Consider the following 72,089-nt stretch of genomic DNA (forward strand, 5'->3'; position numbering starts at 1 on the left):
TACCCCCACCACACTCACCCCTCTCTGTTCACTGTCTGTCCTAGTCTGTCTCAGCCTGTCTTGTACAGGTACCCCCACCACACTCACCCTCTCTGTTCACTGTCTGTCCTGGCCTGTCTCCCCTGTCTGGTACAGGTACCCCCACCACACTCACCCTCTCTGTTCACTGTCTGTCCTAGCCTGTCTCAGCCTGTCTGGTACAGGTACCCCCACCACACTCACCCCTCTCTGTTCACTGTCTGTCCTGGCCTGTCTCCCCTGTCTGGTACAGGTACCCCCACCACACGCACTCCTCTCTGTTCACTGTCTGCCCTGCCCTGTCTGGTACAGGTACACCCACCACACTCACCCCTCTCTGTTCACTGTCTGTCCTGGCCTGTCTCCCCTGTCTGGTACAGGTACCTCCACCACACTCACCCTCTCTGTTCACTGTCTGTCCTGCCCTGTCTGGTACAGGTACCCCACCACACTCACCCCTCTCTGTTCACTGTCTGTCCTGGCCTGTCTGGTACAGGTACCCCCACCACACTCACCCTCTCTGTTCACTGTCTGTCCTGGCCTGTCTCCCCTGTCTGGTACAGGTACCCCCACCACACTCACCCCTCTCTGTTCACTGTCTGTCCTGGCCTGCCCTGTCTGGTACAGGTACCTCCACCACACTCACCCTCTCTGTTCACTGTCTGTCCTGGCCTGTCCCCTGTCTGGTACAGTTACCTCCCCCACACTCACCCCTCTCTGTTCACTGTCTTCCCTGGCCTGTCTCCCCCTGTCTGTAACAGGTACCTCAACCACACGCACCCCTCTCTTTTCACTGTCTGTCCTGCCCTGTCTGGTACAGGTACCTCCACCACACGCACCCCTCTCTGTTCACTGTCTGCAATGCCCTGACTGGTACAGGTACCCCCACCACACTCACCCCTCTCTGTTCACTGTCTGTCCTAGTCTGTCTCAGCCTGTCTGGTACAGGTACCCCCACCACACTCACCCCTCTCTGTTCACTGTCTGTCCTGGCCTGTCTGCTACAGGTACCCCCACCACACTCACCCCTCTCTGTTCACTGTCTGCCCTGGCCTGTCTCCCCCTGTCTGGTACAGGTACCTCCACCACACCTACCCCTCTCTGTTCACTGTCTGCCCTGCCCTGTCTGGTACAGGTACCTCCACCACACTCACCCCTCTCTGTTCACTGTCTGTCCTAGCCTGTCTCAGCCTGTCTGGTACAGGTACCCCCACCACACTCACCCCTCTCTGTTCACTGTCTGTCCTGGCCTGTCTCAGCCTGTCTGGTACAGGTACCTCCACCACACTCACCCCTCTCTGTTCACTGTCTGTCCTAGCCTGTCTCAGCCTGTCTGGTACAGGCACCCCCACCACACACACCCCTCTCTGTTCACTGTCTGCCATGCCCTGTCTGTACAGGTACCTCCACCACACGCACCCCTCTCTGTTCACTGTCTGTCCTGCCCTGTCTGGTACAGGTACCTCCCCCACACGCACCCTCTCTGTTCACTGTCTGTCCTGGCCTGTCTGGTACAGGTACCTCCCCACACGCACCCTCTCTGTTCACTCTCTGTCCTGGCCTGTCTCCCCTGTCTGGTACAGTTACCTCCCCCAAACTCACCCCTCTCTGTTCACTGTCTGCCCTGCCCTGTCTGGTACAGGTACCCCCACCACACTCACCCTCTCTGTTCACTGTCTGTCCTGGCCTGTCTGCTACAGGTACCCCCACCACACTCACCCTCTCTGTTCACTGTCTGTCCTAGCCTGTCTCAGCCTGTCTGGTACAGGTACCCCACCACACTCACCCCTCTCTGTTCACTGTCTGCCCTGGCCTGTCTCCCCCTGTCTGGTACAGGTACCTCCACCACACCTACCCCTCTCTGTTCACTGTCTGCCCTGCCCTGTCTGGTACAGGTACCTCCACCACACTCACCCTCTCTGTTCACTGTCTGTCCTAGCCTGTCTCAGCCTGTCTGGTACAGGTACCCCCACCACACTCACCCCTCTCTGTTCACTGTCTGTCCTGGCCTGTCTCAGCCTGTCTGGTACAGGTACCTCCACCACACTCACCCCTCTCTGTTCACTGTCTGTCCTAGCCTGTCTCAGCCTGTCTGGTACAGGCACCCCCACCACACACCCCTCTCTGTTCACTGTCTGCCATGCCCTGTCTGGTACAGGTACCTCCACCACACGCACCCCCTCTCTGTTCACTGTCTGCCCTGCCCTGTCTGGTACAGGTACCTCCCCCACACGCACCCCTCTCTGTTCACTCTCTGTCCTGGCCTGTCTGGTACAGGTACCTCCCCCACACGCACCCCTCTCTGTTCACTCTCTGTCCTGGCCTGTCTCCCCCTGTCTGGTACAGTTACCTCCCCCAAACTCACCCCTCTCTGTTCACTGTCTGTCCTGCCCTGTCTGGTACAGGTACCCCCACCACACTCACCCCTCTCTGTTCACTGTCTGTCCTGCCCTGTCTGGTACAGGTACCTCCACCACACGCACCCCTCTCTGTTCACTGTCTGTCCTGGCCTGTCTCCCCCTGTCTGGTACAGGTACCTCCACCACACGCACCCCTCTCTGTTCACTGTCTGTCCTGGCCTGTCTCCCCCTGTCTGGTACAGGTACCCCCACCACACTCACCCCTCTCTGTTCACTGTCTGTCCTAGTCTGTCTCAGCCTGTCTGGTACAGGTACCTCCACCACACCTACCCCTCTCTGTTCACTGTCTGCCCTGCCCTGTCTGGTACAGGTACCTCCACCACACTCACCCCTCTCTGTTCACTGTCTGTCCTAGCCTGTCTCAGCCTGTCTGGTACAGGTACCCCCACCACACTCACCCCTCTCTGTTCACTGTCTGTCCTGGCCTGTCTCAGCCTGTCTGGTACAGGTACCTCCACCACACTCACCCCTCTCTGTTCACTGTCTGTCCTAGCCTGTCTCAGCCTGTCTGGTACAGGCACCCCCACCACACACACCCCTCTCTGTTCACTGTCTGCCATGCCCTGTCTGGTACAGGTACCTCCACCACACGCACCCCTCTCTGTTCACTGTCTGCCCTGCCCTGTCTGGTACAGGTACCTCCCCCACACGCACCCCTCTCTGTTCACTCTCTGTCCTGGCCTGTCTGGTACAGGTACCTCCCCCACACGCACCCCTCTCTGTTCACTCTCTGTCCTGGCCTGTCTCCCCCTGTCTGGTACAGTTACCTCCCCCAAACTCACCCCTCTCTGTTCACTGTCTGCCCTGCCCTGTCTGGTACAGGTACCCCCACCACACTCACCCCTCTCTGTTCACTGTCTGTCCTGGCCTGTCTGCTACAGGTACCCCCACCACACTCACCCCTCTCTGTTCACTGTCTGTCCTAGCCTGTCTCAGCCTGTCTGGTACAGGTACCCCCACCACACTCACCCCTCTCTGTTCACTGTCTGCCCTGGCCTGTCTCCCCCTGTCTGGTACAGGTACCTCCACCACACCTACCCCTCTCTGTTCACTGTCTGCCCTGCCCTGTCTGGTACAGGTACCTCCACCACACTCACCCCTCTCTGTTCACTGTCTGTCCTAGCCTGTCTCAGCCTGTCTGGTACAGGTACCCCCACCACACTCACCCCTCTCTGTTCACTGTCTGTCCTGGCCTGTCTCAGCCTGTCTGGTACAGGTACCTCCACCACACTCACCCCTCTCTGTTCACTGTCTGTCCTAGCCTGTCTCAGCCTGTCTGGTACAGGCACCCCCACCACACACCCCTCTCTGTTCACTGTCTGCCATGCCCTGTCTGGTACAGGTACCTCCACCACACGCACCCCTCTCTGTTCACTGTCTGCCCTGCCCTGTCTGGTACAGGTACCTCCCCCACACGCACCCCTCTCTGTTCACTCTCTGTCCTGGCCTGTCTGGTACAGGTACCTCCCCCACACGCACCCCTCTCTGTTCACTCTCTGTCCTGGCCTGTCTCCCCCTGTCTGGTACAGTTACCTCCCCCAAACTCACCCCTCTCTGTTCACTGTCTGTCCTGCCCTGTCTGGTACAGGTACCCCCACCACACTCACCCCTCTCTGTTCACTGTCTGTCCTGCCCTGTCTGGTACAGGTACCTCCCCACCACACGCACCCCTCTCTGTTCACTGTCTGTCCTGGCCTGTCTGGTACAGGTACCTCCACCACACGCACCCCTCTCTGTTCACTGTCTGTCCTGGCCTGTCTCCCCCTGTCTGGTACAGGTACCCCCACCACACTCACCCCTCTCTGTTCACTGTCTGTCCTAGTCTGTCTCAGCCTGTCTGGTACAGGTACCCCCACCACACTCACCCCTCTCTGTTCACTGTCTGTCCTGGCCTGTCTGGTACAGGTACCCCCACCACACTCACCCTCTCTGTTCACTGTCTGCCCTGGCCTGTCTCCCCTGTCTGGTACAGGTACCTCCACCACACCTACCCTCTCTGTTCACTGTCTGTCCTGCCCTGTCTGGTACAGGTACCTCCACCACACTCACCCCTCTCTGTTCACTGTCTGTCCTAGCCTGTCTCAGCCTGTCTGGTACAGGTACCCCCACCACACTCACCCTCTCTGTTCACTGTCTGTCCTGGCCTGTCTCAGCCTGTCTGGTACAGGTACCTCCACCACACTCACCCTCTCTGTTCACTGTCTGTCCTAGCCTGTCTCAGCCTGTCTGGTACAGGCACCCCCACCACACACACCCCTCTCTGTTCACTGTCTGCCATGCCCTGTCTGGTACAGGTACCTCCACCACACGCACCCCTCTCTGTTCACTGTCTGCCCTGCCCTGTCTGGTACAGGTACCTCCCCCACACGTACCCCTCTCTGTTCACTCTCTGTCCTGGCCTGTCTGGTACAGGTACCTCCCCCACACGCACCCCTCTCTGTTCACTCTCTGTCCTGGCCTGTCTCCCCCTGTCTGGTACAGTTACCTCCCCCAAACTCACCCCTCTCTGTTCACTGTCTGTCCTGCCCTGTCTGGTACAGGTACCCCCACCACACGCACCCCTCTCTGTTCACTGTCTGCACTGCCCTGTCTGGTACAGGTACCCCCACCACACTCACCCCTCTCTGTTCACTGTCTGTCCTGCCCTGTCTGGTACAGGTACCTCCACCACACGCACCCCTCTCTGTTCACTGTCTGTCCTGGCCTGTCTCCCCCTGTCTGGTACAGGTACCTCCACCACACGCACCCCTCTCTGTTCACTGTCTGCCCTGGCCTGTCTCCGCCTGTCTGGTACAGGTACCCCCACCACACGCACCCCTCTCTGTTTACTGTCTGCCCTGGCCTGTCTCCCCCTGTCTGGTACAGGTACCCCCACCACACGCACCCCTCTCTCCCGAGCTTTTTCTCACCTCTAGCACTCACGCACCGTTGGGGCGAGTGACTCAGAATGTCCTGCCCCAAATAGCATTTTGCTATTTGCCTCATGACTCCTGCATACTTTGTTGACTCACAAACATTCCTTACCCAACCATGGGACAGACTGTTTGTTCCCACACTCGGAACTCTGACTCTATTGGTTACATAGACTTTTGGCCTCCCATTCTATTCTAACCATCTCTCGTTGGCTTTGTATTCATGTTACCTGATGAAATTGCTGTACAATATGATCTTGATGCCATCTGATGCATATTCAAGCTCTCCTTGTCCTCTGCCGTGCCTTGATTGTATTACTGCTGATGATATCTGGAAATGTGCATGTACACCCTGGCCCATCTACTGTTGCTAGCCCCAATTCTGACTTGTGCTCTGATATCTGCTTCACTGATTTCTGCTCTCATAAACGCCTGGGGTTTCTGCGCGTTAAACTAGAAGCTTATTACCTAAAATGGATCAATTGAAAGTGTGGTTTCACAGCTCCAATCCAGATGTGTTGGTCATTACTGAGACCTGGTTAAATAAAGGACAAACTGTGGCTGACTTCCAAGCAATGGGAACCTCCCCAGAAAGGACAGACAGGTTCAATTGTTTTTTTCCTCATAAATCTACACACAATTTCCCACAATTTATAACAAATAAATAACTGAAATATCACATTTACATAAGTATTCAGACCCTTTCCTTAGTACTTTGTTGAAGCACCTTTGGCAGCGATTACAGCCTTGAGTCTTCTTGGGTGTGATGCTACATGATTGGCACACATGTATTTTGGTGGTTTCTCCTATTCTTCCCTCGACCTTGACTAGTCTCACAGTCCCTGCCGCTGAAAAGCATTCCCACAGCATGATGCTGCCACCACGATGCTTCACCTTAGGGATGGTTCCAGGTTTCCTCCAGATGTGGTGCTTGGAACGCAGGCCAAAGAGTTCAATCTTGGTTTCATCAGACCAGAGAATCTTGTTTCTCATGGTCTGAGTCCTTTAGGTGATTTTTGGTAAACTCCATGCGTGCGTCATGTGCCTTTTACTGAGGAGTGGCTTCAGCCTGGCCACTCTACCACAAAGAACTGATTGATGGAGTTCTGCAGAGATGGTTGTCCTTCTGGAGGTTTCTCCCATCTCCACAGAGGAACTCTAGAGCTCTGTCAGAGTGACCATCAAGTTCTTGGTCACCTCCCTTACCAAGGCCTTTCTCCCCCGATTGCTCAGTTTGGCCGGGTGGCCAGCTCTAGAAAGAGTCTTGGTGGTTCCAAGCTTCTTCCATTTAAGAATGATGGAGGTGACTGTGTTCTTGGGGCCTTTCAATGCTTCAGATATTTTTTGGAACACTTCCCCAGATCTGTGTCGCTACACATCCTGTCTCTGAGCTCTACGGACAATTCCTTCCACCCCATGGCTTCATTTTTGCTCTGGCAACTGTGGGACCTTATAGATACAGGATGCCTTTCCAAATAATGTCTCATAAATGTAATTTACCACAGGTGGACTCCAATCAAGTTGTAGAAACGTCTCAAAGACAGTCAATGGTAACAGGATGCACCTGAGCTGAATTTCCAGTCTCTTATCAAAGGGTCTGAATAATTATGTAAATAATTTATTTCTGTTATATTTTTTATACATTTGCAAACATTTCTAAAAACCTGTTTTTGTTTTGTCAGTATGGTGTATTGTGTGTAGATTGAGGATCATGTTTTATTCAATCCATTTTAGAATAAGGCTGTAACATAACAATATGTGGTGAAAAGTCAAGGGGTCTGAATATTTTCTGAAGCACTGTATATATATATCCTTAAAGAAACAACCGGTAATCTTTCAGCCAATCAGCGGCCCGGGTATTCGGCCAATCAACGGCCCAGGTATTCAGACAATCTGCTGCCGCCACTGATATACATTTCCGTTCACCATTTAGAAGATTGATTATTCTGACCTTCCCAGCAACCCAGGGGCCAACATTTGTACAGTCATAACACCATTATTTAAGATTTATTCTTGACTAACAATCCTCTGAATTTAATTTAGATGCTTTTACTTCAAAACCCATATTCCTCTCACAAGACACATACCATGTTGTGATATATTTTTAAGAAGGCTGGAATTTCAAAGTCTTTGTGTTGAGAGCTGAAATATAAAAATGAAAAGTGACAATTTTAATAAGTACATTTCCTCAGGTCTCCACAGGTAGTCCAATTTGTTTGGAGATTGACATGGATGTCTCTCTATAGGACTGAGAGGGAGGTGAGGGAGACATGCTGGGGAAAGGAGGAGGGGAGAGTGAGTTGAGGGGAGAGTGGTTAGATTCTACAATGGGGTCAATCTTGCAGCTTCAGCACGGGAAACTCATTTTTTCCACAAATAAGTGGGTGTGATTTTTACATTACAGCACTGCTCACACAAGCTGTTACTGCAGTATTACAGCACTACACATGGAGAAAGCGAGAGAGAGAGAGTTACAGCCAATTTATACTGGCAAGCGATGCTTTGCCAAGCCACACTACCTTAGCCCATAGTTGCTTCCCATATGTGTGCTAGCAAGCCAACAGAATGCTATGTAGTGTTAGGTATCAACAGCCAATCCAGTTGGGCTGGAATCTATAGTGAGCTTTGATAGGCCAATCGAGTCATGATATCGCAGAGCATTTGCATAATATTGAGCTTTCCCCAAATAAAGTCCTGCCCTGTTCACTCTGTGTTCGGAGAGCTTCTCTCACCTTGCAAACTGCAGAGCGAACAGCTTCCTTCCGTTGAAAATGAGCGGAGTTATCGCTTGCTGATGGACACACCCGGTTACTCTTAAGATTCACTGCTGAGGTTGAAAAAACAATGTTTGGTTTGATGTGGTATTTAACAGAGAACATTATAAGATACTCCAAGAGACTGTCAAACATATTAATGTGGGATAGGTCAAGTCATTCAACTGTGACCGTTTTGATGATTTCTGTTTCCCCCCAGGGACTGCTTGAGCTGTGGAGAGTCTTATCTCACAAATAACCATATAGCTTAGCATACATATAGCTTAGCATACAGTAGCTTAACATTTGTATACTGGAAGACTGCTGGGATAAAAACAAGTCTAGTCACTTTCTGTTACTGTAATTTAGGAAAATACGCAATAATATTAAAGTATGTTATACTGAGACAAGGTCACTTCCTAGAGTATCAAGAATTAAACATACACTGAGAAAATATCATACATACAGTACCAGTCAAGAGTTTGGACACACCTACTCATTCCAAGGTTTTTCTTTATTTTAACTATTTTCTACATTGTAGAATAATAGAAAAGACATCAAAAATATGAAATGACACATATGGAATCATGTAGTAATCAACAAAGTGCTAAACAAATTAAAATATATTTTATATTTGAAGTTATTCAGCGTAGCAACCCTTTGCCTTGATGACAGCTTTGCACCCTCTTGGCAATCTCTCAACCAGCATCATGAGGTAGTCAACTGGAATGTATTTCAATTAACAGGTGCCGTGTTAAAAATTCATTTGTGGAATGTATTTCCTTCGTAATGCGTTTGAGCCAATCATTTGTGTTATGACAAGGTAGGGGTGGTATACAGAAGATTGCCCTATATTGTAAAAGACCAAGTCCATATTATGGCAAGAACAGCTCAAATAAGCAAAGAGAAATGACAGTCCATCATTACTTTCAGACATAAAGGTAAGTCAATACGGAACATTTCAAGAACTTTGAACGTTTCTTCAAGTGCAGTTGCAAAAACCATCAAGCACTATGGTGAATCTGGCTCTCATTAAGGACCGCCACAGGAAAGGAAGACCCAGAGTTACATCTGCTTCAGAGGATAAATTCATTAGAGTTAACTCTACCTCAGATTGCAGCCCAAATAAATGCTTCACAGAGTTCAAGTAACAGACACATCTCAACATCAACTGTTTAGAGGAGACTGTGGGAATCAGGCCTAATCTGTCTCCAGGCTGTGTAAGGGCTATTTGACCAAGAAGGAGAATGATGGAGTGCTGCATCAGATGACCTGGCATCCACATTCGCCCAACCTCAACATAATTGAGGTGGTTTGGGATGAGTTGGACTTCAGAGTGAAGGAAAAACAGCCCACAAGTGCTCAGCATATGTGGGAACTCCTTCAAGACTGTTGGAAAAACATTCCTCATGAAGCTGGTTGAGAGAAAGCAAAGAGCATGCAAAGCTGTCATCAAGGGTGGCTACTTTGAAGACTGAAATATAAAATATTTTTTTGTTTGTTTAACTTCTTGGTGACAGGGGGCAGTATTTTCACATCAGAATGAAATGCATGCCCAAATTCAACTGCCTGCTACTCATCCCCAGAAGATAGAATATTCATATTATTAGTATATTTGGATAGAAAACACTCTGAAGTTTCTAAAACTGTTTGAATCATGTCTGTGAGTATAACAAAACTTATTTAGCAGGCAAAACCCTGAGGACAAAACATTCAGATTTTTCTTTTTGAGGTCACTTTTCAATGGGGTTTCATTGGGAATCAGTTCCTTCCGCTTCCACTGGATTTAAACAGTCTTTTGAAATTGGTTGAGGTTTTTCCTTTGTGTAATGAAGAAGTAGCCCTGTTCAGAACGAGGGTCACTTGTAGTGTACTGTTATATAGAGGTGCCTGACCAGAAAGCTAGCTACAGTTTGTTTTCCTCCTGTATTGAACACAGATCATCCCGTCTTCAATTTTATCAATTTTTTACGTAAAAAAAATACCTAACGTTCTACTATTACAAAAGTAGTTTGAAATGTTTTGGCAAAGTTTACAGGTAACTTTTGAGATATTTTGTAGTCACGTTGAGCAAGTTGGAACCAGTGTTTTTCTGGAGCAAACGCTCCAAAGAAATTGACATTTTGGATAAATATCGACGGAATTAATCGAACAAAAGGACCATTTGTGATGTTTATGGGACATATTGGAGTATAGTAATTTATTTGAATTTGGCACTCTGCATTTTCCCTGGCTTTTGGCATCCCACATATCCCAGAGAGGTTAACACTTTTTTGGTTCCTTCATGATTCCATATGTGTTATTTCATAGTTTTGATGTCTTCACCATTATTCGACAATGTTAAAAAATAGTAAAAAATAAAGAAAAAACCCTTGAAAAGTAGGTGTGTCCAAACCTTTGACTGGTACAGTACTGTATATAGTCATTGTACTTGGGATAAAGATCACTCACACAAGGCTATTCTGAGATGGCCCTTGCTTGTTTCACACTGTCATCATACCTCCAGTGAAATGACTAGATGTATGTAAAAAGGCCCTGAATACAGAACAGATCAAAGCACAGAGGGAGTCCGTTCAAAAAATGACGCAATCAGTCTTGGAGAGAACATTTCAAAGTGCTGTGCATGTCTATCATTTGTCAAAAGATCTGTCCCCTGAGAGGAATACACACACACACACACACACACACACACACACACACACACACACACACACACACACACACACACACACACACACACACACACACACACACACACACACACAATAAACAATCTTAAAAGAGCCTGTAATCATTAGTTTACCAAGTAGTATCTTTTGTCATGCTTTTGTCATGATATCTATTTCTCCAAGCATGCGATCCAAAGCTTTATTGATAGCCTCTCAAACCATCAGCAGACTAATCCATTGCATCATGAACTACATAATGTTTCAGCACACGTATGATTCCCGGAGTGACTACTCATTTATATAAACTCCCCTACTCATTTATATACACTCCCCTACTCATTTATATACACTCCCCTACTTATTTATATACACTCCCCTACTTATTTATATACACTCCCCTACTTATTTATATACACTCCCCTACTTATTTATATACACTCCCCTACTCATTTATATACACTCCCCTACTTATTTATATACACTCCCCTACTTATTTATATACACTCCCCTACTCATTTATATACACTCCCCTACTTATTTATATACACTCCCCTACTTATTTATATACACTCCCTACTTATTTATATACACTCCCTACTTATTTATATACACTCCCTACTTATTTATATACACTCCCTACTCATTTATATACACTCCCCTACTTATTTATATACACTCCCCTACTTATTTATATACACTCCCTACTCATTTATATACACTCCCCTACTTATTTATATACACTCCCCTACTCATTTATATACACTCCCCCTACTCTATTTATATACACTCCCCTACTCATTTATATACACTCCCCTACTCATTTATATACACTCCCCTACTCATTTATATACACTCCCTACTCATTTATATACACTCCCTACTCATTTATATACACTCCCTACTCATTTATATACACTCCCCTACTCATTTATATACACTCCCTACTTATTTATATACACTCCCTACTCATTTATATACACTCCCCTACTCATTTATATACACTCCCCTACTCATTTATATACACTCCCCTACTCATTTATATACACTCCCCTACTTATTTATATACACTCCCCTACTTATTTATATACACTCCCCTACTCATTTATATACACTCCCCTACTCATTTATATACACTCCCCTACTCATTTATATACACTCCCCTACTTATTTATATACACTCCCCTACTCATTTATATACACTCCCTACTCATTTATATACACTCCCCTACTTATTTATATACACTCCCCTACTCATTTATATACACTCCCTACTCATGTATATACACTCCCCTACTTATTTATATACACTCCCCTACTCATTTATATACACTCCCTACTCATTTATATACACTCCCCTACTCATTTATATACACTCCCCTACTTATTTATATACACTCCCCTACTCATTTATATACACTCCCCTACTCATTTATATACACTCCCCTACTCATTTATATACACTCCCCTACTCATTTATATACACTCCCCTACTCATTTATATACACTCCCCTACTTATTTATATACACTCCCCTACTCATTTATATACACTCCCTACTCATTTATATACACTCCCCTACTCATTTATATACACTCCCCTACTCATTTATATACACTCCCCTACTCATTTATATACACTCCCCTACTCATTTATATACACTCCCCTACTCATTTATATACACTCCCCTACTCATTTATATACACTCCCCTACTCATTTATATACACTCCCCTACTCATTTATATACACTCCCCTACTCATTTATATACACTCCCCTACTCATTTATATACACTCCCCTACTCATTTATATACACTCCCCTACTCATTTATATACACTCCCTACTCATTTATATACACTCCCTACTCATTTATATACACTCCCTACTCATTTATATACACTCCCCTACTCATTTATATACACTCCCCTACTCATTTATATACACTCCCTACTCATTTATATACACTCCCTACTCATTTATATACACTCCCCTATTTATATACACTCCCTACTCATTTATATACACTCCCCTACTCATTTATATACACTCCCCTACTCATTTATATACACTCCCCTACTCATTTATATACACTCCCTACTCATTTATATACACTCCCCTACTCATTTATATACACTCCCCTACTTATTTATATACACTCCCCTACTCATTTATATACACTCCCCTACTCATTTATATACACTCCCCTACTCATTTATATACACTCCCCTACTTATTTATATACACTCCCCTACTCATTTATATACACTCCCCTACTTATTTATATACACTCCCCTACTTATTTATATACACTCCCCTACTCATTTATATACACTCCCCTACTCATTTATATACACTCCCCTACTCATTTATATACACTCCCCTACTTATTTATATACACTCCCCTACTTATTTATATACACTCCCTACTCATGTATATACACTCCCCTACTTATTTATATACACTCCCCTACTCATTTATATACACTCCCTACTTTATATACACTCCCTACTTATTTATATACACTCCCTACTCATTTATATACACTCCCCTACTCATTTATATACACTCCCCTACTCATTTATATACACTCCCTACTATTTATATACACTCCCCTACTCATTTATATACACTCCCCTACTCATTTATATACACTCCCTACTCATTTATATACACTCCCCTACTTATTTATATACACTCATTTATATACCCTACTCATTTATATACACTCCCTACTCATTTATATACACTCCCCTACTTATTTATATACTCCCCTACTCATTTATATACACTCCCTACTCATTTATATACACTCCCCTACTCATTTATATACACTCCCCTACTCATTTATATACACTCCCCTACTCATTTATATACACTCCCTACTCATTTATATACACTCCCTACTCATTTATATACCTCCCCTACTCATTTATATACACTCCCCTACTCATTTATATACACTCCCTACTCATTTATATACACTCCCTACTCATTTATATACACTCCCCTACTCATTTATATACACTCCCCTACTCATTTATATACACTCCCTACTCATTTATATACACTCCCCTACTCATTTATATACACTCCCCTACTCATTTATATACACTCCCCTACTCATTTATATACACTCCCCTACTCATTTATATACACTCCCCTACTCATTTATATACACTCCCCTACTCATTTATATACACTCCCCTACTCATTTATATACACTCCCCTACTCATTTATATACACTCCCCTACTCATTTATATACACTCCCCTACTCATTTATATACACTCCCCTACTTATTTATATACACTCATTTATATACCCTACTCATTTATATACACTCCCCTACTCATTTATATACACTCCCTACTCATTTATATACACTCCCCTACTCATTTATATACACTCCCCTACTCATTTATATACACTCCCCTACTCATTTATATACACTCCCCTACTCATTTATATACACTCCCCTACTCATTTATATACACTCCCTACTCATTTATATACACTCCCTACTCATTTATATATACTCATTTATATACACCCCTACTCATTTATATACACTCCCCTACTCATTTATATACACTCCCCTACTCATTTATATACACTACTCCCCTACTCATTTATATACACTCCCCCCTACTCATTTATATACACTCCCCTACTCATTTATATACACTCCCCTACTCATTTATATACACTCCCCTACTCATTTATATACACTCCCCTACTCATTTATATACACTCCCCTACTCATTTATATACACTCCCCTACTTATTTATATACACTCCCCTACTTATTTATTTGAAAGGTGAAGGTAAAAACTTTTATTTGGTTCTAGACTCCAGAGTTTTGGATTTGAGATCAAACATTTTATATGAGGCGACAGTAAAAACTGTCACCCTCTATTTGATGGGATTTTCACAGGAGGTTGGCGACACCTTAATTGGGGAGGACATGCTCGTGATAATGGCTGGAGTGGAGTAAGAGGAATGGTATCAAATACATCAAACAAATGGTTTCTATGTATTTCATGCTATTCCATCCGTTCTCCTCTCAGCAGACTCCTGTGATGTTCATACATACAGTGTATCTGTTTTCTCTTTCTCTAGTCCCCTCATTTAGAAGGTGTCAAGTATTTTGACAAATTAGCATATAGCGCTTTACATTTAGTCAATATTTTAGTAACGAAACAGACGGCAAATCCCTCCAACAAGTTTGTAGAGTCACAAGCTTGATGTAGTCATTGTGTGCTAGGAATATGGGACCAAGTACGACATTGTTAACCAAATGTAATACACTGTAAGTGAATTTGTTCAAATACTTATGATACCTTCAAATGGGGGGACTAGATACAATACATGAAGTGCTTTCATTTTTAAATAGTTAAATAGCTATGTATGAAAATACCCTCAATAAAAGGTGATGTTCTGTACTGTCGCCTCATATTAAACATTTGATCTCAAGTCCAAAATGCTAATTTTTCATAATTGCATAATTTACAATCTGTTGAAACAATGAGAATAGAAAGGTTCAGAACGTTTGTGGCAAATATATATATATATAAAAAAATGGGTGGTGTTAAGAGAGAGATGGGAGGGGTTGAGTGGACCTGAAGGGTGGTATTAAAAACAACAAGATAATTCATGTCAAATATACTGTGTCCTTAAAATGTATGTAGGTTCAGAACTTTTGTGAAACAGCACAGTTAAAAATATATGGCAAAATAGAAATCAAACTGGATGGTCTTCAGAGATAGATGGGAGGGGTTGATGGTACATGAAAGAGAAAACAGGTTTTTATACATTTGTAAAAATGTATAATAAAACAAAAGAGAAATCGGCATATTTACAAAAGTATTCAGACCCTGTGCTATGAGACTCGATATGGAGCTCAGATGCATCCTGTTTTCATTGATCATCCTTGAGTTGTTTCTACAACTTGGTTGGAGTTCCCCTGTTGCAAATTCAATCGATTAGACATGATTTTGAAAACATACACCTGTCTATTTAAGGTCCCACAGTTGACAGTGCATTTCAGAGCAAAAACCAAGCCATGAGGTTGAAGGAATTCAAATCAAATCAATCAAATTTTATTGGTCACATACACATGTTTAGCAAATGTTATTGTGGGTGTTGCGTAATGCTTGTGTTTCTAGCTACAACAGTAATCTAACAATTTCACAACAATACACACAAATCCAAAGTAAAGGAATGGAATTAAGAATATATAACTATTTGGACGAGCAATGTCAGATCGACATGGACTAAGATACAGTACAATAGAATAGAATACAGCATATATATATGAGATCAGTAATATGTAAACATTATTAAAGTGACCACTGTTCCAATATTAAAGTAGCCAGTGTTTTCAAGTCTATGTATATAGGGCAGCAGCCTTTAAGGTGCTACTGATGGCTATTTAACAGTCTGATGGCCTTGAGATAGAAGCTGTTTTTCAGTCTCTCGATCCCAGGTTTGATGCACCTGCAGTAACTTCGACTCCTGGATGATAGCGGGGTGATGCGTCCTGGAGGGCAGGTAGTTTGCCCCCGATGATGAGTTGGGCAGACAGCACCACCCTCTGGAGACCCCTGCGGTTGCGGGCCGTGCAGTTTCCGTACCAGGCGGTGATACAGACAGGATGCTCTCAATTCTGAATCTGTAAAAGTTTGTGAGGTGCCAAGCCAAATTTCTTCAGCCTTCTGAGGTTGAAGAGGCGCTGTTGTGCCTTATTCACCACACTGTCTGTGTGGTTGGACCATTTCAGTTTGTCAATGATGTGTAAGCCAAGGAACTTGAAGCTTTCCACCTTCTCCACTGCGGTCCCATCAATGTGGGTGGGGGGTGCTCCATCTGTTTTCTTGAAGTCCACGATTAGCTCCTTTGTTTTGTTGACGTTGAGTGAAAGGTTATCTTCCCGGCACCACACTCCCAGGGCCCTCACCTCATCCCTGTATGCTGTCTCGTCATTTTTGGTAATCAGGCCAATCAGGTCATGTTGTGTCATCTGCAAACTTGATGACTGAGTTGGAGGTGTGCGTGGCCACGCAGTCATGGATGAACAGGGAGTACAGGAGGGGCCTGAGCATGTGCCCTTGTGGGGACCCTGTGTTGGGGATCAGCGAAGTGGAGATGTTATTTCCTACCTTCACCATCTGGGGCAGCCTGTCAGGAAGTCCAGGACCCAATTGCACCTGGCATGGTTCAGACCCAGGGCCCCAATGATGAGCTTGTAGGGTACTATGGTGTTGAAGGCTGAGCTATAGTCAATGAACAGCATTCTTGAATAGGTATTCCTCTTGTCCAGATGGGATAGAGCAGTGTGCAGTGTGATGGAAATTGTATCATCTGTGGATGTATTGGGGCGGTAAGCAAATTGAAGTGGGTCTAGGGTGTCAGGTAAGGTAGAATTGTCTGTAGAGCTCAGACAGGATTGTGTTGAGGCTCTGGGGGAAGGGTACCAACAAATATCTGCAGGTCCCCAAGAAAACAGTGGTCTCCATCATTCCTAAATGGATGAAGTTTGGAACAACCGAGACTCTTCCTAGAGCTGTCCACCTGGCAAAACAGAGCAATCGGGGGAGAAGGGCCTTGGTCAAGGAGGTGACCAAGAACCCAATGGTCAATATGACAGAGCTCCAGAGTTGCTCTGTGGAAAAGGAAGAACCTTCCGGAAGGACAACCATCTCTGCAGAACTCCACCAATCAGGGCTTTATGGTAGAGTGGCCAGGCTGAAGCCACTCCTCAGTAAAAGGCACATGACAGCTTGCTTGTAGTTTGCCAAAAGGCACCTAAAGGACTCTCAGACCATGAGAAACAAGATTCTCTGGTCTGATGAAACTAAGATTGAACACTTTGGCCTGATTGCCAACCATCACATCTGGAGGAAACCTGGCACTATCCCTATGGTGAAGTATGGTGATGGCAGCATCATGCTGTGGGGATGTTTTTCAGTGGCAGGGAATGGGAGACTAGTTAGGATCGAGGGAAAAATGAATGGAGTAAAGTACAGAGAGATCCTTGATTAAAAACCTGCTCCAGAGCGCTCAGGACCTCAGATTGGGGTGAAGGTTTACCTTCCAACAGGACGACAACCCTAAGCACACAGCCAAGACAATGCAGGAGTGGCTTCCGGACAAGTCTCTGAATATGCTTGAGTAGCCCAACCAAAGCCGGGAGTAGAATCCGATCGAACATCACTGGAGAGACCTGAAAATAGCTGTGCAGTGATGCTCCCCATCCAACATGACAGAGCTTGAGGTAATCTGCATGAAGAATGGGAGAAACTCCCCAAATACAGGTGTGCCAAGCTTGTAGTTTCATACCCAAGAAGACTCAAGGCTGTAATCGCTGCCAAAGGTGCTTCAACAAAGTACTGAGTAAAGTGTCTGAATACTTATGTTAATATGATAATCATTTTTTTTTGCTTTGTCATTATGGGAAATTGTGTGTAGATTGATGAGGGGGAAAAAACAAAGAAAATGTTGAAAAGGTCAAGGAGTGTGAATACTTTTAGAATGCGCTGTATCCCGCAGCAGTCAAACGTTTTAACTTATTCAAGTTTTTTTCTTGGTACTATAAATATGTTAGATTTTAGATTCTTCAGAGAAGTCACCTTTTGCCTTATTTTACTTGACAAGTCAGTTAAGAAAAAAATCTTATTTACAATGATGGCCTACCAACAGGCAAAAAGTCTCCTGTGGGGATGGGGGCTAGGATTTCTTTTTAAAATAAACACTACATAAAGAGAGACCTAAGACAACAACACAGCAAGACAGCAACACATGACAACACAGCATAGTTGCAACACAACATGACAACAACATGCTAGCAATACAACATGGCAACAGCACACAATGGTAGCAGCACAAAATTGGTGCAAACATTATTTGGCACAGACAACAGCACAAAGGGCAAGAAGGTAGAGATGACAATACATCACACAAAGCAGCCACAACTGTCAGTAAGAGTGTCCATGATTGAGTCTTTGAATGAAGAGATTGAGATAAAACTGTCCAGTTTGAGCATTTGTTGCGGCTCGTTCCAGTCGTTAGCTGCAGCGAACTGGAAAGACGAGTGGCCCAGGGATGTGTGTGCTTTGGAGACCTTTAACAGAATGTGACTGGCAGAATGGCTGTTGCATGTGGAGGACGAGGGCTGCAGTAGATAATGCATCTCAGTTAGGGGGGAGTGAGGCCTAAGAGGGTTTTATAAATCAGCATCAACCAGTTGGTCTTGCGACGGGTATACAGAGATGACCAGTTTACAGAAGAGTATAGAGTGCAGTGATGTGTCCTATAAGGAGCATTGGTGTCAAATCTGAAAGATCATCTAGCAGCTAAAGAGTACCCCTTCCTGCCGATCTATAAATGAAGTCTCTGTAATCTAGCATGGGTAGGATGATCATCTGTATCAGGGGTAGTTTGGCAGTTGGGGAGAAAGAAGAGCGATTACGATAGAGGAAACCAAGTTTAGATTTAACTTTAGCCTGCAGCTTTGATATGTGCTAAGAGAAGGACAGTGTAGCATCTATCCATACTCCCAAGTACTTGTATGAGGTTGGCTGATTGTGGAGGCCAGGTCATCTGATGCAGCACCATCACTCTCCTTCTTGTTCAAAAAGCCCTTACACATCCTGGAGGTCTGTTATGGGTCATTGTCCTGTTGAAAAACAAATGATAGTCCCACTAATCACAAACCAGATGAGTTGGTGTATTGCTGCAGAATGCTGTGGTAACCATCCTGGTTAAGTGTGCCTTGAATTCTAAATAAATCACTGACTGTGTCACCAGTAAAGCACCCACACACCATCATACCTCATCCTCCATGCTTTAAGGTGGGAGCCACACATGCGGGGTCATCCGTTTGCCAACTCCACGTTTCACAAATACACAGCGGTTGGAACCAAAAATCAAAGGACAGATTTCCACCGGTCTAATGTCCATTCCTCGAGTTTCTTGGCCCAAGCAAGTCTCTTCTTCTTCTTGGTTTCCTTTAATAGATTGGTTTCTTTTCATCAATTCGACCACGAAGACCTGATTCACGCAGTCTCCTCTGAACAGTTGATGTTGAGACGTTTCTGTTACTAGAACTCTGTGAAGGATTTACTTGAGCTGCAATCTGAGGTGCAGTTAACTTTATTAAACGTATCCTCTGCAGCAGATGTAACTCTGGGTCTTCCTTTCCTGTCCTCATGAGAGCCAGTTTCATCATAGCTTTTGATGGTTTTTGTGACTTAATTTGAACACATTTTCAAAGTTCTAGAAATGTTCCATATTAACTGACCTTCATGTCTTAAAGTAATGATGGATTGTAATTTCTCTTTGCTTATTTGAGCTTTTCTTGCCATAATATGGACTTGGTCTCATACCAAATAGGGCTATCTTTTGTATACCACCCCTCCCTTGTCATAACACAACTGATTGGCTCAAACGCATTAAGAACGAAAGATATTGCAAAAATGTACATTTAAAAAGGCACACCTGTTAATTGAAATGCATTCCAGGTGACTACCTCAGGAAGCTACCGTCCCACGTACCCATACGTTAACACTTTTTTGGTGACTACATGATTCCATATGTGTTGTTTATATACAGAAATACAGAAAAGCCCTTGAATGAGTAGATGTGTCCAATCTTTTGTCTGGCACTATTATATTTACAAAAAATATATGGGTGATTAGAAATGACTCGGACAATTACAATGAATGAAGCCACAATCTATCTGCACTATTCTAGCTGTTCAACCCCCTTCAAAATAAATGTTTAGCTTCGCTGTCCAAATACATTGGACAGCGAATGACAAACTTATACAAGTGTAAATGATATCCTTCTAAAGAATAGATCATCATTCACATGTACATCCACAGCCCTACCAGCACACAATGTTGCCAGGAGTGACAGAGCAGCACCAGATCAGAGGTTGAAACAGGATGGAACACTGTCCTGATGGACGAACGGACAGAGAGACACTTCAACACTGTCTTACACTGTCTGTCTGATGGAAGCACAGATGGATGGACATCACAACATTGGTGAGTACATTGCAGGACATTAGTCTAAGTATCATATTCACAAACACAGTTTAAATTCATGTACTATGGATTGTATGGTACACGATCATATGGGCTGTGTGTGTGTGTGTGTGTGTGTGTGTGTGTGTGTGTGTGCGTGCGTGCGTGCGTGCGTGCGTGCGCGTGTGTGTTTCCATGCATGTGTGATTCCATGCTTGTGGCCGCATGCTCACGTGCCACTACACAAGTGCGTGTATCTAACTCCAGGTACAGCAGATTTTTCAATGTACCAACATCATCCCATTTTAACTCACATCATCTACTCACTAGAAGCTGAGGGGACAGAGAGAAACAAAGGGATGAGTTTTCTTTTCGCTATCCCAACAAGAAGCCTGTAATCAGAGGACAGAGAGAAACAAAAGGATGAGTTTTCCATTAGCTATCCTAACAGGAAGCCTGTCGTCAGAGGCCAGCAGACTCTGTAGGGGCTTGTCAAATAAATGGGCTATTGTATCTTTGTTGCATTGGTAAAAATCCTTTAAGTGGTTTAAGTTTTCACGCTTCATGAGTCAATACAGCTTCTCAAGCGGGCGCACAAGCAGAATATTTTTGTTACACTCCCTCTATATTGCTCTTGCTCCATCTTTCTCTCACTCACTCTCTCTCTCGTGCTCTCTCTCTCTCTCTCTCTCTCTCTCTTTCTTTAACTCACTCACTCACTCTCACACTCTTTATCTCTGTTTCTCTCTCTGTCTCTCTGTTTCTCTCATTCTCACACTCTTTATCTCTGTCTCTCTCTCTTTCTCTCTCCATCTCTTGTTTTCTCCCTCTTTCTCCTGCTTTTTGTGAAGGGTATCAAACCCAGTCCACACCAGACAATTTGTTACGACAGGTGGGAAAATGAATGCAGAGCTGACAATCAATTTGTTGTGAGATTGTCTCACCAAAGCAATGTATCTACATTCTTGATTTCAGCTTCTATTTGTGGGCGCGTCCTTTAAGCTGAACCCAGCATCTGTCTCAATCAATGAAGGGGAGTGCCAGGGGGCTACGGTGAGCTGTCAACACCCCCTCCACACCTAGACCACCCTACGCCACCACCATACACCCTACTGCTTCTCAAGGCTGAGTGGGGTTACTGAGGACGAGAGGAGAGTGGAAAACCTCTGTTGTAGGCTCTGCATGTGAAGCAGAACTGAGATGTAAACTCACTGTTATTTTCTCAAAATACATGAGGATGATGACTTTTTTTATTTACATTTCAAAAACAAGAAAGGGAACTGTATGATTATATACTAAGAAGAAGAATAGATGTTGCAGTACAGTATATTTACATTTACATTTAAGTCATTTAGCAGACGCTCTTATCCAGAGCGACTTACAAATTGGTGCATTCACCTTATGACATCCAGTAGAACAGTCACTATCTCAGTATAGCGTGATGTAAAGAGAAGGAATAGGGGTTTAATTCAGATCAGATAAAATGAAGTAAAGCATATAACATTTATTTATTTTACAAACAGAGAATGTAGTATACATCCCTTTCTTTTAATAACCATTTACAGCAGTTGGCTAAATCAGGGTCACACAGAGTGTTTCTTGATAGTCTTTAACAAATCTACTTTGAAACAAATGTATACACCTCACACAGGTGGTTACCATGTCAGATTTAGAGTTGAAACATTTTGAGTTTGCATACCAATATTACACTTCATATACAGTGCCTTGCGAAAGTATTCGGCCCCCTTGAACTTTGAGACCTTTTGCCACATTTCAGGCTTCAAACATAAAGATATAAAACTGTATTTTTTTCTGAAGAATCAACAACAAGTGGGACACAATCATGAAGTGGAACGACATTTATTGGATATTTCAAACTTTTTTAACAAATCAAAAACTGAAAAATTGGGCGTGCAAAATTATTCAGCCCCTTTACTTTCAGTGTAGCAAACTCTCTCCAGAAGTTCAGTGAGGATCTCTGAATGATCCAATGTTGACCTAAATGACTAATGATGATAAATACAATCCACCTGTGTGTAATCAAGTCTCCGTATAAATGCACCTGCACTGTGATAGTCTCAGAGGTCCGTTAAAAGCGCAGAGAGCATCATGAAGAACAAGGAACACACCAGGCAGGTCCGAGATACTGTTGTGAAGAAGTTTAAAGCCGGATTTGGATACAAAAAGATTTCCCAAGCTTTAAACATCCCAAGGAGCACTGTGCAAGCGATAATATTGAAATGGAAGGAGTATCAGACCACTGCAAATCTACCAAGACCTGGCCATCCCGCTAAACTTTCAGCTCATACAAGGAGAAGACTGATCAGAGATGCAGCCAAGAGGCCCATGATCACTCTGGATGAACTGCAGAGATCTACAGCTGAGGTGGGAGACTGTCCATAGGACAACAATCAGTCGTATATTGCACAAATCTGGCATTTATGGAAGAGTGGAAAGAAGAAAGCCATTTCTTAAAGATATCCATAAAAAGTGTTGTCTAAAGTTTGCCACAAGCCACCTGGGAGACACACCAAACATGTGGAAGAAGGTGCTCTGGTCAGATGAAACCAGAAGTGAACTTTTTGGCAACAATGCAAAACGTTATGTTTGGCGTAAAAGCAACACAGCTCATCACCCAGAACACACCATCCCCACTGTCAAACATGGTGGTGGCAGCATCGTGGTTTGGGCCTGCTTTTCTTCAGCAGGGACAGGGAAGATGGTTAAAATTGATGGGAAGATGGATGGAGCCAAATACAGGACCATTCTGGAAGAAAACCTGATGGAGTCTGCAAAAGACCTGAGACTGGGACGGAGATTTGTCTTCCAACAAGACAATGATCCAAAACATAAAGCAAAATCTACAATGGAATGGTTCAAAAATAAACATATCCAGGTGTTAGAATGGCCAAGTCAAAGTCCAGACCTGAATCCAATCGAGAATCTGTGGAAAGAACTGAAAACTGCTGTTCACAAATGCAACAATGTTATAATTTGATTTGCATTTTAATGAGGGAAATACGTTTTTGACCCCTCTGCAAAACATGACTTAGTACTTGGTGGCAATCACAGAGGTCAGAGGTTTCTTGTAGTTGGCCACCAGGTTTGCACACATTTCAGGAGGGATTTTGTCCCACTCCTCTTTGCAGATCTTCTCCAAGTCATTAAGGTTTCAAGGCTGATGTTTGGCAACTCGAACCTTCAGCTCCCTCCACAGATTTTCTATGGGATTAAGGTCTGGAGACTGGCTTGGCCACTCCAGGACCTTAATGTCCTTCTTCTTGAGCCGCTCCTTTGTTGCCTTGGCCGTGTGTTTTGGGTCATTGCCATGCTGGAATACCCATCCACGACCCATTTTCAATGCCCTGGCTGAGGGAAGGAGGTTCTCACCAAAGATTTGACGGTACATGGCCCCGTCCATCGTGAAGTTGTCCTTTCCCCTTAGCAGAAAAAAAACCCAAAGCATAATGTTTCCACCTCCATGTTTGATGGTGGGGGTGGTGTTCTTGGGGTCATAGGCAGCACTTCTGTTCCTCCAAACACGGCGAGTTGAGTTGATGCCAAAGAGCTCCATTTTGGTCTCATCTGACCACAACACTTTCACCCAGTTGTCCTCTGAATCAGTCAGATGTTCATTTGCAAACTTCAGATGGGCATGTATATGTGCTTTCTTGAGCAGGGGGACCTTGCGGGCGCTGCAGGATTTCAGTCCTTCACCGCGTAGTGTGTTACCAATTGTTTTCTTTAGTGACTATGATCCCAGCTGCCTTGAGATCAATGACAAGATCCTCCCGTGTAGTTCTGGGCTGATTCCTCACCGTTCTCATGATCATTGCAACTCCACGAGGTGAAATCTTGCATGGAGCCCCAGGCCAAATGAGATTGACAGTTCTTTTGCGTTTCTTCCATTTGCGAATAATCGCACCAACTGTTGTAACCTTCTCACCAAGTTGCTGGGCGATGGTCTTGTAGCCCATTCCAGCCTTGTGTAGGTCTACAATCTTGTCCCTGACATCCTTGGAGAGCTCTTTGGACTTGGCCATGGGGGGGAGTTTGGAATCGGATTGATTGACTGCTTCTGTGGACAGGTGTCTTTTATACAGGTAACAAACTGAGATTAGGAGCACTCCCTTTAAGAGTGTGCTCCTAATCTCAGCTTGTTACCTGTATAAAAGACACCTGGGAGCCAGAAATCTTTCTGATTGAGAGGTGGTCAAATACTTATTTCCCTCATTAAAATGCAAATCAATTTATAACTTGTTTGACATGCATTTTTCTGGATTTTTTTGTTGTTATTCTGTCTCTCTCTGTTCAAATAAACCTACCATTAAAATTATAGACTGATCATTTCTTTGTCAGTGGGCAAACGTACAAAATCAGCAGGGGAACAAATATTTTTTTCCCTCACTGTAGAAACTAGAAAACGGGAAAAAAAAGTTGGTAGGACTTGACGGGACAAGACGAACTGGCAACAGACAAACAGAAAACACAGACAAACAGGAAACATGGGTATAAATACACATGAGATAATGGGGACAAATGGGAGACACATGGTGGGTGGTGGAGACAAGCACAAGACAGGTCAAAGAGATCAGGGTGTGACAGATAAGATCCTTATTGAGCTTCTCAAAGCACTTCATGATGTCAGACGTTAGTGCTATGTGGCAATAGTCATTTCAGTTACCTTTGCTTTTTTGGGTACAGGTACAATGGTGGACATCTTGAAGCAAGAGCTCACAGTCCTTGGGAGCAGGCCGTGTTGATGGCACTGTGTTATACTCAAAGGGGGCGATGGAGCAAGATGTCATTATCCGCGACATGGCTGGTTTTCTCTTTGAAATCTGTGATTGTCTGTAGACCCTGCCACATACGTAATATAATATAATATATGCCATTTAGCAGACGCTTTTATCCAAAGCGACTTACAGTCATGTGTGCATACATTCTACGTATGGGTGGTCCCAGGAATCGAACCCACTACCCTGGCGTTACAAGCGCCATGCTCTACCAACTGTGCCACAGAAGGTCTTTTGTTTGAGTCGTTGAATTGCGACTCCACTTCGTCTCTGTACTAACGTTTTTCCTCTTTGATTGCCTTATGGAGGGAATAACTACATCGTTTGTATTCAACAATATTCTCAGTCACCAAGCCATGGTTATATGCGGTGGTTCGCGCTTTCAGTTTAGCACGTATTCTGCCATCTATCCACGGTTTCTGGTTTGGGTAGGTTAATTGTCACAGTAGGAACAACATCCCCTTTACACTTCCTGATGAACTCAGTCACCGTGTCCGTGTATACATCAATGTTATTATCCAAGGCTACCCGGAACATATCCCAGTCAGCATGATCAAAAGAATCTTGAAATGTGGATTCCGATTGGTCAGACCAGCATTGAATAGACCTTAGCACATGTACTTCCTGTTTGAGTTTCTGCCTATAGGAAGGGAGGAGCAAAATAGAGTTCTGATCTGATTTGCAGAAGGGAGAGCGTGGGAGGGCCTTGTAGGCATCCCAGAAGAGAGAATAGCAGTTTCCCAGTGCAAGTACTACAGTCAATGTGGTGATAGAACTTCGGTAGCGTTTTCCTCAAATTTGCTTTGTTAAAATTACCATCTACAAAAAATGTGGCCTCAGGATATGTGGTTCCAGTTTGCATAAAATCCAGTGTAGTTCCTTGAGGGCCGTCATGGTATCGGCTTGAGGGGGAATGTACACAGCAGTGACTATAACTGAAGAGAATTCTCTTGAGAGGTAATACAGTTGGAATTTGATTGTGAGGTATTCTAGGTCGAGTGAACAATAGGACCTGAGTTTCTGTACGTTATCACAATCACACCATGAGTGGTTAATCATAAAACATACACCCCAGCCCTTCTTCCTGGAGAGTTCTTTATTCTTGTCTGTGCGGTGTCCTCATTATTTACACATTCTAGTCAGTCAAAACAATTGTTCACACTGTCTTCTCCAATCCCCTCACATGACACCCAATTCAATCAATTCCTGATAAAAGAGTATTGGTTCAAATGCCGTTAACATCTCTAGCACACAAACATTCTGAATGAACCCACAATGTGGTTAGCTTTTAACTGCAGTTGATTGAACAGCTGTATTTCTGAAGCAGGGTTAAAACTTTGATAACTTTCCAAAAATTCAGAGGTTTTCCAGAAATCCCAGATGGAAGATTCACGGAATAAGGAGTGAATAAGCAGGAAATCCAGTCTTCCAGCCAGGATTTCTAGAAAACCTGGTAATTGTGCGAACTCAGATAGGGGCACAGAGGCGTATGTATGAAGTCCCACCAAGAACTACAGAAAATACATGGTTAACATCCAAACATCACCAGAACCAGAGGCTGGATTGAAATCTTTTCACCCTAGCAACATTTTCACTTGCCCTTGGACGTTCTCTAGCTCACTGGTGTCATTCACTTGGCTAATGGCTCCCATTCTGCTACAGAGAGACTATTAGAGACCTGACACTACAAGGAGCCCTGACTCTCAGCTTTGGGGCCTAAAAGATTGTTTCCAAAGTGGCGGTATGGAAGAAAGAGGGCTTTTCTCATCAATCATTTCTGTTGTTATAAGTGGTAGGGTGCTTCCCTAAGGGGTTTGGGGGGATTGAACTGCCTAGTCCTAGGAGATGCCGCATGTTTCCCCTATCTAAGCCATTACACAGGTAGTAGACTCATCAGAAAGAATGGTGAGACATGTTCAGCTGCTATGTAGCCAGTGTCTACATCAGAGCCCATCTCATCCATTTCTAATTAACCTTGCCTATGTACGCCTGTACATCCTGTTGAAGCAGTGGTTAGCAGGTCTGACAATGGGCAGGGAGACCTGAGTTTGAGACCCACAAGAAGAAGTACACCGTCACCATTCTCTAAAATTGTTACACATTGTCCAGTAATTGTCACACCCTGATCTGTTTCACCTGTCTTTGTGCTTGTCTCCACCCCCCTCCAGGTGTCGCCCATCTTCACATCACCCCTGTGTATTTATACCTGTGTTCTCTGTTTGTTTGTTGCCTGTTCGTCTTGTCAGGTCTTACCAGCGTGCTTTTCCGTCTTTCTTTTTTTCAAGTTTTCCCAGTTCTGACTATTTCTGCCTGCTCTGACCCCGAGCCTGCATGCCATCCTGTACCTGCCTGACTCAGACCTGATCATGAATCCCTGCCTGTCCTTGACCTGCGCTTTGCCTGCCCTGTGTTTACAATAAATCATCTGAGATCTGCCTCCTGTGTCTGCATCTGGGTCCTATCCTGAGTCATAATAGTTACTGGCCCGCTGCCCAGTAGGGAATTGCTCCAGCAACGTATCAAAGCCTTATCATCGTGTTCTGCCAGGGTATGGAGTCCCTCCATAAGGCACTGCAATAATTCCTTGTGTCTTCCATTGGTGGCTCCTTGCTGGGAGACAGCATTGTGGAGCTGGTCTGAGTCTGCTGGATCACTCATGGCTAACTCTGGATATGACCCGGATGTAGACACAGGAGGCAGATAGTACAGATCTCAGATGATTTATTGTAAACACCGGGCAGGTAAAAGGCAGGTCGAGGACAGGCAGGGGTTTGTGATCAGGTCTGAGTCGGGCAGGTAGGGAATGACAGGCAGGCCCGTGGTCAGGGCAGGCAGAGGTTCATAATTAGGTCAGAGTCAGGCAGGTAAAGGATGTCAGGCAGGCTCGGGGTCAGGGCAGGCAGAAATAGTCAGAATCGGGAAAACTAGGAAACAAAACCTGAGAAAAAGGAAGATGGGAAAGCATGCTGGTAACACCTGACAAGATGAACTGGCAACAAACAAACAGAGAACACAGGTATAAATACACAGGGGATGATGGGAAGATGGGCGACACCTGGAGGGGGGTGGAGACAAGCACAAAGACAGGTGGAACAGATCAGGGTGTGACAGTAATGCCCTGCAAGATTGAGATAAGCAATTAGTGAAAGTACATATCTTGCTACTTTTTATAAATGACTGTAAACATAGATGAGACTACATCTTCCAAGTACTGCAGCAGATTAGCTGTTCTGATGTGTTCCTAATTGACCAAATGGTTATATGTTCTTTGTGGTCATCTCAAATATTTTCAATCTAAACTCTCTCTTTAAACATTACTTTCAATTGGGGCCCTAATGGTTTGAATGGCTCTTGAATCAGACCAGGGTATGGGAATAGAACAGTAATTTTAAAGAGTTGAAGTGGACTGTTGAAATAAAACAGAGATGCTTGCTCCTAATGCTCTGTCTAATACTTGGCTTGCTCTAATGTACTGTGCGTTGGAGGGCTGATTCTGAACTGAGTGTGAGTGATATTGAGTACATTATCTCTGAGTCAAACCAACCAGGCCTGCTCTTTAGCAGCTTTAAGGGTTCAGAATATAAATGTTACAAACATAATTCCAGTGTTGGAAAAAGTACTCAGATGTCATACATGAGTGAAAGTAAAGATACTTTAACCCTCCTGTTGTGTTCGTTTCATGTTCATTGATTCTGTGTTCCCAGTCCAAAATGTCTGCCCCATCATAGCTGATTATAAATCCATAATAATACATATATTATCACCTAATGTTGTGTTAGATCTTTTTATCAACTTAAGTTCTTGTGAACATTACAAGTTTTGAACTTCTATTTGCTATTTATGGCCTGTAGGCCTCATTGACCTGAGCTCATACAACTCGTTTTTTGAATTTAAAAAAGCATAATGTATGGATTATTTTGACTATAACAAATACTCAGATGAAACATATTGTGCTACTCATCACAGACTACTTTGTGTCAAAGTTTAACAAGGACTCTCCTCCTTACCAGTGTCATACTCAAAGATATGATCAAGAGCCTCACATACAGTTTAATGTTTGGTCATTGTGCTGCCAAAGAATGGATTGTGAGCAAGACCTCTAAAAAGCTTTATACACCAGAGCTGCGAGAAAAGTTCTATATATTATTGAAACAATGTTGCGATTGTTTGTGAGAATGCCAACGGGTGTGGTTCCCTTGGGAGAAAGATTCTATTGGGGAAAGGTTCCCGTGTGTCACGCCTTAGTCATTGGTCATTTTGTATTTTCGTTATATGTTTGGTCAGGCCAGGGTGTGACATGGGTTTATATGTTGTGGTTCGTATTGGGGTTTTTGTATTATTGGGATTACGGCTGAGTAGGGGTGTTGCATAGGCTTGGCTGCCTGAGGCGGTTCTCAATCAGAGTCCGGTGATTCTCGTTGTCTCTGATTGGGAACCGTATTTAGGTAGCCTGGGTTTCGCTGTGTATTTCGTGGGTGATTGTTCCGGTCTCTGTGTAGTTTCACCAGATAGGCTGTAATTAGGTTTCACATTCCGTTTTGTTGTTTTGTATCGTTATTTAATGTGTCACTTTTTCTATTAAAGTCATGAGTAACCACCACGCTGCATTTCGGTCCGACTCTCTTTCTACAAACGAAGAACGCCGTTACAGAATCACCCACCACACACGGACTGAGTGGCGTGGTTACAGGCAGCGACAGCAGGAGCAGAAAAAGGAGGACGTTATGGACAGCAATGGCATGGAGTATACGACGTGGGAAGAAATCGACAGGTGGGCGAGCGACCCAGAGAGAGTACAGGAGCCCGCCTGGGATTCGCTAGAGCAGTGCGAAGAGGGCTATAGGCGAATGGAGTCGAAAAGAAAGACACGGCGGCGCAGAGCGAAAACCGAAAGTCACCCCCAAATATTTATTGGGGGAGGGCGCAGAGAGAGAGTGGCTGAGTCAGGAGTCAGACCTGAGCCTACTCTCCCTGTTAATTGTGAGGAGCAGCAATATAAGGACTTCTGGTCTTGGGAGATGATATTAGACGGAAAAGGACCCTGGGCGCAGCCGGGAGAATATCGCCGTCCCAAGGAAGAACTAGAGGCGGCTAAAGCGGAGAGGCGCTGGTATGAGGAGGCAGCACGGCGACGCGGATGGAAGCCCGAAAAGCAGCCCAAAAAAATTATTGGAGGGGGGCTTAATGGGAGTATGGCTATGCCAGGTAGGAGACCTGCGTAAACTCCCTGTGCTTACCGGGGGGCTAGAGAGACCAGGCAGACACCGTGTTATGCTATGGAGCGCACGGTGTTTCCAATGCGGGTGCATAGCCCGGTGCGGTTCATACCAGTCCTTCGTATTGGCCGGGCTAGAGTGGGCATCGAGCCAGGTAAGCTTGGGCAGGCTCGGTGCTCAAGAGCTCCAGTGCGCCTGCACGGTCCGGTCTATCTAGAGACACCTCCACACACCAGTCCTCCGGTAGCAGCTTCCCGCACCAGGCTTCCTGTGCGTGTCCTCGATCCTGTAGCACCAGTTCCAGCACCACGCACCAGGCCTTCTGTGCGCCTCGCCTGTTCAGCACAGCCAGAGCCTTCCTTCCCTCCTGCGCTGTCGGAGTCTCCCGCCTCTCCAGCGCTGTCGGAGCCTTTCTCCTCTCCTGCGCTACCGGAGTCTCCTGTCTGTTCAGCGCTATCAGAGCCTTCCTTCCCTCCTGCGCTGTCGGAGTCTACCGCCTGTTCCGCGCTATCAGAGCCTTCCTCCTCTACAGCGCTGCCGGAGCCTCCTGCCTGTTCGGAGCAGCCTGAGCTGTCAGTCTGCAGGGAGCTGTCAGTCTGCAAGGTGCTGTCAGTCTGCATGAAGCAGCCAGAGCTGTCAGTCTGCAAAGCGCTGCCAGTCTGCAGGGTGCTGTCAGACTGAATGGAGCAGTCAGAGCTGTCAGTCTGCATGACGCAGCCAGAGCTGTCAGCCTGCATGGAGCAGTCAAAGCTGTCAGTCTGTTCGAAGCAGCCAGAGCTGTCAGTCTGCATGAAGCAGCCAGAGCTGCCAGTCTGCAAGGAGCTGCTAGTCTGCAAGGAGCTGCCAGTCTGCATGGTGCTGCCAGCCTGCATGGAGCAGTCAGAGCTGTCAGCCTGCATGGAGCAGTCAGAGCTGTCAGCCTGCATGGAGCAGTCAGAGCTGTCAGTCTGTATGAAGTAGCCAGAGCTGTCAGTCTGCATGAAGCAGCCAGAGCTGTCATTCTGCAAGGAGCTGTCAGCCTGCATGGAGCAGCCAGAGCTGTCAGTCTGCAAGGAGCTGTCAGTCTGCATAGAGCAGCTAGATCCGCCAGTCAGCCATGATCTTCTAGATCTGCCAGTCAACCAGATTCTTCCAGATCTGCCAGTCAACCAGTCTCTTCCAGATCTGCCAGTCAACCAGTCTCTTCCAGATCTGCCAGTCAACCAGTCTCTTCCAGATCTGCCAGTCAACCAGTCTCTTCCAGATCTGCCAGTCAACCAGAATCTTCCAGATCCGCCAGCCAGCCAGGATCTACCGGAGCCTACTACCTACCTGAGCTTCATCTCAGTACTGGGCTTCCTCTCAGTACTGGGCTTCCTCTCAGTACTGGGCTTCCCCTCAGTTCCGGGCTGCCCCTCAGTTCCGGGCTGCCCCTCAGTCTCGAGCTGCCCCTCAGTCCCGAGCTGCCCCTCAGTCCCGAGCTTCCCCTCAGTCCCAAGCTTCCACTCAGTCCCGAGCTGCCCCTCAGTCCCGAGCTGCCCCTCAGTCCCGAGATGCCCCTCAGTCACGAGCTGCTCCTCAGTTCTGTGGGGTTCTGGGTGAGGACTATTAGGCCATGGTCGGCGGCGAGAGTGGATTATCCCAGGACGCGAAGGGGAGGAACTAGGACATTAATGGAGTGGGGTCCACGTCCCGAGCCGGAACCGCCACCATGGACAGACACCCACCCGGACCCTCCCTATGGTTTTGAGGTGCGTCCGGGAGTCCGCACCTTAGGGGGGGGGGGGTTCTGTCACGCCTTGGTCATTGTATTTTGTGTTTTCGTTATATGTTTGGTCAGTGTGACATGGGTTTATATGTTGTGATTCGTATTGGGGGTTTTGTATTATTGGGATTACGGCTGAGTAGGGGTGTTGCATAGGCTTGGCTGCCTGAGGCTGTTCTCAATCAGAGTCAGGTGATTCTCGTTGTCTCTGATTGGGAACCATATTTAGGTAGCCTGGGTTTCGTTGTGTATTTCGTGGGTGATTGTTCCTGTCTCTGTGTAGTTTCACCAGATAGGCTGTAATTAGGTTTCACGTTCCGTTTTGTTGTTTTGTATTTTGTATCGTTATTTCATGTGTCACTTTTTCTATTGAAGTCATGAGTAACCACCACGCTGCATTTCGGTCCGACTCTCTTTCTACAAACGAAGAACGCCGTTACACCGTGGGGGTTGCCATGGAAGCCAAGAAGGGGAGTGAGGTGTGTGTGTGTGTGTGTGTGTGTGTGTGTGTGTGTGTGTGTGTGTGTGTGTGTGTGTGTGTGTGTGTGTGTGTGTGTGTGTGTGTGTGTGTGTGTGTAAACACACATGCATGTGGGGGTCTGGGAGAGAAGTGTGTCCATCTGATGAATGGCCATGTGCCTGAACTCTTTTATAGACTAATTGTAGTCTCACCCATTCATTTCTAATGACTGGTCATTTTTGACTGGGAACACCACACGTGTACAAAAGTGAAATAAAACACTCAAAATGTTTTGAAAATTATCAAAATGTATTTTGTGTGTTCCGATGCCCTGTGTGGACAAAGTTATGGAACCTTATACTAATCAAACAAGATGTGTTTTTGATTTATTTACAGATAGCCATTCAGATAGAATTTACAAATGAAGCATTTGTGTTTAGTGAGTCCACCAAATCAGAGGCAGTAGGGAGGACCAGGGATGTTGACAGGTGTCAGTGTGAAGCTGGTAGGACGAAGTCAGGCACAGGACACAGAACTGAATAAAAACATACTTTACTCGAATAAATCAACAACTAATTCCATACAGAGAATCATATTCTAGCTCGACACAAAAGAGCGACCATTTAACAAAGAACAAACACACACAAAACCATGTGGGAACCAGAGGGTTAAATAGGGAATAAATTATAATGTAACGGAAACCAGGTGTGTACAATCAAGACAAAACAAATGGAAAAAGAAACGTAGATCAGTGGCGGTGACACCGACCGAAGAATGCCGCACGAACAAGGAGAGGAGTGTGTAAATTGGACCATTTTCATGGAGCAAGTACTTTTGGGTATCAGGGAATATGTATGGTTTAAAAAATACAAGACTTTCTATATGAATGTAGTGAACTAAAGTAAAAGATGTCAAAAATATTAATAGTAAAGTAAAGTACAGATACCCCAAAAAACTACTTAAGTAGTACTTGAAATTATTTTTACTTAGGTACTTTACAACAATGCATCATTTCATTAGCAGGCCCATAAGAGTTGACTGTTAAACTCGGCACATGCAAAACGCCTTATCCCTCTCTTTCTAAACATCCCCTCTCTCTCTCCCCTCTATTTATCTCTTTCTCTTTCTGTATTTTTCTCGTTCTCTATGTTCTGTTTCTCTTTCTCTCCTTCCCCTATTATCTGTTCTGGTTTTCTCTCTCTCTCTAGGAAAGCATGTAGATGAATTGGAGTGTCCAGCACACTGCACATCTGTGTCAGTATCTATGTCTGTGTCTGTGCCTTGTGCCTGTGTCTGTGTCTGTGTCTTTGTATGTATCTGTGTCTGTGTAATTACACATAAAGACGGAAGATAAGATACACTTAGATTGGAGTCATTGAAACTCGTGTTTCAACCACTCCACAAATGTCTTTTTAACAAACTATAGTTTTGGCAAGTTGGTTAGGACATCTACTTTGTGCAAGACACAAGTAATTTTTCCAGCAATTGTTTACAGACAGATTATTTCACTTATAATTCACTGTATCACAATTCCAGTGGGTCAGAAGTTTACACTAAGTTGACTGTGCCTTTAAAAGGCTTGGAAAATTCCAGAAAATTATGTCATGACTTTAGAAGCTTCTGATAAGCTGCTAATTTACATAATTTGAGTCCATTTGAGGTGTACCTGTGGATGTATTTCAAGGCCTACCTTCAAACTCAGTGCCTCTTTGCTTGGAATCATGGGAAAATCAAAAGAAATCAGCCAAGACCTCAGAAAATAAATTGTGGATCATCACAAGTATAGTTAATTCTTGGGAGCAATTTCCGAATGCCTGAAGGTACCATGTTCATCTGTACAAACAATAGTATGCCAGTATAAACAACAGGGAACCACACAGCCGTCATACTGCTCAGGAAGGAGACACATTCTGTCTCCTAGAGATGAACGTACTTTGGTGCGAAAACCGCAAATCAATCCCAGAACAACAGCAAAGGACCTTGTGAATATGCTTGAGGAAACAGGTACAAAAGTATCTATATCCACAGTTAAACGAGTCCCATATCGACATAACCTGAAAAGCCGCTAAGCAAGGAAGAAGCCACTGCTCCAAACCATTTTTAAAAAACAGACTACGGTTTACAACTGCACATCGGGACAAAGATCGTACTTTTTGGAGAAATGTCTGGTCTAATGAAACAAAAATAGAACTGTTTGGCCATAATGACCATTGTTATGTTTTGAGGAAAAAGACGGAGTGTCACGACCTCCGCCGGAGTCGGTCCCTCTCCTTGTTCGAGCGGCTTTCGGCGGTCGACATCACCGGCCTTCTTGCCATCGCCGATCCACTTTTCATTTTCCATTTGTTTTGTCTTTGTTTTCTACACACCTGGTTTCAATTTCCCCCATTACATGTTCATTATTTAACCCTCTGGTTTCCCCCATGTTTGTGTGCGTGTTTGTTTTATTGTTCAGGCTGTTACTGACGGCTGGTATTTGTTGCCGGGTTTTGTTATTATGCCCGTTTATTTCATGGTACCGGTAGTTTTCCGACACCATAGTATTTTGTTTATACTGGTGTTATATTGTATTAAATACCTTGTCCACACATCTGCGCCTGACTCCTTTCACCAGTTTACCCACAGCCTTGACAGAAACACGCACCCACTCAGAATGGAGTCAGCAGGAGCAGGTGCCCCTGCAGTAGGGGTTGAGGAGCGAGTCCAGCAGCATGCTACAGCATCTCGGCAGCGCCATGGATCGCGTTCTACAAACCATGGAGCGCTGGGTGAGAAGAGGAGTCCCTCCAGTGTCTCCACCAGCACCACCAGTCTCACCATCACTCACCCCTCCTTCACCCGGGCCCAGTGGGATTCGGCTCGCCTTCCCGAGGGAGTATGATGGAAAGGCGGCGGGTTGTCAGGGGTTCTTGTTCCAGCAAGAGCTCTACCTGGCAACCGTCCACCCGGCTCCTTCGGGCCGTGACAGTGTGGCCATCCTCGTCTCCTGCCTCTCAGGGAAAGCCCTGGAGTGGGCCAACGCCGTTTGGAGGGAAGAAGAAGCAGTGTTGGACCACTTCGAGGATTTCACCCGCCACTTCCTGGGCAGTCTTTGATCACCCGCCTGAGGGTTGAGCGGCAGGTTAACGTCTCGTCCACCTGAGGCAGGGGACGAGGAGCGCACAAGAGTTTGCTTTGGAATTCCGGATTACATTTCAGGAATTGTGAAAAACTGAGTTTACATGTATTTGGCTAAGGTGTTTGTATACTTCTGACTTCAACTGTATCTGTAGACACAGTATCTGTGTCTATGTTGTCTGTGTGTATGTTGTCTGTGTGTCGGTGTCGGTGTCAGTGTCAGTGTCTGTGCCTCTGTCTGTGTCTGTGTCTGTATCTGTGTCTGTGCATGCGTCGGTGTCTGTATATGTGTCTGTATCTGTGTCTGTATCAGTGTCTGTATCTGTATCAGTGTCTGTGTATGTGTCTGTGTCTGTGTCTGTATGTGTCTGTACATGTGTCTTTATACGTGTCTGTGTATGTGTCTGTGTCTGTGTCTGTGTATGTGTCTGTGTCTGTGTCTGTGTCTGTACATGTGTCTTTATACGTGTCTGTGTCTGTGACTGTGTTTGTATCAATGTATGAACTCATTGTGTATCACCCCCAGGGATGGTTGTGTTATAAAACTTTTGTTCATCTCTGTACTTGGTTCTCTCTGGTAATTTGTATCTCCTCTGAATAATCACACAGACCAATGTCTTCCTCTTTTCTTATCTCTGACCTACATAAGAATTATACTTATTTTAACGTCAGGGAGAGGCAAAGGAAATCTATAGGGAAGTTTAGGGCAACTTTTGTTTTGAAGGCAGCATTAACCTTGCGATTTTAATTCACCTTCCTACCTGGAAGGATAATAGTCATAGAACTTGTGCTTTTTTCTCATTCACTGAATTTTGGAACGGGTCAAGCATTCTTCTACCCTAATAATCTATTGCATTAAAATGTTATGGTGGAGAAATTACAAGATTATGTTACAATGCTGTTGTTGCATTAAATGGTTGTTTAATGCAAGAGGTTGTTAAGACGCTCATCTGTGTATGTTCCTCTGAGAGTGGGCCTCTGGAAGATTTACGATGTCTTTGGGTGATACTGCATTCCATAGCATGAGTTAATGTTTCTGACTGGAAGGTATCAGGGGGAGATGGCTTGGGCCAGACCCTGGTCTCTACACATTGAGGACAGTATTTACAGAAGATACTGTTTGCTGTTAATTATTAGTAACCTTGTGACCCATTCCATACATCTGTTATTTGTCATGAACATCCAGGTGGATGGACTTTGCTATACAATTATGTGGCTCAAATCCGCTCGTTGAGTTCTCAGTGATCATCTCCAGGGGTGATTACCGACCAGCTCTATTACAGTAGTAATTAAATTATAAAGCTTTATTGTTTTGAATAAATCTAAAAACCTCTCCTTGTGATTACAATGATTCCACCACAATGTTGAAATGAGTCACCCAAAAATATGTCGTAAAGGCCCAGTTCAGTCAAAAAGTCCAAAAATATTTCATATATAGTGTATTTCCACACTATGAGGTTGGAATAATACTGTTTGAAAAGACTGCCTGAAATGTCATGCTGTTTTGGTGGGATTGTGTTTTGGCCTGTCTGGTTACATCACCAGGTGGTAAATTAGTTAACTGACCAATGGGAAAGAGAGTTCCAAACCTCAGCTCATTTTCAGTTTTCAAAACCCCACTTAGACCACTCCCAGAAATTGCTCTTTGCTAAGAAGCTATTGTTGTTTCTTGTTTTACCATAGTAAGGTACCTAATTGTTACCAATACATTATTTGATATTGAGATAAGAAAAATGGCTGCATTGGATCTTTAATCAAGGCTTAAGATATTCAAACTTTCATTCCAGCTGGTGTCCTTGACAACTGATGCATTCCATATCTCATATGAAGGGCTTTATTCGTCCAATGGATTACCAAAAGCCAATGCCAAGGTGACAATCCACAGCAATGCCAAGGTGACAATCCACAGCAATGCCAGGGTGACTGCCAACCATAGCATTTTTAAAAAAAAATCTATGCTGCAACTGCCAACCAGTTGTCTTGACAACTAACAGCTTGTACACATTTAAATATCAGTGGGTTATTTCTTAATAAGGCGGAATACTTGGAGAAACCAGCCAATCTCCATTCTCTGTTCTCATTTACATTTACATTTAAGTCATTTAGCAGACGCTCTTATCCAGAGCGACTTACAAATTGGTGCATTCACCTTATGACATCCAGTGGAACAGCCACTTTACAATAGTGCATGCATCTAAATCTTTTAAGGGGGGTGAGAAGGATTACTTTATCCTATCCTAGGTATTCCTTAAAGAGGTGGGGTTTCAGGTGTCTCCGGAAGGTGGTGATTGACTCCGCTGTCCTGGCGTCGTGAGGGAGTTTGTTCCACCATTGGGGGGCCAGAGCAGCGAACAGTTTTGACTGGGCTGAGCGGGAACTGTACTTCCTCATTCCACCATTATACTCAATGATGCATGTCAATCATTCCATTGAAAAAAAATGTTTTTTAAAGTTTGTTTTTCTAAAGTAAGCAAATCATGATTCATGCCTTATAATTTATCTCGGCAAGAGAAGTTTTATGGTAGAGTGGCTTCTCTTAAGTAGCTCTGGGAACAATGATCTTGTCATATTTCAAATTCATTGTCCACCCTCACCAAATATTACAACCCCAGTTAATGTCTCCAAACTAAAAATGGTATGTATTGTCACTAACAGAGCAACCAAATCATCACAATTGATTGCTTTCACTGCAGCTTATAAATTGTTATTTTAAAATAAGAAAATGTCCAATAAATATGTGCCATTTATTTACCGTAATGATGGATGGCTAGGTCCAGTGGTTCCTCTATCAATCAGTCAGTGTTGTTTGTTACGTCAGCACATTTTAAACTCACTGGGGCATATTTCTTCAAATCCATCCAGTGACATTGAAAATGAGTACCACCACCAATCATTACAATACAAATCTCTGGTGTAACGGATGTCGTCTGGAGATAGAGAGGAGGACCAAGGTGCAGCGTGGTAAGTGTTCATGTCTTTTTAATAAACAAACTGAACACTGGAACGAAACAATAAACGATATGAACAAAACGAAACAGTACCGTGTGACCCAAACACCAACATGGAAACAAACACCCACAAACCAAAAGTGAAACCCAGGCTACCTAAGTATGATTCTCAATCAGGGACAACAATTGACAGCTGCCTCTGATTGAGAACCATACTAGGCCGAACTCAAAAACCAACATAGAAAAACAAACATAGACTGCCCACCCCAACTCACGCCCTGACCATACTAAAACAAAAGACAAAAATAAAGGAACTAAGGTCAGAACGTGACATCTGGAAGCTAGTCATGCTGTATAGTTTATTTTAGTAGAAAATTACAGTGCGTTGCAAAACTATTCATCCCCCTTGGCATTTTTCCTATTTTGTTGCATTGCAACCTGTAATTGATATTGATTTTTATTGTCAAGGATTTCCTCCTCTTCTTCCGAAGAGGAGAGGCGAGAAGGATCGGAGGACCAATATGCGGCGTGGTAAGTGTCCATGGTTCTTTTAATACGTAAATGTACACATGAACACTACAAAACAATAAACATGGAAAACCTAAACAGTCCTATCTGGTGCAAAGACAGAGACAGGAACAATCACCCACAAACACACAGTGAAACCCAGGCTACCTAAGTATGATTCTCAATCAGAGACAACTAATTACACCTGCCTCTGATTGAGAACCATACTAGGCCGAAACATAGAAATACCCCAAAACATAGAAAAAACAAACATAGATTGCCCACCCAACTCACGCCCTGACCATACTAAATAATGACAAAACAAAGGAAATAAAGGTCAGAACGTGACATTTATATGGATTTCATGTAATGGACATACAAAGTCCAAATTGGTGAGGTGAAATGAAGAAAAGTAACCTGTTTCAAAAAATTCAAAAAAATAAAAAATTGAAAAGTGGTATGTCCATAAGTATTCACATCCTTTGCTATGAAGCCCCTAAATAAGATCTGGTGCAACCAATTACCTTCAGAAGTCACATAAGTAGTTAAATAAAGTCCACCTGTGTGCAATCTAAGTGTCACATGACCTCTGTCACGGCTGGCTGAAGGACTGGACCAAGGTGCAGCATGGTAAGCGTACATTTTAACTTTATTTAAAAATGACTACGACAAAATGAAGACCAAGAAGCTCTCCAAACAGCTCAGGGACAAAGTTGTGGAGAAGTACAGATCAGGGTTGGGTTATAAAAAAATATCAAAAACTTTGTACATCGCATGGAGCAATATTTATATATATTTTATTTATTTAACCTTTATTTAGCTAGGCAAGTCAGTTAAGAACAAATTCTTATTTACAATGACGGCCTACCCCGGCCAAACCCGGATGACGCTGGGCCAATTGCGTGCCATCCTAAGGGGCTCCCAATCACGGCCGGATGTGATAAAGCCTAAATAGAGGGAAATTCGTGAGGGGAACCTGTTTCAGTCTTCCAGAGATTTGAGACTGGGACAGAGTTTCACCTTCCAGAAGGACAATGACCCTAAGCATACTGCGAAAGCAACACTTGAGTGGTTTAAGGGGAAACATTTAAATGTCTTGGAATGGCCTAGTCAAAGCCCAGACCTCAATCCAATTGAGAATCTGTGGTATGACTTAAAGATTGCTGTAAACCAGCGGAACCCATCCAACTTGAAGGAGCTGGAGCTGGAGCAGTTTTTCCTTGAAGAATGTGCGAAATCCCAGTGGCTAGATGTACCAAGCTTATAGAGACATACCCCAATAGACTATAATTGCTGCAGAATTGCTCCAGAAGATGTCTCTACAAAGTATTCAATTTGGTGGGGGGGTGAATAGTTATGCACGCTCAAGTTTTCAGTTTTTTTTGTCTTATTTCATGTTTGTTTCGCAAGAAAAAATATTTTGCATCTTCAAAGTGGTAGGCATGTTGTGTAAATCAAATGATACAACCCCCCCAAAATACATTATAATTCCAGGTTGTAAGGCAACAAAATAGGAAAAATGCCAAGGGGGTGAATACTTTCGCGAGCCACTGTATATGAAATGTAGGCTACTTGTCACACCCTAGAGAGGCTTTTATTCTCTATTTTGGTTAGGCCAGGGTATGACTAGGGTGGGCATTCTAGTTTCTTTATTTCTATGTTTTCTATTTCTTTGTTTTTTTGCAGAGTGTGGTTCCCAATCGGAGGCAGCTGTCTATCGTTGTCTCTGATTGGGAATCATACTTAGCCTTTTTCCCACCTGTGTTTTGTGGGTAGTTGTTTTCTGTATAGTTTATTTGCCTTACAGAACTGTTCGTTTTTTTCTCTTTGTTATTTTGTTCAAGTGTTTTGATCAATAAATATCATGAACACTTACCATGCTGCGCTTTGGTCCACTATTCCTTACGACGACGAGCGTAACACTACTATGTAATTGAATATGCAGGTATTACAGTGGGGCAAAAAAGTATTTAGTCAGCAACCAATTGTGCAAGTTCTCCCACTTAAAAAGATGAGAGGCCTGTAATTTTCATCATAGGTACACTTCAACCATGACAGACGAAATGAGGGGAAAAAATCCAGAAAATCACATTGTAGGATTTTTAAAGAATTTATTTGCAAATTATGTTGGAAAATAAGTATTTGGTCAATAACAAACGTTTATCTCAATACTTTGTTATATACCCTTTGTTGGCAATGACAGAGGTCAAATGTTTTCTGTAAGTCTTCACAATGTTTTCTCACACTGTTGCTGGTATTTTGCCCCATTCCTCCATGCAGATCTCCTCTAGAGCATTGATGTTTTGGGGCTGTTGCTGGGCAACACGGACTTTCAACTCCCTCCAAAGATTTTCTATGGGGTTGACATCTGGAGACTGGCTAGGCCACTCCAGGACCTTGAAATGCTTCTTACAAAGCCACTCCTTCGTTGCCCGGGCGGTGTGTTTGGGATCATTGTCATGCTGAAAGTCCCAGCCATGTTTCATCTTCAATGCCATTGCTGATGGTAGGCTTTGTTACTTTGTTCCCAGCTCTCTGGAGGTCATTCACTAGGTCCCCCAGCGTGGTTCTGGAATTTTTGCTCACCGTTCTTGTGATCATTTTGACCCCACGGGGTGAGATCTTGCGTGGAGCCCCAGATCGAGGGAGATTATCAGTGGTCTTGTATGTTTTCCATTTCCTAATAATTGCTCCCACAGTTGATTTCTTCAAACCAAGCTGCTTACCTATTGCAGATTCAGTCTTCCATGCCTGGTGCAGGTCTACAATTTTGTCTGGTGTCCTTTGACAGCTCTTTGGTCTTGGCCATAGTGGAGTTTGGAGTGTGATTGTTTGAGGTTGTGGACAGGTGTCTTTTATACTGATAACAAGTTCAAACAGGTGCCGTTAATACAGGTAATGAGTGGAGGACAGAGGAGCCTCTTAAAGACAAAGTTACAGGTCTGTGAGAGCCAGAAATCTTGCTTGTTTGTAGGTGACCAAATACATATTTTCCACCATAATTTGCAAATAAATTCATTAAAAATCCTACAATGTGATTTTCTGGATTTTTTTTCTTCTCATTTTGTCTGTCATAGTTGAAGTGTACCTATGATGAAAATTACAGGCCTCTCTAATCTTTTTAAGTGGGAGAACTTGCACAATTGGTGGCTGACTAAATACTTTTTTTGCCCCACTGTATGTGTAATCAAAAACAGGAAATACAGGATACAAAACAGAATACACAACAGGATACACACACGCACACACGCACACACGTACACACACACGTTTGCATGTTGTTCACATGTTCATTACCTTGTGTGGCTTTTTAAATTGATTTATCGTCATCTGGTTGATGTCATGAGTCTGTTTGTCTGCAATGGATGTGTTGATGCTGCTGTCTTGGTCCAGATTAACCTTGTTAAAAAAAGGTTTACTAAAACAGACACATACACACACAGGCACAGTTTAAACAGGCACTTTCCACCCACCCACCCACCAGCCAGCCAGTAATAATCTCTCTGAAACATTATAACTTTGTGTGTGGGGGGTGCCCTGTGTGTAGAGGTGCCCTGTGTCCTCTATCCCTGCTCACCAGAGAGCTGCATTCAGGAACCAGCCTGTGAATACAAGAAGACTGAAGGGAAGGAGCTGTTATTTTTTTCAGCACTGAACATGCCTTGACACGAATAGTGGAATGACTTTCAGACAATCAACATGAGAGATATAGAGGGAGAGGGAGAGAGATGAAAAAGAAGAGAGAGAAAGAGGAGGTGGAAAGTGTGCCACTGCAAACCCTAGGCTATGCAAATCCGTCCTCCACTGCAGAGTTTAGAAATCTAATGATCTGACTGAACTGAAATGCTTTATTCCCTCTCTTCCTTATACTAACCCCCATTTTCCTCTTTTTCCTCTCTCTCTTTCTTTCCCTCTCTCATTCCCTGCCTCTCTCGCCCACCTTTTCTCTCTTTCTTTCTTGTTCTATCCATGTGTCTGGCACTGCCATCTGGTGCCAGTGCCCTGGAGATGGACAGAGCTTTGGTCTATGGCCGCGGGTCAGTGAATTGCAGCTTGGCACTCCGACTCAGTCTAGAACAATCCGCAACGGGCCACCACGCAATTTGCTCCTTTGAAATTCCGAGGGCAATGATTTGCTTCTTTGTGATTCAGAAGGCCCCGTGACCACTCAAGCATGCGCCTTTAATTAAGCTCTGCTGTGTTGAAGTAAAAAGTGCAATTTGCAAAGCAAGCATGAGTAGTAACTCCAATAAAACATGCCAACCAAGGGACAGAGGAAAGATGGAAAGTGTTGATGAGGAAAATCAGTCAATCAATTAAAAGTCATGTTTTTTTTGTGGAGCTATTTGAACCAAAGCAAAATGCTGCTGATGTAGCAATACCACAATAATTGAAGGGCACACTTTATTTGGAATATTCTGGCAGACAGTCATACTATCAACAAACTATCTGTTGTAAACAACTGCTTGCTAAGGTTACAGTTAGGGTTAGGTTAAGAATAAGGGCTAGGGTAAGGGTTAAGTTTAAGGTTAGGGTTAGGATAAGGGTTAATGTTAGGGTTGGAGCTAGGCTTTGGTTTCATAGATGGGTTAGGGTTAGGGTTAGTTGAAATGATAGTCTGTAGAAATTGACTATCCAAATTAATTTAATTGCTGAGTAAATTGTTGAATACCCATATTATAAACACTTTGTAAGATTGAGGAACAAATAGGGTAATGTCTTCTTTCAGTTCACAATGAGTTCATCCCTGGGGAAATGTGTAGACTGTCCTCCATACCAATTAGGTACAGTGTATTCGACAAGTATTCAGACCCCTTCACTTTTTCCACTTTGTTTTACGTTACAGCCTTATTCTAAAATGTATTAAACTTGTTTTTCCTCATCAATCTACACACAATACCCCATAATGACAAAACAGGATTTAAAAAAACTGAAATATCACATTTACTTATAAAAATATATGTCACATTTACTTAATATCACATACCCAAGAGGACTCAAGGCTGTAATCGCTGCCAAAGGTTATTCAATAAAGCACTGAGTAAAGGGTCTTAACAAGGCTAATCTGAAAACAAGACTCCCAAAATTCTATCAGCATATCGATTGTGCAACCAGGGCTGGTAAAACCCTGGATGATTGTTATTCTAACTTCCGCGACGTATATAAGGCCCTCCCCCGCCCTCCTTTCGGAAAAGCTCACCACGACTAAAACAGGAAGCTCCCGCTCTCAGGTCTGTTCAACGCTGGTCCGACCAATCTGATTCCACGCTTCAAGATTGCTTCGATCACGTGGATTGGGATATGTTCCACATTGCGCCAAACAACAACATTGACGAATACGCTGATTCGGTGAGCGAGTTCATTAGCAAGTGCATTGGCGATGTCGTACCCACAGCAACTATTAAAACATTCCCCAACCAGAAATCGTGGATTGATGGCAGCAATCGAGCGAAACTGAAAGCACGAACCACTGCTTTTAACCAGGGCAAGGTGACCGGAAACATGACCGAATACAGTGTAGCTATTCCCTCCACAAGGCAATCAAACAAGCTAAGCGTCAGTATAGAGACAAAGTATAGTCGCAATTCAACGGCTCAGACACAAGAGATATGTGGCAGGGTCTACTGTCTATCAAAAAGAAAACCAGCCCCATCGCGGACCAGGATGTCTTGCTCCCAGACAGACTAAACAACTTATTTGCTCGCTTTGAGGACAATACAGTGCCACTGACACGGCCCTCTACCAAAACCTGAGGACTCTCCTCGACGTGAGTAAAACATTTAAACGTGTTAACCCTTGCAAGGCTGCAGGCCCAGACGGCATCCCCAGCTCCGTCCTCAGCGCACGCGCAGACCAGCTGGCTGGTGTGTTTACGGACATATTCGATCAATTCTTATCCCAGTCTGCTGTTCCTACATGCTTCAAGAGGGCCACCATTGTTCCTGTTTCCAAGAAAGCTAAGGTAACTGAGCTAAACGACTACCGCCTCGTAGCACTCACTTCCGTCATCATGAAGTGCTTTGAGAGACTAGTCAAGGACCATATCACCTCCACCATACCTGACACCCTAGACCCTCTCCAATTTGCTTACCGCTCCAATAGGTCCACAGACGACGCAATCGCAAACACACTGCACACTGCCCTAACCCAACTGGACAAGACGAATACCTACAGTGCCTTGCGAAAGTATTCGCCCCCCTTGAACTTTGCGACCTTTTGCCACATTTCAGGCTTCAAACATAAAGATATAAAACTGTATTGTTTTGTGAAGAATCAACAACAAGTGGGACACAATCATGAAGTGGAACGACATTTATTGGATATTTCAAACTTTTTTAACAAATCAAAAACTGAAAAATTGGGTGTGCAAAATTATTCAGCCCCTTTACTTTCAGTGCAGCAAACTCTCTCCAGAAGTTCAGTGAGGATCTCTGAATGATCCAATGTTGACCTAAATGACTAATGATGATAAATATAATCCACCTGTGTGTAATCAAGTCTCTGTATAAATGCACCTGCACTGTGATAGTCTCAGAGGTCTGTTAAAAGCGCAGAGAGCATCATGAAGAACAAGGAACACACCAGGCAGGTCCGAGATACTGTTGTGAAGAAGTTTAAAACCGGATTTGGATACAAAAAGATTTCCCAAGCGTTAAACATCCCAAGGAGCACTATGCAAGCGATAATATTGAAATGGAAGGAGTATCAGACCACTGCAAATCTACCAAGACCTGGCCGTCCCTCTAAACTTTCAGCTCATACAAGGAGAAGACTGATCAGAGATGCAGCCAAGAGGCCCATGATCACTCTGGATGAACTGCAGAGATCTACAGCTGACAGCTCAGCATTTAACACCATAGTACCCTCCAAACTCGTCATCAATCTTGAGGCCCTGGGTCTCGACCCCGCCCTGTGCAACTGGGTACTGGACTACATGACGGGCCGCCCCAAGGTGGTGAGGGTAGGTAACAACATCTGCACTCCGCTGATCGTCAACACTGGGTTGCCTTCTTTCCTGTACTCCCTGTTCACCCACGACTGCGTGGCCATGCATGCCACCAAATCAATCATCAAGTTTGCAGACAACACTACAGTGGTAGGCTTGATTAGCAACAATGACGAGACGGCCTACCGGGAGGAGGTGAGGGCCCTCGGAGTTTGGTGTCAGGAAAATAACCTCACACTCAACGTCAACAAAACAAAGGAGATGATTGTGGACTTCCGCAGAGAGAGCACCCCCCCTATCCACATCGACGGGACAGTAGTGGAGAGGGTAGAACGTTGTAAGTTCCTCGGCGTACACACAACGGACAAACTGAATTGGTCCACCCACACAGACAGCATGGTGAGGAAGGAGGCTGAAGAAATTCGACTTGTCACCAAAAGCACTCACAAACTTCTACAGATGCAAAATCGAGAGCATCCTGTCGGGCTGTATCACCGCCTGGTACGGCAACTGTTCCGGCCACAATCGTAAGGCTCTCCAGAGGGTAGTGAGGTCAGCACAACGCATCACCGGAGGCAAACTACCTGCCCTCCAGGACACCTACACCACCCGATGTCACAGGAAGGCCATAAAGATCATCAAGGATAACAACCACCCGAGCCACTGCCTGTTCACCCCGCTATCATCCAGAAGGCGAGGTCAGTACAGGTGCATCAAAGCAGGGACCGAGAGACTGAAAAACAGCTTCTATCTCAAGTCCATCAGACTGTTAAACAGCCACCACTAACATTGAGTGGCTGCTGCCAACACACTGACTCAATTCCAGCCACTTTAGTAATGTAAATTGATGGAAATTGATGTAAAAAATATATCACTAGCCACTTTAAACAATGCTACTTAATATAATGTTTACATACCCTACATTACTCATCTCATATGTATATACTGCACTCTATACCATCTACTCCATCTTGCCTTTGCCGTTCTGTACCATCACTCATTCATATATCTTTATGTACATATTCTTTATCCCTTTATCCCTTTTTTGGGTGTATAAGGTAGCATTAACATCTGCTAACCATGTGTATTTGACAAATACATTTGATTTGATTTGGATATAGGCCAAGGGCTAAACGTGTATTTTTACTACTACTTTCACCACTTTTTGTCTTGAAATCTTTGGTTGTTTACTTCACTACCTTACTCACTCTGTTTAGCACATGGCCTCACATGTGAATCCTTAAAGAGATGTGTGGGGCAAAGGATTAAGAGGGTGTGAACGATGTAAGTGTTCTACAGTAAGTGTTCCAAAACATTTATGGACACTTTTCTCAAAAGTGGCAGACTGGTTACAAGTTTATCCACTTTCAAAGCAGAATGACTTTTCCACTCTTCGTCAACTGCATTTTCTTGGCTTGAGTCTCTACTTTTATCAGAGGGAAAAGAAAACACCATTTCAGGTTTTGCAACATCAAGGTAACATTCAAACGATGCAGACTATGGAGGGTTTTGCATACTTCCAAAATGGGACCTCCATGGCAAAAATATTGTGGGCCTGCCTACAATGCATAGATAAAAAGGGAATGTCAGCTCACTGTTTAACTCCTCTCAAAAGTTTGATTTTAATAAGCGGTCTCTGGAGCCAAACCCTTTATTGACAGTCTTGACTACTTCACTATTGCATTGGGGAGGACAACAACAAGCCTTCATTGAGAGGAGGGGAGGCTGTTCTTGGTTTTTAATCAAATAAAACAAAATACATTTGAATCATGTTTTTAAGGACACGCCTAAAATATTTACAACCCCTCCCATCTGATCACAAGAGTGCTGATGTTAGACAGGTAAACTGCCGAACCTGACGTTAAGGGCTGTAAAATGTGTTTTTATATGACTAAATTGCAAACTAATTGTCACGGTTTTCATATGGTGAAGGAGAGTCGGACCAAACTGCAGCGTGTCAATTGCGATCCATGTTTATTTAAACAACGTAAACACGAATAAACACAAACTCAACACGTAGTGAAAACCAAAAACAGCCTATACTTGTGTCAACTAACACAGCACAAGGCCATCAAGACACTCAGGACAATCACCCACGACAAACTCAAAGAATATGGCTGCCTAAATATGGTTCCCAATCAGAGACAACGATAAGCACCTGCCTCTGATTGAGAACCACTCCAGACAGCCATAGACTTTGCTAGATTACCCCACTAGCTACAATCCCAAATACATACACACCAAAACCCCAAGACAAAACACACCACAATACAAAAACTCCATGCCACACCCTGGCCTGACCCAATACATGAAGAAAAACTCAAAATACACTAGCGCTGCCTTAATGCCAGGTGAAAATAGATCCCATAGATTTTGAGTTTGCATCCCAATATTACACTTTATATCCATCCAAGAATAGTGAAATTAACAAAACTGTTTTACATAGAAACACCAGATTTTTGGCAGTGTTTTTAAAACCATGTTGATTCATTAAGAAATTATAAAAAATATGAGCCCACTAGAGGATGATTTGGTAATTTGACTGCAGGGAAGGGCTTCAAAACTGACTGTTAGAACTGTTAAGGCTCCATCGATAGATGAGGAATTGAAAAACTGAGTGCTTGAAAGAGATGGGGCAGAAGGAGTGGCTAATACACTGTATGTACAAGAGTATGTGGACACCCCTTCAAATTAGTGGGTTCGGCTATTTCAACCACAACCGTTGCTGACATGAGTATAAAATCGAGCACACAGACATGCAATCTCCATAGACAAACACAGTATAATGGCCTTACAGAATAGATCAGTGACTTTCAAAGTGGCATCGTCATAGGATGCCACCTTTCCAACAGTCCAACAGTCAGTTAACCATATTTCTGCCCTGCTAGAGCTGCCCCTGTCAACTTTAAGTCCTGTTATTGTGAAGTGGAAACGTCGAGGAGCAACAATGTCTCAGCACCGAAGTGGTAGGCAGCACAAGCTCACAGAATTCCAAACTACCTCTGGAAGCAACATTAGCACAAGAACTGTTCACTGGGAGCTTCATGAAATGGGTTTCCATGGTAGTGCAGCAGCACACAAGCCTAAGATTACCATGCACAATGCCAAATGTTGGCTGGAGTAGTGTAAAGCTAGCCTCCATTGGACTTTGGAGCAGTGGAAATGCATTCTCCGGAGTGATGAATCATGCTTCACCATCTGGGTATTGGAGGATTTCAGGGAAAACGCTACCTGGCCCAATGCATAGTGCCAACTGTAAATTTTGGTGGATGAGGAATAATGGTCTGGGGCTGTTTTTATGGTTCGGGCTAGGGCCCTTAGTTCCAGTGTAGGGAACGCTTAATGCTACAGAATACAATGTCATTCTAGACGATTCTGTGCTTCCAACAGTTTGGGGAGGGCCCTTTCCTGTTTCAGCATGACAATGCCCCCATGCACAAAGTGAGGTCCATACAGAAATGGTTTGTCGAGATTGGTGTGGAAGAACTTGACTGGCCTACACAGAGCCCTGACCTTAACCCCACCGAACACCTTTGGGATGAATTGGAATGCCTACTGCGAACCAGGCCTAACTGCCCAACATCAGTGCCCGACCTCACTAATGATCTTGTGGCTGAATGAAAGCAAGTCCCCTCCCAAATGTTCCAGCATCTAGTTGAAAACCATCACGGAAGAGTGGAAGCTGTTATAGCAGCAAAGGGGGACCAACTCCATATTAATGCCCGTTATTTTTTGGAATGAGATGTTCGACGAGCAGGTGTCCACATACTTTTGCTTATGTAGTGTAAGTCTGGCTGCACATCTGACTGGCTGATTTGAGACACTATGTGACTGAATTCAACAAAAATAAGAAGAAACTGTATTATGGAGCCAAGATCAATGATATAAAGTGTATTTTGAGTATTTTAAATAAAATGATGGGCAGAAAGACAAATTCAACTCCATCTTTCATGGAATCAGATGGCTTAGTTATCACAAAACGTTTTGATGCTGCCAATTATTTTAATCATTACTTTATTGGCAGTGGGTAAACCTAGGCAGGAAATCCCAACAACAAACAGTGAGCCATCGTACCCAAGCATAGAAAATTATAATAATTAAAGAAAAGCATTGTAAGTTTGAATTGTGTAAAGTTACTGTGGGAGAGGTGGGAAAATGATTGTTATTGAATTGAAAACTTAGATGGAAAGCTACTAAGGATGGTAACTGAATCTATAGCCACTCCTATCTTTCATATCTGGCCAGTGTATGTGTTCTTTTGCCCATATAAATGTTTTATTTTTATTGGCCAGTCTGAGATATGGCTTTTTCTTTGCAACTCTGCCTAGAAGGACAGCATCCCGGAGACGCCTCTTCACTGTTGAAGTTGAGACTGGTGTTTTGCGGGTACTATTTAATGAAGCTACCAGATGAGGACTTGTGAGGCATCTGTTTCTCAAACTAGATACTCTAATGTACTTCTCCTCTTGCTCAGTCATTCACCAGGGCCTCCCACTCCTCTTTCTATTCTGGTTAGAGCCAGTTTTCACTGCTCTGTGAAGGGAGTAGTACAGCACACAGCGTTGTACGAGATTTTCAGTTTCTTGGCAATTTCTTGCATGGAATAGCCTTCATTTCTCAGAACAAGAATAGACTGACGAGTTTCAGAAGAAAGTTTATTGTTTCTGGCCATTTTGAGCCTGTAATTGAACCCACAAGTACTGATGCTCCAGATACTCAACTAGTCTAAAGAAGGCTAGTTGTATTGCTTCTTTAATCAGAACAACAGTTTTTAGCTGTGCTAACCTAATTGTCAAAGCGTTTTCTAATGATCAATTAAACTTTTAAAATTATAAAATTGGATTAGCTAACACAACGTGCCATTGGAACACAGGAGTGATGGTTGCTGATAATGGGCCTCTGTGTGTGTGTGTGTGTATATATATATATATGTGTATATATATATATGTATATATATATAGAGATAGATATTACATAAAACATTGCCATTTCCAGCTACAACAGTCATAAACAACATTAACAATGTCTTCACTGTATTTGTGTTCAATTTGATGTGATTTTAATGGACGAAAAATGTGCTTTTCATTCAAAAACTAGGACATTTCTAAGTGACCCCAAACTTTTGAATGGTAGTGTGTGTTTTGGCTTTTCAGCCTCTGTCATATCATGAATTCAGAGCTATCTATCTATTTGAACACCAAGGGTTTTCTTTAATGGAAGCTTCTCTAATGTCAAACATGTAAAGTGTAGTATACCTTTAATCAGGTTAACATTCACAAGGCTGCAGGGCCAGACAGATTACCAGGACACATACTCAGAGCATGCGCTGACCAGCTAGCAAGTGTCTTCACTGACATATATTTTTTTAATTTTGGGGGGGAATTTTTACCCCCTTTTCTCCCCAAATTTGTGGTATCCAATTGTTAGTAGTTACTACCTTGTCTCAAAGCTACAACTCGCGTACGGGCTCAGGAGAGACGAAGGTCGAAAGCCGCACTGCTTCTTAACACAGCGCGCATCCAACCCGGAAGCCAGCCGCACAAATGTGTCGGAGGAAACACTGTGCACCTGGCGACCTGGTTAGCGTGCACTGTGTCCGGCCCACCACAGGAGTCACTAGTGTGCGATGAGACAAGGATATCCCTACCGGCCAAACCATCCCTAACCCGGACGACGCTAGGCCAATTGGGCATCGCCCCACGGACCACCCGGTCGTGGCCAGCTGCGACAGAGCCTGGGCGTGAACCCAGAGTCTCTGGTGGCACAGCTAGCACTGTGAGTGCCCTAGGCCCGAGTGCCCTAGGCCCGAGTGCCCTTCACTGGCATTCACGAGGCCTTCACTGACATTTTCAACCTCTCCTGGTGAGTCTGTAATACCAACATGTTTCAAGCAGACCGCTATAGTCCCTCTGCCCAAGAACACTAAGGTAGCCATGAAATGCCTTGAAAGGCTGGTCATGGCTCACATCAACACCATTATCCCAGACACTCTGGACCCACTCCAATTCACATACCGCCCCAACAGTTCCACAGATGACTCAATCTCTGTCCCACCTGGGCAAAAGGAACACCTACATGAGAATGCTGTTCATTGACTACAGATTAACGTTCAACACCATAGTGGTCCTTCTGTAGCTCAGTTGGTAGAGCATGGTGCTTGTAACGCCAGGGTAGTGGGTTCGATTCCCGGGACCACCCATACGTAGAATGTATGCACACATGACTGTAAGTCGCTTTGGATAAAAGCGTCAGCTAAATGGCATATATTATTATTATTATTATTATATATTATAGTGCCCTCCAGGTTCATCACTAAGCTAAGGACCATGGGATTAAACACCTCCATCTGCAATTGGATACTGGACTTTCTGACAGTCTCTGCTGCCGCACGGCAAGCGGAAACAGAGCACCAAGTCCCCTGAACAGCATCTAACCCAAAGCCATGAGACTGCTGAATATTTCATTAAAAGGCTACCCTTTTAAAAAAGGCGGACTTTCTGCTTTTAACCCCTACCTACATGGACATAGTACTTAAATCAATCACCTAAACAAACCTACATGTACATAGTACTTAAATCAATCACATATTACCTCAATCAACTACCTCGTACTCCAGTACATTGACTTGGTACTGGTACTCCTTGTATGTAACCAGTACATAGCCTCATTATTGTTATTTTATTGTGTTACTACTTAATTTTTTTTTGTTTGTTAATTTTGGTACTGTTTTATTTCATTGTTGGAAAGGGCTCGTAAGTAACTTGTTGTATTCTGTGCTTGTGACAAATAACATTTTGATTTGATTTGTATTGCAGGGAAGCTCTCTTGGACCTCTACTCTTTTCTATTTTTATCAATGACCTGTACTGGCATTAACTTTTTATGGCTGCAGGGGCAGTATTGAGTAGCTTGGATGAAAGGTGCCCATTTCAAATGGCCTGCTCCTCAGTCATAGTTGCTAATATTTGCATATTATTATTAGTATTGAATAGAAAACACTCTGACGTTTCTAAAACTGTTTGAATGATATCTGTGAGTATAACAGAACTCATATTGGCAGGCAAAATCCTGAGTTGAAATCAAAACAGGAAGTCAGAAATCTGAGCTTGTATGTATTCACCAGATTCACCAATGAAATCCCCTTGAGATATGAATGATGTTGCACTGCCTAGGGATTCCCACTAGATGTCAACCATCAATAGAAATTATAATGAGGCTTCTATGTTGTCGTGGGAGTGAATGAGAGCAGAATATATCAGATGTCCATCAAGCAGACATTTTGTGATGGCTCACAAAGACAAGAAGGAACACTCCGGTTGGAACTTTCTTGAAGCTATATGTTAAAAACATCCTAATGATTGATTCTGTACTTAGTTTGAAAAGTTTCTTCGACCGGTAATATTTTTGAAGTTTTTGTCCGATATAACGCTGACCAGAATTAGCATTTGGATATGTATACCAAACACGTTAACAAAAGAAGGTATTTGGACATAAATAACGGACATTTTCGAACAAAACAAACATGTATTGTGGACCTGGGATTCCTGGAGTGCTTTCTGATGTAGATCATCAAAGGTAAGGGAATATTTATCATGTAATTTCTTGTTTATGTTGACGCCATCTTTGCAGCTGTGGTGTTTTTACTTTTGAGTGCCGTCTCAGATTATTGCATGCATTTATTTTTCCGTAAAGTAAAAAAAAAATCTGACACAGCGGTTGCATTAAGGAGAGGTATATCTATAATTCCATGTGTATAACTAACTATATTATCATTTACATTTATGATAAGTATTTCTGTTGAATGATGTGGCTATGCAAAATCACTTGATGTTTTTGGAACTAGTGAATCTAACGCGCCAATGTAAACTCCGATTTTTTTCAATATAAATATGAACTTTATCAAACAAAACATGCATGTATTGTGTAACATGAAGTCCTATGAGTGTCATCTGATGAAGAGAATTCAAGGTTAGTGATTCATTTTATCTTTATTTCTGCTTTTTGTGAATGTTATATTTTGCTGGAAAATGGCTGTGCTTATTGTGGTTTGGTGGAGACCTAACATAATAGTTTGTTGTGCTTTTGCTGAAAAGCATATTTGAAATCGGACACTTTGGTGGGATTAACAACGAGAATAGCTTTATAATGATTTAAGAAACATGTATGTTTTAGGAATTGTAATTATGAGATTTCTGTGGTTTGAATATTGGCGCCCTCTATTTTCACTGGTAGTTGTCATATTGATCCCGATATCGGGAATGCAGCCATAACAGGTTAAACAAAGCCTGTGTGTCCATGTATGCTGATGATCCAAACCTATACCCGTCAACAACCACAGCTAGTGAAATCACTGCAACCCTTAACAGAGTGTTCCATTTTACAATGGGTGGCCAGTACAAAACTGGTCCTGAACATCTCTAAAAGTCTACAAATCATTTCCTAAGTTCTAAACCTCAGTGGAACCTGGAAATGATTGGTGTGGCTGTTGATCAGGTTGAGGAGCTAATAATATGCATGCCAATCTCTCTTGGCAAAGTGTTGAGGAAAGACTGACTGCATCGCTACTTGTTGTTATAAAAAACATTCATGTGTTGGAATTTCCAAATTGTTTGTGTAGTCAACATATACACAGCACTGACATACACACTTACCCCACCAGACATGCAACCAGGAGTCTTTTCACAGTCCCCAGGTTCAGAACAAAATCAAGGAAATACAGTATTATCCAAAGCTATGATTGCATGGAACTCCCTTCCATCTCATATAACGCAAGTGAACCGCAAACCTGGTTTAAAAAGGTAAATAAAGCAACACCTCACGACACAACACCTCTCCCCCATGTGACCTACTTGTGCGTTGTACTGACATGTATCTGTAATTGATAGATGCCAACACGTATGTAAATTGTAGTCTTTTGTCTGTAATGTATTTTTCATTTTGTGTCGGACCCGAGTAAGACTAGCTGGCGTCGGCTAATGGGGATCCTAATCAAATCTAAATCAAATCTTTCGAATGTGCTGTTACATTTGAGTAAATTCAATTGTAGACGTAAAGAATTACACAATTATTTAACTAGGCAGGTTAGTTAAGATCAAATTCTTATTTTCAATGACGGCCTAGGAACAGTGGGTTAACTGCCTGTTCAGGGGCAGAACGACAGATTAGTACCTTGTCAGCTTGGGGATTCAAACTTGCAACCTTTCGGTTACAAGTCCACCGCTCTAACCACTAGGCTACCTGCCGCCCAATGAGTCAGAATCATTGTGTTGCTCAGGCAAAAATATGGTCCGTCTGTGTGTGTGTCTAAGATATTTGATCACTATTAACTGGGCCAAATTGCCATCTCTTTTATTGTACTATTTGCTAGGCCTTGGACCAGCCAACCAGTCATGCTCTGGAGGGGGAATACTACTCTGCCAAGCACCTGCTGAACTGGGTTGAGGTGAGAGAGGTCAGGTCAGATAGAAAGGCACAGGCTCCAGGACCATCTGTGTTGGCTGAGTTAGGGGATGGACTTTCTGTTACCATGGACCCAGACTAGTATCACATCAGAGCCAGAGGTCCAGAGCCTGGGACATATTGGACACTCTTAGAGAGGGACAGAGTATGGTCCTTTTATGAAATGACAGTTTAACCATGTACACTCAGTATTTGGCAAGCAGCTAAATGACAAACCATGTATTAAATCTGTATTGGACATTTATACTGAACAAAAATATAAATGCAACATGTAAATAGTTGAATCTATGTTTCATGAGCTTAAATAAAAGATCACAGAAATGTTCCAAATGCACAAAAAGCATATTTCTCTCAAATGTTTTGCACAAATGTGTTTACATCCCTGTTAGTGAGCATTTCGTCTTTGCCAAGATAATCCATCCACCTGACAGGTGTGGTATATCAAAATGAAACAGCATGATCATTACAGAGTAAAAGGCCACTCTAAAATGTGCAGTTCTGTCACACAACGCAATGCCACAAATGCAATTTGCATGCTGACTGCAGGAATGCCTACCAGAGCTGTTGCCATATAATTTAATAATAATTTCTCTATCATAAGCCGCCTCCAACAATATGTTAGAGAATTTGGCAGTGTCCAACCAGCCTTACAACAGTAGACAGCGTGTAACCACGCCAGCCCAGGACCTTCACATCCGGCTTGTTCACCTGTGGGATAGTCTGAGACCAGCCACCTAGACAGCTGATGAAACTCAAGAGTTTTTCTGTTTACAATAAAGACATTCTTTTTGCAAAAAACTCAATCTGATTTGCCTGGCTCCCCAGTGTGTGGGCCTGTGGCCTCCCATGACTGCCCATGGCTGCGCCCCTGCCCAGTCATGTGAAATCCATAGATTAGGGCCTAATGAATTTATTTCAAATGACTGATTTCCTTATATGAACTGTAACTTAGTAAAATCGTTGAAATTGTTGCATGTTGCACTTATATTTTTGTTCAGTATGGTTTTTATTCATTTAGCAGACAGTCTTAGCCTGAGCGACTTTCAGTAGTGAGTGCATACATTTTTGTGCATTTTCGTCAGTATATACAGTGCATTTGGAAAGTATTTAGATACCTTGACTTTTTCCACATTTTGTTATGTTACAGCCTTATTCTAAATTGGATGAAATAAAAAAGAATCCTCATCAATCTACACACAAAAACACATGATAATTGTTTTCAAATGTATAATAAAAAAATGTAAATACTGTCACGAATATTACCGAAGGTGACTCCCCTTCTTGTTCGGGTGGCGCTCGGCGGTCGTCGTCGCCGGTCTACTAGCTATCACCGATCCGTTGTTCTGTGTTCCTTTGGTTTTGTCTGATTGGTATCACCTGTTTCTTGTTTGGCTGTTAGGGTGGGGTTATATAAGTTGGTTCAGCCCGCTTCTGTTTCGTGCGGGCTTGTTCATCTGTTTTTGTGTAGAGTGTATGTTGTTTGTATTTCCGGGTTTTCGCGCTGTCCGTTATTATTTCTGTTCATTTTTGTTTTACTACTTTTGTTCATGTATTGTTTCCTGGACATTAAAGCGTGTTTTTCCCACATCCTTTTGCTCTCTGCGCCTGACTCCACACCTCTTCACATATTTTGCATAACAGACACCACGATATGGAGTCAGCAGGAGCAGCGACCACTCCTTCTCCCACGATGGAGGAGAGAGTCCTTCATCACACGTCCATCCTCCATCGCCTAGGATCAGCGATGGATCAAATGATGGAGAGGATGGATCGTTGGGAGAGGAATGGTCTCCCTACTACCCCACCGACCCTCCCACCAGCAACTCTACCATCTCCCCCATCTGGATCCGGTTCCAGCGCTCTGCGCATTACGCCTCCGAGGGAGTACGAGGGAGTACGATGGAGCAGCGACGGGGTGCCAGGGATTCCTGCTTCAACTAGAACTCTACCTGGCCACCGTTCGGCCGGCTCCCTCGGATGAGGAGAGCGTAAGGGTCCTCATCACATTCCTTATGGGTAGAGCCCTTGAGTGGGCCAATGCGGTCTGGAATGGGCCCGACTCAGCGAAGGGCAATTACCTGGAGTTCACCCGCCATTTCATTTACATTACATTTAAGTCATTTAGCAGACGCTCTTATCCAGAGCGACTTACAAATTGGTGCATTCACCTTATGACATCCAGTGGAACAGCCACTTTACAGTAGTGCATCTAAATCTTTTAAGGGGGGGGTGAGAAGGATTACTTTATCCTATCCTAGGTATTCCTTAAAGAGGTGGGGTTTCAGGTGTCTCCGGAAGGTGGTGATTAACTCCGCTGTCCTGGCGTCGTGGGGGAGTTTGTTCCACCATTGGTGGACCAGAGCAGCGAACAGTTTTGACTGGGCTGAGCGGGAACTGTACTTCCTCAGTGGTAGGGAGGCGAGCAGGCCAGAGGTGGATGAACGCAGTGCCCTTGTTTGGGTGTAGGGCCTGATCAGAGCCTGGAGGTACTGAGGTGCCATTCCCCTCACAGCTCCATAGGCAAGCACCATGGTCTTGTAGCGGATGCGAGCTTCAACTGGAAGCCAGTGGAGAGAGCGGAGGAGCGGGGTGACGTGAGAGAACTTGGGAAGGTTGAACACCAGACGGGCTGCGGCGTTCTGGATGAGTTGTAGGGGTTTAATGGCACAGGCAGGGAGCCCAGCCAACAGCGAGTTGCAGTAATCCAGACGGGAGATGACAAGTGCCTGGATTAGGACCTGCGCTGCTTCCTGTGTGAGGCAGGGTCGTACTCTGAGGATGTTGTAGAGCATGAACCTACAGGAACGGGCCACCGCCTTGATGTTAGTTGAGAACGACAAGGTGTTGTCCAGGATCACGCCAAGGTTCTTAGCGCTCTGGGAGGAGGACATAATGGAGTTGTCAACCGTGATGGCGAGATCATGGAATGGGCAGTCCTTCCCGGGAGGAAGAGCAGCTCTGTCTTGCCGAGGTTCAGCTTGAGGTGGTGATCCGTCATCCACACTGATATGTCTGCCAGACATGCAGAGATGCGATTCGCCACCTGGTCATCAGAAGGGGGAAAGGAGAAGATTAATTGTGTGTCGTCTGCATAGCAATGATAGGAGAGACCATGTGAGGTTATGACAGAGCCAAGTGACTTGGTGTATAGCGAGAATAGGAGAGGGCCTAGAACAGAGCCCTGGGGGACACCAGTGGTGAGACCGCGTGGTGAGGAGACAGATTCTCGCCACGCCACCTGGTAGGAGCGACCTGTCAGGTAGGACGCAATCCAAGCGTGGGCCGCGCCGGAGATGCCCAACTCGGAGAGGGTGGAGAGGAGGATCTGATGGTTCACAGTATCGAAAGCAGCCGATAGGTCTAGAAGGATGAGAGCAGAGGAGAGAGAGTTAGCTTTAGCAGTGCGGAGCGCCTCCGTGATACAGAGAAGAGCAGTCTCAGTTGAATGACTAGTCTTGAAACCTGACTGATTTGGATCAAGAAGGTCATTCTGAGAGATTTAGCGGGAGAGCTGGCCAAGGACGGCACGTTCAAGAGTTTTGGAGAGAAAAGAAAGAAGGGATACTGGTCTGTAGTTGTTGACATCGGAGGGATTGAGTGTAGTTTTTTTCAGAAGGGGTGCAACTCTCGCTCTCTTGAAGACGGAAGGGACGTAGCCAGCGGTCAGGGATGAGTTGATGAGCGAGGTGAGGTAAGGGAGAAGGTCTCCGGAAATGGTCTGGAGAAGAGAGGAGGGGATAGGGTCAAGCGGGCAGGTTGTTGGGCGGCCGGCCGTCACAAGACGCGAGATTTCATCTGGAGAGAGAGGGGAGAAAGAGGTCAGAGCACAGGGTAGGGCAGTGTGAGCAGAACCAGCGGTGTCGTTTGACTTAGCAAATGAGGATCGGATGTCGTCGACCTTCTTTTCAAAATGGTTGACGAAGTCATCTGCAGAGAGGGAGGAGGGGGGGGGGGAGGAGGATTCAGGAGGGAGGAGAAGGTGGCAAAGAGCTTCCTAGGGTTAGAGGCAGAAGCTTGGAATTTAGAGTGGTAGAAAGTGGCTTTAGCAGCAGAGACAGAGGAGGAAAATGTAGAGAGGAGGGAGTGAAAGGATGCCAGGTCCGCAGGGAGGCGAGTTTTCCTCCATTTCCGCTCGGCTGCCCGGAGCCCTGTTCTCCGGGCAGCCGTATATCATCGAGTGACTCCAAGTTTACTTAATATGATGCTGATTAAATCAATATTGGAACATAAAGGCATTTCCAACGCCATATTTTACTGAATTAATTTTGCCCACAGAAAGATCCCACCTTGTCGAGCATGCTTTGTGACTGTTTTGTAACTACGTACTAACAGGTAAGACAGAGGAGAGAGAGAATACAAATTATGTCATTAGAGATCTTTATATAGACTGTTCATATTACATATCAGAGAACAGAGCAACCTTACAGACAAGATGGGGAAAAGGATAACCTGTGTCTTCTTCAGGTCATATAAGATCTCAAATCAAATGTCCTCTTCCACAATACAAACACACTTATTTCACATGACAAATTATGTAATTTATGCTAACATTTGACTAATATTATGATGACATTTCTGTTGTGTATCTGTTTACTCTTATCTTCACTATTATATAATAGACAGTATATTACACTATTATTCACACTGAAGAATATCAATAAGAAAACCTATGAAATATAATGTCATCTGTATTACCAGTTAATAATTATCTGATGTCATACTCCTTCCAGGTGTCAGTGGAGAACGTCTCTCTATGTTCTCCAGAGTGGGAGATAATGTCAGTCTGCCGTGTAACAATGTGGTTTATCCAGACTGCTCCTCTACTACATGGATCTATAACAGAGCTGGAGCTAATGGATCTATTGAAGAGGTCCATCTACGGATGGTGAAAAATAAAGAACAGAACAACAGAGCAGACTGACTGAGTTTAGGGTTTGACTGTTCTCTACATGTTAGTAATGTCAGACTTGAGGATGCTGTATTTATTATGGATCCTCATTAGTTGCTACCAAGGCAGCAGTTACTCTTCCTGGGGTCCAGCAAGATGAAGGCAGGTTATAACATTTAAAAAACATTACAATACATTCACAGATTTCACAACACACTGTGTGCCCTCAGTCCCCTACTCCACATATCTACAGTACATAGTGTATAGTGCGTATGTTATCGTATGTGCGTATGCATGTGTCTGTGCCTATGTTTGTGATGCTTCACAGTCCCCGCTGTTCCATAAGGTGTACTTATGGAATATCTGTTAAATGTCTGGTTTTTTATTATCTAATTTTACTGCTGGCATCAGTTACATGATGTGGAATAGAGTTCCATGAAGTCATGGCTCTTCAAAGTAATTTTTGCCTCCCACAGTCTTCTGGACGTGCTGATTGTGAAGAGATGCCTATGTCCTGTGGGGTATGCATGGGTGCATTCAGCATGTCAATGCTTCTCATAAATACAAATAGTGATGAAGTTAATCTCTCCTCCACTTTGAGCCTGGAGAGATTGACATTCGTATTATTATTAATATTACCTCTTTATGTACATCCAAGGGCCAGCTATGCTGCCCTGTTCTGAGCCAATTGCAATTGTCTTAAGTCCCCTTTTGTGGCACCTGACCACAACTGAACAGTAGTCCAGGTACGACAAAACTAAGGCCTGTAGAACCTGCCTTATGCATAGTGCTGTTAAAAAAGATAGCAGTGTCTTATTATGGACAGACTTCTCCCCATCTTAGTTACTGTTGTATGAACAGGAGCAAGAATGGCTCCGGACGGGATGGCTGCCGTTTTACGGGCTACTAACCAACTGTGCTATTTTGTTCGTTTTTCACATTGTTTGTAACTTGTTATGTACATAAAGTTGCTGCTACCGTCTCGTATGACCGAAAAGAGCTTCTGGACAACAGAACGGCGATTACTCACCGAACTGGACAAATATTTTTTTCTTTAATAAGTCTGACGCGAAGGATATACTGCTTTCCGGAAAACAGGTCCAAATCCCCGTCATTTGTGTGAAGCTGTTAGGATTCGCAGGCGAGTGAGTAAGTAGCCATTACCATCGGTTCTATTGGACAATGTGTAATCAAGGACCTCTCTGGTCCTCCCAAGTCCCCTACTAAACCAGACCCCCATCCTCTCTCTGATCCTCTCAGGTCCCCCAGTAAACCAGACCCCATCCTCTCTCTGATCCTCTCAGGTCCCCCAGTAAACCAGACCCCCATCCTCTCTCTGATCCTCTCAGGTCCCCCAGTAAACCAGACCCCCATCCCCTCTCTGGTCCTCTCTGGTTCTCCCCCAGTAAACCAGACCCCCATCCTCTCTCTGATCCTCTCAGGTCCCCCAGTAAACCAGACCCCCATCCTCTCTCTGATCCCTCTCATCCCCTCTCTGGTCTGGTTCTCCCCAGTAAACCAGACCCCCATCCTCTCTCTGAAGTAAACCAGACCCCATCCTCTCTCTGATCCTCTCAGGTCCCCCATAAACCAGACCCCCCTCTCTCTGATCCTCAGGTCTAAACCAGGTCCTCTCCCCCAGTAAACCAAACCAGACCCCCATCCTCTCTCTGATCCTCTCAGGTCCCCCAGTAAACCAGACCCCCATCCTCTCTCTGATCCTCTCAGGTCCCCCCCAGTAATCCTTTCAGGTCCCCCAGTAAACCAGACCCCCATCCTCTCTGATCCTCTCAGGTCCCCAGTAAACCAGACCCCCATCCTCTCTCTGATCCTCTCAGGTCCCCAGTAAACCAGACCCCCATCCTCTCTCTGATCCTCTCAGGTCCCCCAGTAAACCAGACCCCCATCCCCTCTCTGGTCCTCTCTGGCCAATTTCACAGTATCAATTCTTCTGATGTTTTTATTTGATCTTTTCATAAACTCAAATGACAGCATTGTGAGTAACAAAGACACTATTATTAATGTACCTTTTACTGTTGTTTTAGTAAAATAATATACACTAAACAAAAATATAACCACAACATGTAAAGTTGTTGTCCCATGTTTCATGAGGTGAAATAAAACATTAACCAGAGCTGTTGCCAGAGAACTGAATGTTAATTTATCTACCATAAGCCACCTCCAACGTCATTTTAGATCATTTGGCATTACGTCCAAATGTCCTCACAACCGCAGACCTAGTGTAACCACACCAGCCCAGGACCCTCACATCCGGCTTCTTCACCTGCGGGATTGTCTGAGAACAGCCACCCAGACAGCTGATGAAACTGTGGTTTGTACAACTGAATACTTTCTGCACAAACTATCAGAAACCGTCTCTGGGAAGCTCTTCTGCATGCTCATCGTCCTCTCCAGGGTCTTGACCTGACTGCAGTTCAGCATTGTAACAGACTTCAGTGGGCAAATTCTCACCTTTCATGGCCACTGGTACGCTGGAGAAGTGTGCTCTTCATGGATGAATCCCGGTTTCAACTGTAGAGGGCAGATATCGCGTATGGTGTCATGTGGGCAAGCGGATTAAAATTGTATATTTTTTACCTTTAACTAGGCAAGTCAGTTAAGAACAAATTCTTATTTTCAATGACGGCCTAGTAACAGTGGGTTAACTGCCTGTTCAGGGGCAGAACGACAGATTTGTACCTTGTCAGCTCGGGGATTTGAACTTGCAACTTTCTGGTTGCTAGGCAACGCTCTAACCACTAGGCTACCCTGCCGCCTGGATTGCTGATGTCAAAGTTGTGAACAAAGTGTCCATGGGGTTATGGTATGGGCAGGCATAAACTGTGGACAATGAACACAATTGCATTTTATCAATGGTAATTAGAATGCACAGAGATACAGTGATGAGATCCTGAGGCCCATTGCTGTGCCATTCGTCCACCACCATCACCTCACATTTCAGCCTGATAATGCAAAGCCCAATGTCGCAAGGATCTGTGCACAATTCCTGGAAGCTGAAAATGTCCCAGTTCTTCTATGGCCGTAATACTCACCAGACATTGAGCATGTTTGGGATGCTCTGGTTTGACTTTTATGACAGCGTATTTCAGTTTCTGCCAGTTTCCAGAAACTTTGCACAGCCATTGAAGAGAAATTGGATAACATTCCACAGGCCACAATCAACAGCCGTATCACCTCTATGCGGAGAAGATGTGTCGCGCTGCATGAGGCAAATGATGATCACACCAGCTACTGACTGGTTTTCTGATCCCCGCACCTACCTTTTTATTTTAAAGGTATCTGCATATCTGTCATCAAAAATAAAGAAGGACCAAGGCACTCTTCATATAATTAATTAACATGTCTTCATAGAAACAAAGTTTATTTTAAACTTACCTTAGTAGTGCTTCCCTTCTCCCTCTTTCTACTAGATATGCATATCTGTAGTCACAGTCATGTGAAATCCATTGATTGGAGCCTAATTCCTTACTTAAATTGATTGATTTCCTTATATGAGCTGTAACTTTGTAAAGTCTTTGAAATTGTTGCATGTTGCATTTATATTTTTGTTCAGTGTACATACCAACCTCATTTACCTCATACCCCTGCACATTGACTCGGTACTGACACTCACTCTACATAGTCATGTTATTTTTACTCGCTATTGTTATTCGTTATTCACTGTGTATTTTTTGTGTCACTATTTACATTTTTTTGTCATTTTTTTCTCTTTGTCTTTACTGTTGCAAAAGGACAAGTAAGAAAGCCTTCCACTGTTAGTCTACACTGTTGTTTTACGAAGCATGTGACCCCACAAAAATAATTGATTGAATGTTTTCAGGGTTTTGGTTGTTTGGGTTATTTATTAGATTTCATTAAGCCTGATGTAGCTTTCTTTTTAATGGTTGCAGAGCTCTTTTTGCAAATGTTGATAGACTGTTTTTTTGTATCTCCCCAGGAAGCCACAGGACAGTGCCTTTTTGTGTGTGTGTGTTGTGTGGTTGTGTGTCAGCGTGTTTTTGCGCTTGTGTGTGTTGGGTAAAGCATGACACCCATATCTATGTTTTTTTTTTGGAGGGTGGATTGTGTTTGAGACAGCAGCCAGTGCTATTCATCAACATCACTCACAACAGCACAAGGTCTCAGGCAGAGATGTTGCTATATATCAATTTATTGGTGATCAATACTGATTGATTCCCTCAACTTAGGGTGTATCAGTGGCGTGTCTGCCTCTTGCTTGTGATGCATCTTGGTAATTGATATGGAAGCCAAGAGGTAACTCTAGCACACCTTTTAACTTTGTAAGAATCCCTAAGAAATCAAGATGTGAAATGGCAGCTTCACAGAGGCACTGTATCAGCAGCTATACTCAACCATGTTATAATTTTTTACATAAGAACCCATTATATTTGTCGACAAAGGTGTCACAAAGAGAGAGAAGCATGGAGCTTTCAGACTGCTGTTATGGCCTGTAGCGCCTGCCGGCTTGTACTGTACCTAACAGTCATTGCTTCGTAGTAAAACAGGCAAGAGTTTGAATTCTAACCCAAATCAAATTGTCATATAGTCAAGATAGTTAGGCATTTAAAGCACTTAATTCCATGATCAAATGCTGTATCCCTATTATTATTAAAGGTATTTTCATTAAAGGTATTCTCTTTTGGAGATTTGATTTAGAATTTGATGAGTGCTCTTTCGATTTCAACCTTGTACTTTTATGAATTGAACTTCAACTGGCTGGTTAGGAGGAGGAAAAATGACAGCGGTCCTGTACACATGTCCAATAAAATATGACAAGCATCAAAGTGCCAGTAATGGAACAAGTAAAACAACATAAAGACATCCCCCATCTGCAGGAAAAATCAATGCAAAGACCGTTCGACTGACCAAACGTGCATTAAGCGATGAGCTCGAGAAACCACAATATGAAGTTCCCATGTCTCTCTAATAAAAACGCATCCGAAACATAATTTGCATTTATGGATTTCTGGCTTATGTATGCGAGCGTGTTCCTGAGGAAATGACTTTATGTCTATTCACAGTCCCTCCCATCCATGGTGAAATCGGTTGCTGCTGAGCTGAGGAGGCTGAGGAAGAAGCCTCTCTGATCCCAGCCCCTCTCTCTCATGGTTAATTAAAAGACTTCCTGGATTGGTTGTTATCAATAGAGGGAGTTAAGTAGGGAGGGAGGGGGGCAGGTAGTCAGGAAGCAGTCAGGTAGGGAGAGACTTATTATAGTGTAGCACAGTGTACTATATAGTATAGAGTTGTATAGAATAGTATTTTATGGTGTAGCATAGTTTACTCCATTTTACAGTATATTTAAGCAAAGAGGCCCAGGGGGTGTGGTATATAGCCAATATACCACGGCTAAGGGCTGTTCTTATGCACAACGTAACGCGAAGTGCCTTGATACAGCCCTTAGCCGTGGTTGTATTTTAGATGATAAATTGGGTGGTTTGAGCCCTGAATACTGATTGGCTGACAGCCGTGGTATATCAGACCGTATACCACAAGTATGACAAAACATTTATTTTTACTGCTCTAATTTCACTGGTAAGCAGTTTATAGTAGCAATAAGGCACCTCGGGGGTTTGTGGTATATGGCCAATATACCACGGTTAAGGACTGTGTCCAGGCACTCCGCTTTGCGTCAAGGGTAAGAACCGTGCTTAGCCGTGGTATATTGACCATATACTACACCCCCTCGTGCCTTATTGCTTAAGTATATTTAATATACTATAAAATATAGTACACTATTCTAAACTATAATATACTATTATTTATGAAGCATGTGAACAAAAAAAATATTTATTTAAATATTTTCAGGGTTTTGGTTGTTTGGGTTATTCATTAGATTACATTACGCCCGATGTAGCTTTCTTTTATAATGTTTGGGGAGCTCTTTTGGCAGCTGTTGACAGACTTGTTTTTATTTAATTTTTATCTCCCCAGGAAGCCACAGGACAGTGCCTTTATATGTGTGTGTGTGTGTGTATGTGTGCGGGCTTGTGAAGAACACACGGTTCTAAGAACACACGGGTCTAGAAGAATGGTGCCAGAGGGGATGAATATAGTTTTAAGGGCTCCTAACCATTTGTGTGGTTTCTTTTACATTGTTTGTAACATATTTTGTACATAATGTTGATGCTCCCGTCTCTTATGACTGGAAAGAGCTTCTGAATATCAGAACAACAACAACCTCCTCAAACTGGACAAATATTTTTTTTTTTTATGAGTTTGACGCGAAATATATAATGTTGCTCCAGGACGAGGCCCAAATCCCTGTCCTTCACATGAAGAAATGCAGAATTCGCCATCAAGTGGGTAAATGGCTCTACCATCCATTCTGTTGGCCAACGTGCAATCACTGGAGTATAAACTGGATGAGCTCAATTCGAGACGATCATAATGTCTTATGTTTCACCGAATTGTGGCTGAAAGACAACAAGGATAATATACAGTTGGCTGGGTTTTCTGTGCATCGGCAGGACAGAACAGCTACATCCGGTAAGACGAGAGGTGGGGATGTGTCTCTATTTGTCAATAACAGCTAGTGCGCAATGTCTAATATTACGGTTGTCTCAAGGTATTGCTCGCCTGAGGTAGAGTGTCTCATGATAAGCTGGAGACCACACTATCTACCAAGAGAGTTCTCAACCATATTTTTCATAGCTGTCTATTTACCAGCACAAACCGACGCTGGCACCAAGACTGCACTCAATGAGCTGTATAAGGCCATAAGCAAACAAGAAAATGCTCATCCAGAAGTGTCACTCCCAACGACTGGGGACATTAATGCAGGTAAACTTAAATCTGGTTTACCTCATTTCTACCAGCATGTCAAATGTGCAACCAGAGGAAAACAAACTCTAGACCACCTTTACTCCACTCACAGAGATGAATACAAAGCTTTCCCTCTCCCTCCATTTGGCAAATCTATCATTCTGGTTCCTGTTTACAAGCAAAAACTAAAGCAGGAAGTACCAGTGACTCGCTCAATACGGAAGTAATCAGATGACACAGATGCTAAGCTACATGGCTGTTTTGCTAGCACAGACTGGAATATATTCCATTATTCATCCAATAGCATTGAGGAGTATACCACCTCAGTCACCGGCTTCATCAATAAGTGCATCGACGACGTTTTCCCCACGGTGGCCATACGTACATATCCCTACCAGAAGCCATGGATTACAGGAAACATCCGCACGAGCTACTGGCTGGAGCTGCCACTTTCAAGGAGCGGGACACTAATCTGGACGTTTATCAGAAATCTCGCTATACCCTCAGACGAACCATCAAACAGGCAAAGTGTCAAAGCCAGACTAAGATTGAATCCCACTACACTGCCTCTGACGCTTGTCGGATGTGGCAGAGCTTGCAAACTATTACAGACTAAAAAGGGAAACCCAGCCACGAACTGCCCAGTGACGCAGGCCTGCCAGATGGGCTAAATTTATTTGATGCTTGTTTCGAGGCAAGCAACACTGAAGCATGCATGAGAGCACAAACTGTGTGATCACGCTCTCCCTAGCCAATGTAAGCAAGACCTTTAACTTCTTATGGATAGGAGGCAGTATTCGGAAGTTTGGATGACTGAGGTGCCCAAAGTAAACTGCCTGTTACTCAGGCCCAGAAGATAGGATATGCATTGATAGTGTTGGATAGAAAACACTCTAAAGTTTCTAAAACTGTTAAAATAATGTCTGTGAGTATAACATAACTGATATGGCAGGCAAAAACCCGAGGAGAATCCATCCAGAATTATTTTTTTTAGCTCACCAGTCATTATAATGGCTGTCTATGGGAATATAAAAGGAATAGCTCCCCGATTGTAGTTCCTAGGGCTTCCAGTAGATGTCAAGTAGCTAGAATTCTTTGTTTTTCTAAGTGGTTCCCATTTTGGCTGTAGTGTTTGTTGCGCGCTCCGGTGAGGGTGTTCACTTCGTTGTTTATCTCCGGTAATGAACATACTATTCTCTGTCTTAAATTGTATTGTTTATTTACATAATAGGGTACCTGAGGATTGATTAGAAACATTGTTTGACTTGTTTAGACAAAGTTTATTGGTAACATGTGGGATTCATTTGTATGCACTTTGAACGAGGGAAACAGGTGGATTACTAAATCAAGCGCGCCAACTAAGTGTTGCAAGTGCCATACTCTTCCAAGTGCAGTATTCCTTCAATTCAGTTTCAAATCATGAATTACAAGTTCAATTTATGAACTGCTGGGCATCATCTATCACAGCCTCAAATTTCCAACACAAATGTGGCAGCATTCAATACATATTGGACAAATTGTTCAAAATATATTGGACAAATTGTGGCAGCATTTGTCATGCCTTGACCTTAGAGATCCTTTTAATTCTCTATTTGGTTAGGTCAGGGTGTGACGAGGGTAGGAAATCTATGTTTTCTATTTCTTTGTTGGCCGGGTATGGTTCCCAATCAGAGGCAGCTGTCTATCGTTGTCTCTGATTGGGGATCATACTTAGGCAGCCTTTTTCCACCTGTAGAGTGTGGGATCTTATTTGTTTGGTACTGTGCTGTTTACCCCTACTACACATTACGGTTTGTATTTGTTGTTTTTTCAGTGTTCATTTAATAAATTAAAATGTACGCCTACCACTCTGCACCTTGGTCGGGTCCTTCCATCGACGAACGTAACAGCATTCAAAACATATTGGACAAATTGTTGCATTGTTTCCTTTTGTGGGGTTCCTACTGGGTGCTTTCCTGTGTTTTTCTTATGCCTGGCTAACACAACTGTACACAAATATTCACGTGTGTGTGTGTGTGTGTGTGTGTGTGTGTGTGTGTGTGTGTGTGTGTGTGTGTGTGTGTGTGTGTGTGTGTGTGTGTGTGTGTGTGTGTGTGTGTGTGTGTGTGTGTGTGTGTGTGTGTGTGTATGCATGGCTGTGTGTGTGCTTGCTTGTGTGCACGTGTGTGTGTGTGTTACACTATTCACCAGATATGGGCCTGTCTGGTGAACAGTAAATGCCCATCACTCTTTGCCTGCCATTGCTCCAGTCACTGTGATGCCTCAGTGTATTGGCATCTACGACGGCATGTCGATAAGGATTTTAACCGCATTTCAAAATGGGCAATTGTGGCCTTTATGTGTTTCGTTGTCACTTACCTAAAAGTAATGGCTCCTCAGTCCTGCAATCCATCACCAGCTGCGTTTCTCTTTATATGATTCAGTTTATGTGTGTGTGTACGCACTCAAAGTCACTTTAGTTTATGATGGAACATCATGCCTCTATGGTAGAATGACATTGGTAGCGAGACGAGGGTGGACAGCTTGAAACACCCACACATTTTACATTTAAGTCATATACAGTAGCAGACGATCTTATCCAGAACAACTTACAATAGTGAGTGCATATATTTTCATATTTTTCCATACTGATCCCCATGGGAATCAAACCCACAACCCTGGTGTTGCAAGTGCCATACTCTTCCAACTGAGCCCCACGGGAAAACGTCTGCTGCATTTGAATGGATTGGCTTAGAAACTATTATGACCCCTCTATTGAAACACGTTTTCCCCTAGGACACCCACAAGTCTCACAAGAATCAGGTCCCCGGTACCAGTTTTAAAAAATGAATGGAATAATGTATGGAGATACTTTAGTGCCTAACATAAGTGGATAAATACATGTAAAAAATATATATAAATAGTTTTTCAAATCTTTCTTATATCTCTCAGATGTAGGACAGACACTTCAGAACAAACTTCCTTTAGGTTTTGGGGGGACTATCTGTTGTTCCATGTAATGAATCTGTTATTCAATGCGATTCTATTGTTTAATAGCAGTAATGCCAAGTTAATTGTTTCATACAAAAAAATTATACATATCAAAAAATACCTTAAGGGGTCTTGAAATTCAAATGTTCATTTAGATGTTCAGCTAAATGTTCCTTGGTATGTCCATCTTAAAACAATTCCATAATGTTCGCTTAGAATCAGTCAAACAATCAAATGTATTTATAATGTCCTTATTACATCTGCTGATGTCAAAGTGATGTACAGAAACCCAGCCTAAATCCCCAAACAGCAAGCAATGCAGGTGTAGAAGCACGGTGGCTAGGAAAAACTCCCTAGAAAGGCCGGAACCTAGGAAGAAACATAGAGAGGAACCAGGCTATGAGGGGTGGCATGACCAGGTAGACTAGGGACAGCAAGGAGTCATCAGGCCAGGTAGTCCTGAGGCACGGTCGTAGGGCTCAGGTCCTCTGAGAGTGAGAGAGTGAGAGAGAGAGTTTTAAGTAATCTTTATTGGGTCTGGGGGCACACCACACAAGAAATACCCAATAAATACACTGAAAACACAACTCCAATTCCTCCTCCACAGTAACTAAACACAACAGCCTCTGAATACCCCATATACTAAAAAACAGATCAATATTGTTGACAAGTTTATAATAGGCAAACTCAACCCTTAGTCTCGCTGACAACATTTCCTCCAGCATTCCCACCACATCCACAGACCCCTGTCTCCGAATACTGTTCTTTCGGGTCTTCCATATCGCTAATTTTGCTGCCCCTAACACGAAATTAAGCAACACAACTACAACCTTTTGACTGAACCTGTACTTTGGCCCACATTTTTACAGTTGGGAAGAGAAAACCTCTCTCAACGTTGAGAACCAATCAGTGATCAGTTCAATCATCCCGACCAACCTGGGACACAGTAAAAACAGATGTGCCAGAGTTTCAGACTCAGCACAGAATGGACACCCCTCTACAACAGTAGGGTCCAGGTGTACCAGATGTTGGTGGCTATAGCTCCATGTATTATCCTACATTGGAGGTCAGCTGTCCTCTTATCAATATGCAGTTTGTATAAATGATCGCCAACAGCCTTCTGGAGAGGCACCTGGACCAAGCACACCCGCCCACCTCATCGATTTTAGGGAAGAGGCATGGGACACCTTTACACATATTCTGTATATGGCCTTCTTTCCCACCTCCTTGAACTCCCCCAGCTCCGGGGTATCGAAGGAAAGCAGTATCCTCACGTCCTCCTCGAATGCCCCCATCGCAGCACTAAAAATCAATGCTTGGAACACATAATCCAGACCCTCCTTCCACTGATCAGAATTGGAAGTGTCAGTCACATACTGCAGATGACGCACTGGCAAAGTGTCGCAGACCTCAGCGACGACCTTCCTCAGTAGGCGAGATGATCGGATCCCCGCTCTT

Source organism: Oncorhynchus keta, chromosome 8, assembly GCF_023373465.1.
Source record: "Oncorhynchus keta strain PuntledgeMale-10-30-2019 chromosome 8, Oket_V2, whole genome shotgun sequence".
NCBI classification, from domain to species: domain Eukaryota; kingdom Metazoa; phylum Chordata; class Actinopteri; order Salmoniformes; family Salmonidae; genus Oncorhynchus; species Oncorhynchus keta.